Raw genomic sequence first — 59,618 nt, forward strand, 5'->3', positions numbered from 1 at the left:
TGTCGACAAAATGTCAATAATATTGTGCAGTACAGTGTTTTTCAGACAAAAGGCCCACTGATGTGATTAATGAAGTTGACAGCCCAGCACTTTTAACAGAACAGAACTTGTAAAGCTGACAACCCACTTGAATGGACAAGCAGGTAATTGAAAAAGCAAGTAAAATCTCGGACAATGCAAAATTGAGAATGATACTTTCCCACAAGCTGTAAAATTGCATTACTGCAGTGGCCACTCATTTGGTCAGTCAATGATTCTAGAGTTTCTAGATCTGCTTCCTCTATCGCATGCCACAATTGTGAATTGAACATATACATATATAGATGCCATGGAAAGCAGGGTGTTTAATGCACCCTGGCCCTTCTCCAAAGATTAATAAAAGAGCTGAATGTAGTTCAGATCAGCACTGAAGGAAGCAAATCCATTTTCAAACAGTTACAAATTCCAGTCGCATTACTCTAAATGGTCGCAACCCACATACTTTACCTTGGAGTTCAGCAGGAAAAAAGCTCACAGTCAAAGAGACTCACAGCTCAAGGTTAACACAGCCTCCCTTCCATTCAAGGATTTTTTTTAAAGAGATCAACTGACCTGTCAGTTCTGGCAAAGAGGAGGGAACAATAACAGTTTATTTCCTTTGAGAACCATGTGAAATCGTATAGGCAGTGTGACAGCTGAGAAACACTACACAATCAACTGGGCCCAGGATGCCATAATGGCACAGGAGTGGATTTAGATTGTTGAAGATTCAATTTCATTCTCAGCAACACTCCCAAACGTGATAAATCTGAATGAACACTATTCCAGGAAAACGTTGGATTGTTTGTCTTTACTGGTGAATCAGGATACATGTGAGCAATTTCATTTCACCACATAAAATATTGCAGCCTTAACTATGCATGTAATTTTCCCAAGAATTATTCCTGACTCACTTCCATTTTGTATTCAGTTCTGATAGCTGTGTGAAAGCAAACATGTTAATCCCAGTACATGGAGAATTATGGTGCACTTTCCATAACAGTTTAGTTTAACTGAATGAGGTAGGGCAAAAAGGCTTGCTCAGGATCTGCTTCCTATTGCAGGAAGCTTTAAATATGTTAACCAAGCAAAGCTACATACAACAAATCTTGGTAATTATTTGAATACACCAAAGTTCTTGTAATTGTACAAAATGATGTTTCAAGCATCTGGGGAAAATCGCTAGACTCTTGTGTTTACTGATTGTGAACTGCTTCTTTTAGCCTCTGATAAGGGCTTCAGCAATTATTTACACTGCTTGTCCACACACTGGCACTTTAAAGCATACAGTTGTCATTTTATTGATCCAGGTTTTTTCTGTGGGTAAATCACAGTGGTTTCTTCTGCCAATGACGGTTTGGATATCGTACTTGGCATGAGTAAGTGTTAGTGTGTGTTTGTGTAGGGGGGGGGGGGGGGGGCTGGAGTGATATTTGACAGTGGATGCAAAATATTGCCAAGGTTCATTTCACAGCTTAGTCTTGCCTAATCAGATGGCCAGAACAGGAAGTTATATTATTAACAATTCATGAATAAAATATTGCCAAAGACCACATTAAAATTTAATATCACCCAATGAAATAAATGTATCATTCTACTGAGGTTAAAATTTACTTACTGGGAACTAGAAACATTACTGCATTTGCTGCATTTACTACTGATCTCTACTTTGTGGTGCATTATAAAGAACTGAGAAGAATAGACACATTCTAGAATAAACACATGTAGTCATATGCAAAGATTTGGGCACCAGTGGTCAAAAAGCCTTTTACAATTAATATCTTGGTGAACACAAGCAAACCTGACATCTACATGGTATGAAGTTAAACAAGACACATTTCTTCAAAAGCAAGATTAATTTCTATTTAACTTTTTTACAGTTTCAAAATAACAAAAAAAGGAAAAACACCCTGTGCAAAAATTTGGGAACCCTGTCTTTGTAACTCCTCCTCAGGCAACTATAACAGCTTGGAAACACTTCCTGTAGCCATTTATTCTTCCTGGCTGAACACCTATAGCTCAGAAATATTCTTCGGCCTCCTTGCATGTATGGCATGTTTGAGATCTCTCCACGGATTTTCAATAATATAAAAAAAAGTTTTGGTTTTGTCAGTCCAAAGCACATTGTTCCAAAAGGCTTCAGGCTTCTCAATGTTTTCTTTTGCATACTTCAGATGCTTAATTTTGTGTTGAGGTCATAGGAAAGTCTTCTTTCTGGCAATTCTGCCATGTAGGTCTTTGTTGTTTAAAGTACATTGCATTGTGGTCCTGTGAACTAGACTTGTGTCTGCTACTCTTTTTTGCAGCCCTTTGCAGTTATGTGTGGGTTCTTCTAAGCATTTTTCTCCAGGTCTCAGGCAATTCTATCCAAACATTTTCTTGGTCTTCCATATGTTGCATTGACTTCAATTGTTCCATTTATCTTCCATTTTCTAAGAATGTTTCTGACAGTGGAAATAGGCAGTTTGAAAAGTTGAGAGTTTTTATAGCCTTCTACTTCTTGGTGGAAATGAACCATCTTCATTCTGACACCCCTGGGCAACTGTTTAGAGGAACCCAAGGTTGTTAACACCAGACAGAACAGCCACTGCAGTTGGTTACTTCAGAATAAACAAATTCAGCCCAAGAATTATATTCACTCATTGAAGCCCTAATGAGTACATCACCTGGGTCTGGGCTTTATTGGTAATCTTTTTAAAGAGTAACAAAGAACAATCCAAAAGGGTTCCCAAACTTTTGCACAGGGCCCATTTCCTTTTTTATGATTTAGAAATTGTAAAAAAAAATGCTTTAAAAATATTTAACTCAATGTAATAATTACAGTTCAGGTTTGCTTTCCCTCACATACAGATTCATTGTAACAGACATTTAAACCAGAGGTGCCCAAATTTCTGCACCCCACTGTATACAGTAACATTCCTTGTAATTTAAAATGAATATAAATGATCACATTTGTTCATTTACAGTTGATGAGGCTCAATGAATGTTTAGTTAATATATTTTAGTATATTTAATATATTTTAGTTAGAAACTATATCTAATTAATTGGTGTATTTGTTCTTGTTGTTCTGGTTGTGCTGTAATAACAATTCATTTAAAAGAAACAATGTGACTGAAGATCTATACAACGTCATCTCTCTGGCTCTCACTCCAGAAAGAATTAAGAATGGTTATAGCATTACAGTACAAATGCAAATGTCCATCCATAGCATTACTATGAAGAAAATACACTAGAAAAGCTTGATCCTACTTTTCAAAATGCAACAGAAGACCATGCAAAATCTTGAAAAATATTAAGTACCTAAATGGGGTACATTCAGAAAAGGCTGTTTTCACCATTGAAAAATAACTAATACCTAGGATCTAAAATGCAATTTGGTTTCCCTTGTTCTGAAGCAATTTGAACTCATTGTGCTGATTAGAACTGCAGCTCTAATTCATTCATTTCAAGGGGGTAAAGCTCTGCTTAAAATAAAAAATAAAAAAACCACAATAACATGTTGAAAACATGACCTGTTGGTTCGTCAAAATATCTATCTCCCATTCGAGGCAGTGAATGCAGACCATGCTGAGAGCTTTTAAAATAACATAGAGCGTATACACGTGTAAGCTCTAAAAACATCATTTCTGGGCACGGCTGTGCTTTGTACATTGCTTTCTTCCGTCCCAATTCCAAGCACCTCATTGCTGTTGAAGGAACCAAAAAAAATGAAGCAGTATGAAATCAAAATGAAAGAAAACAGTAACATAGTTATTTGGTTCTCTGCTGCTCTTTATACATACATTTAATACATACATTTAACATGTCTTACAAATATATTTATGACTGCTATGCATGGAAAATGAAAAACAGTTGGCTCGGAAAATGTTCACTGAAATACGGAGGAGTTCATGGTTTCTACAGAACAGTACCACAGTATAATAAACAGATTTGCCCAAGTGTGTTTCAAGGGTCAAATTTAATGGCTTCTCCCCAAAAAAGGAAAAATATTGCCTTTGTAAATGTGATGTAGGTCTACATCATTATATAATTACTACACAGTGAATGAAATATATATTGCTATGAATGAAGTCATAAAAATTTAATTATAAGAGTTGTGATTATAGTCAAATTTTACAAAGCACTGTTCAGCAAAGCCTTTAATATGTATTGCTTTTACAGTATACAACTAGAAAATAACCAAATTTTATTATTTAAATATTCCATTTCAGCCACTGTAAAATAAGTGTTGTCATTATATACTTGCTTGAATAAGTTGCCCATTTTTTTGTGTCAGGAAAACAGGTGAATTATCAAATTATTTTATTACAAACAATTATCTGACTCATGGAAAACACACATTATGGCCATATACTCACGCTTGTATGCTGGAATGGTGCTACATAAAGGAAAAATATTTGCCTTCTGATAAATCATTAGCGAAAATTGCAAACAATCTAAACTGACTCATAAAAAATGGGAAAATCATTGGAAAATCAGCAGCTCAATTGGGTTGCTCACATGACCTTGGGAGCCTGATTTGGTGTGTATTTCCACTCACGATGCTCACAGAGCTGAATCCCATTACATTAGTATTTGCATAACAATAATACTCACTTAGATCAACTATTTTCATTACCTTCACATGAACATACTTTGTGAAAAGTACAAAAACTGGAGGAGTGAAAAAATGTTGGAGAAAAGATTAAAAAGGCTAAACAACACAACCCACCGTTGTTGCAGCAGCTTTATATGAAATGCCTTAGATTATATTTGGATTATTAATTTGTTTTTAGACATGTCCTGCAATTATGCAATAATCTGACCCGTCCTCAAGAAGACCTACTAGTCAAATAATATTCTCCTGCTGAAAAAAATAAAATAAAATAGTGCAGGCTGATGATGCTGATAAGAGAATCATGTGTGCTCTGTAGCAGAAATGAAAGAGTGTGGGAAAAGCTTGTTGTAACCCTCATGGGTCCACAATGGGGAATATACTGACTTTGTTGTTTCTGCTGATGCGTCTTTCTGTCGTGCGGATCTTGGGCTGCTTGGTCTGTATGAGCTCCTCGGGAGTGTTTCCCAGCGGGGGAAGAAGCCTCTTCTTACTGTTCCTGGTCTCTGAGAGCCACTGTGGGGGCAGCTCAAAGGGCCCGAAGCCCATCTGCGTGGTGTACTTGTCCCCTCCCTCTTCCCCCTCCACCAGCATGGCCGGGGCCACCTGGGCGGAGGACTCTGCACAGCCATGCAGTGGGGAACACTTGGGGGCCGGGCCCCCGGCCCCTGGCCAGCCGGCGCCCCCCTGCGGCTGCGAAGGCCCGAGCCCAAGGCTGGGGTGCGGGGCCTGCTCCTCCTCCTCGCGCTGGAAGTCCCCGGAGACCACCGAGTGCACCTTGTTCTCCTCGTCCTCCTCGGTGGCCTGGAAGATCTGCTGCTGTCCGATGTTGAACATCTCCAGGAGCTGGCTGCCTGAACGCACGCCTGGCTCTCCCACCACCTCCACCAGCCCGCCGGCCCTCACCGCGTTGCGCCGGCTGTAGCGGCGGTGCATCTGGGCCAGGCTCCCCAGCAGGCCCTTGCGCACCGACTTGTTGACGGTGAGGAAGAGCAGTGGGTTGGTGAGCAGAGACACCTTGGGCATCCAGACGGCGGTGAGCAGCAGGACCGTCGAGAGCTCGGGCGCGTCCACGACCGAGCGGTAGACCACCAGAGTGCCGTAGGGCACGCTGCAGGCCAGGAACGTCAGCACCATCGACAGCAGCATGGCGTGGAGCTCCGCCTCGCGCTGCGACACGTAGGGGATGGAGATGCTGTTCTGGGGGGTGCGCAGGGCGGCGATGATCACCTTCTTCTTCTGGCTGGCGCTCAGGGCCCGGCGCATCAGCACCATGAGGAAGAAGACCAGGGCCAGCGGCAGGACCACGGTGGTGGCGTTGTAGGCCACCACGTATGCCAGGTGGCCCAGAGAAGGGCTCTGGGGCTCTGTGCACAGGGCCGTGGCGTAGATGTCAGTCACATTGGTCACCGCGAACACAGGTGCACTGGCCACAATGGCGTGGACCCAGATGTAGATGAGTAAGTCTCGGGACTTGGTGTCTGAGATCTTTCTCTCCAGAGGATACAAAACTGAGTAGTACCTGAAAATGAGACATTAAAAAGTCAAAAAGTGTGACAAAGACCAAATAATAAATATACTAAGCATTTAAATTCTTAGTCCCACATCATTTGTGTGATGAAATAATGATGTATAATGCATAATGTAATGTCAGACATCAGTAAAGCATATCATGACACAAATAGAGAATACATACTGTAAAACCCATAAAGCTGAGGTCGGCTTTATGAGTTTTACAGTATGTATTCTCTATTTGTGTATGCATTCTCTTCAAATATACTTATCTCCAGGGTAGCAGTTCAAAGGTGTAGTTAAGACACTGGGTTTATACTGCACCTGCCCAATTGTGGGTTCATGTAGGTGGAACATCCTTGAGCAAACTCCTTAACCTGAACTGCTTCAGAACATATTTTGATATGCAAATGTAAAATGCTAAATTATTGGTGAAAAAATCAGCTTGTATACGGATCAGCTAAGCAAATGTAAATGTAGTAAATGTAACTAGTACAAGCACATGGGAGGGGTGGGGGGCTTGGTCTACTCAGATTCTCCTAGGGTCTGCCTGTTGATTTGACCATATTTAAGACAAAGATATATATTTACAAAATGAATAGTCTATACAAAGGTATATATTTATAAAATGAATAGTCTCATAAGCCTTCATTTAAGTGGCTACAGAATGTGGACCCACTGCATTGTAAATGGCAAGCTGTTAGCTGGCCTCTCTGTGGTTGCTGGCTGGGGAGGAGGTCTGCCCTCACACTGCCTGGCAATCGCTAGTGACAGACAAAGCCTGTGCTTTGCATCTTATGCTGGGGCTTAGTCACTCTCACTTCATTTTCACTGTGTGGGCATGGCAGTTTAACTGAATGGATGAAGGGGTCCTTATACACTGCAAAGCTACCAGTTGCTTTGCAGTGTATAAGGCAAACTTGCCACAACAAATTAATACGGACTACGCAGGCAGAACATAAAGGACACCTGCCAAGTTTCCAGTTTAGAGCGGGGCTCTTGCAGTATCTCTTCCTTTGTGTGTGCTTGCATATACAGTGTCCTCCAAAAGTATGAGAATTGTAGAGATTAAAACAAGAGACTTGACACAAAAAGAGATCCTTCTGTAAAATGGTCAAATATATACATGTAAATACCATGAAATAAAAGCTGTTTTTTGTACTTTTGTCCCAGATTCATCTTTTGATCTCAAATCAAAATGCATATAAGCAAAAAAGGAACTTCTGGGGGGCGTTGTATGATTTCATTGATGGGCCTTGTACTCTGCAAGGATCTGTTTGGTAAAATTCCACTTTTGTAATTTTTTGTAAAAACTGGAGTTTCCCAAGGATTGTGGCCTAAGAGAAATAAGTCACAGAGTAAATTCAGAAATAACAACGACAAAAAAAACCCTTAGGGGTCCTCCTATGGCCTCACGTCGTGTTTGATAAGTAGAACACTGAGCCAAGGATTCCAGCACAGGAACACAAGAAACAAGATGCTGACGTCAAACAAATTCTGCAAATCCCTGAAGGGACTCCACAACGCAGAAAAAAGAGGATCACTCCTCAGCAAGCATCACGTAGCTGTTGCACAACACGATTACAATTTCAGTGTAACATTAAAACTAATATGGCAAGTATGCTATAGAGCTATGATGAAAACGTCACTTTAAAAGCTGCGGATGAATGAACAGGGATTTGGCTGGAGGGGCAAGTTGCTCGTCGACAGTACCTGTCCAGGGCTATGGCGGTGAAGCTGAGGATGATGGCGGAGCTGAAGAGCTTGTGGAGGAACTTGATGACCTTGCAGAAGAGCAGGGTGTAGGCCCACCAGCAGCAGCGCGGGCTGGCGTTCAGCACGATGTCAAAGGGCACACACACCAGGCTGGCACAGATGCCCGAGCAAGCCAAGTTCCTGATGAAGCAATTGGTCACAGACTTGAAGACAGAGGTGCGGCATGTGGACCACAGCACCATGGTGTTACCTACAGGAGGGGCACAGAGCATTCAGAGGTTGAGTCACATTGGCAGGAGGCAGAGAGAGAGAAGAGAGAGATAAAGAGAGGGGGTGAGAGATTATGTACACATCATGAATGAACTACGCATATAAAGTGAGTATAATGTTTGGGACAAAGCTCTCCTGAGTTTTCCTATTGAGTTCAACAGGAAAATTGCATTTAAAAAAACAATTATTTTTGTAGCTACTGCATATCTGACAAATATCTGGCAGCAGCAAGGTGGTTTCACCCTTGTTACCATTTTGGACCCTGTGTTCCATAATGTATTAGCATAATTTACAGCTGAATCTTGTCCCACCCCCCAATTCACATGGAGATCAATTCAAAGAGAGTTTTAGTAGGACAACCTGAAAATAAGATATCCAGACTCTGATGATGTTGAGGTCACAGACATCAGGAAGTCAAGGCATGCTACAAAATACTAAACATGACTACTTTCATTTCCATAACTGTAAAGATTGCTGTGTCCCAAATGTTATGGTGCCCTGAAATGGAGGGACTATGTATAACCTAGGGGTGCACAACTCTGGTCCTCGAGGGCCGGTCTGCGTGCTGGTATTTGTTCCAACCAATTGCATGTTTTTCATTTCCTGACAGCTCTATAAATTACCCTGGTTCTAGCCTGTACTTGAGCACAGCAAAATCATTAGGATAGACTTGCAGTCTGCAGCTGTAGCTGGTACTCATACACATGTCAGATAAGATATTATTGAGTCAATTAAATAATTAAGACCAGATGTTCGCACAAAATCTTGAAACGGATGGGCTCTTGTTGTGCACCCCTGGTATAAACACTGTTGTAATTTCTACATGGTGAAACCAAAATGTCTAATAAATAAATAAATGATGGGTCTTTGTCCCAAACATTATGGAGGGCACTGTATATTGCTTCAGTCTGCTATGGTTAGCCATAGCATAGTTGAAGTGCTCATATACAATGCACCTATCTATTTCACCAAAAAACATGAGCATGCACTCTGTTAGCTTGGAGAAGCTCATTTCCACTCCCTGAGCCTCTCTTGCAACTATAATGCTATTTATAGAAGTACGTCTGGTGCCAAAGCAAATTATAAAGGGAGCTATATTTAGTCCTGCGTGAAAAACATATGCCTGAGCAAACACATTAACTGATTCCAAATTCACTCCAGAAATCAGAAATGTGACGTGCAGACCAGGCTGCAAAATGGATTTGGAAACATGGTAACAGAAACAAGCTATTGCAGATGTCAAATGCATGCTAAATGCAATATTTTTCATATTTTATTTCATACCGTGGAAGGAAAGAAGCAACTAGTGTCATCACTTGTTATATTGTGGAACACAACCTAGGGTTGCAATGTTAGTCCAGAGGGTTACGAAATATCGATTCTTCATTATTTTACACCCTCATTTGCTTAATAGAGCCTCTAATTTAGACAGGAAAAAACAAAAAAAAAAACAAAGAACCAAGCTGACAGGACTGACTTGATAGGGTTAAACTACGAGAAAGGAGAGCATGGAAAATTCAGCAAACTCCTGCCTATCTCCATCTTTTTCAACATTGCCGCCATCTTTTCATTCTCCTTTCACAGTCACAATGGACTTAACACAAGGAAATAAATTAGTTTTCCTGCAAATTGTTTCCTTGTGGTGCAGATCGACAGTGGCCAAATTGAATCTGAAAATAATCTTTTTGCTGTTAACAAGTATTGTTAGCATTCTCTTAGCATTCACAGATGTTCACTGTAGCTCTGTCTGTTCTTTTGTCTGCTGTAAAGCCTGGCAGAGGTGTAGAGCTTTAGAGGTTTAGCATTTTAGGATAGAGGTATCCAAGTGGATAAGTGATCAGGGCATCTGCTGGGCGAAGAGGATAATAATGGAACCTCATATAACTGGCTTGATATAGCAAACATCTGCTGTAGTTTAGATTCCGATGGATAACCTTTCACAGGGCATTAGGTCAAGTGAATTGTGATTTCACAATTACAGGGACACCATTGACTAGTTCCTTTCTGGTCATTTCCTTTCCCTGACATTTGCTTCAGTGGAAATCCAGGTCTGCCACGGATACCAAATCCAGCACCTCAGCTAGACACCACATTTTTTTCAGCATTGGCAGAGACAAATACCATTCTTTTAAATACACATTATTACAAAACGTTAATTTTGGGAAACAAGCAGACTGGCATAGTTACTCTTTGATGACTACTGTGTGAAATCTACTTAATTGGGAAAGAACATGATGACTTTAGCAGTTTATATGGTGACCTTTGTCTGCATCTGCAGCATCACATGTCATATGATTCACATTATTTCATCCTATCAAAGCTATTAATGAGGACTGTCAACATCGCTGAAAAACACATTAAATATTCACAACTGCACATCTCATTGATGAACAACACACACACCTACCTGAAATAAATCAACCTACTAATGCAAAAGGACACCATGTGTGGTCAAGATATGAATCTGAGAGACCACCAGAATGAAGAATGTTTTCAGGCTTTCTACATATTCTGCATTTGTGTCATTTGTACAAAACCAAAGGAAACACTGCATATTGTCAATTTTACATATGTGCTTTTGCTAAGTGCTCTGTAAGTGTCTGTTTCACAGATGTGATGTGTCCAGTTGGAACACCTGGATTTGCCCATGTTGTTTTCTTCTGTAGCTCCACATCTCAAGAAAAAAGATGCAGTACTGTCTTAACAGCTACATTGAGCCACCATATATTACGAATGTGACTTTTCTTAATCCCATTTGGAATATAATACTACTATTGTTGTGAGATTGTGTGGTGAATTTATTTTAAGCAAAAACTGGGGCATTATTAGATTTGACATAGATCAGGGCTGCACAAAGTAGATTTCATGCAAGTAGATGTTCTGTTTGTATGTTCTGTATATGCCAAGTAAAATATGTAATATAGTTGCTTTTACAAATAAAAGAAAGCCTGAACCACTTCTTTATTGCTATGACACACTGTAATAAATAAATAAAAAACAATCGTTCATGCAGTACACTTACCCAATAGAGAGCCGATAAAGATAAGAACCTGAATGGTGGTGGTGAAGTCCCTGTACGTAGTGTCTTGGCTGTAGAAATGTCTTTCCAAAGGGAAAATCTCCTTCACACTCATGTTATCCCACTGGGTCAAGGGAGTTGACATGTTTGGGAACTCAAAGATATGGTTTTCTGGTGTGACTACTCCGCTTCCATTAGCAGTGATGAAGGCCCCAGTGACAACATTATCTTCTTCCATTTTAATTGGGTTTTAATTGGTCACAAGATTACATCACGACGATAAAATCATCAAGGCACGTGACGCGTACATACCTCTCTAATATTCCACAGTAAGAAGTAAAAAATGTTATACCCTAATGGAATACATCTGAATTTAGCATTTGGCGTAATCATCGTAAAGGCCTATTGAAAACGTGATGTGAAGGAGAAAATATATTGTGCATGTAAATGTCATTGCTTTATATGAAAGAACGCACATCGCTCTTATTTTGAGCGCAGACTGAGTCTTCGAAATTCAATTGTATGTGTACAACGGCTTTTACAGAAACATTGTCATAGAAGACACTTTACAAACTAACCAAAAAGGTCTTCGAGTTTGTGAAGACCAGCAACAATGAACCTGAATCCATGCTGTTCAGACCGAAACTTAATAATATATGTAAAAGTACGAATGTGATCGGACAGTGGTGCACTGCCTTGAACTTCATTCCAAAATTCATTCCTTCCAGTCTTCTCTTTCCCTCACAATCCCTTTCCACCTCCTTATCTGGCTGTTGCCAGGAGATACTGAAACAAGGCACTTCAATGAAGAAAAAAGAACATCTGGCTGGATCATCACTTCCATGTAGCATCCCATATTCCCAAAGCGTTCATGCAGTGGATATTAGATTACCTGTAAATCAAGTGTCTGATTGGAAGACATGTATCAAGAAACAACGTCTTGTCTTTTCGTATAGTCTTTTCTTATTGAACAACTTGATTAGGTCGACGTAGCCTAGGTTATAACTTAAGTTCTGGCTGCGTCTACAGGGTTCATTATTAAACGTCACAGAACATATGGAGTAACGTCGTAAAAATTAAATTATCAAGGGCGGACAAATAATAAACCCCTGTTTCAATTTGGAAAGGATTGGGTTAACTACTGTTCCGCACCAGAATGAAATAAACGGCGTATAATTCGCAGACGACCTTAAAGAAGTAGCATTTTTCTGACTGCCCCCTTTAGACATTACCACAAATCTTAGTGTTTAAAAAATACGACGGTCTTGTTCTGGCTACATGTCTGACATTGCTTTCTGCGCCGAGACGACCATGTACTCACCGCGAGCGCCCCTGAACTGTTTACGCATTGCTGATTGTTCGCTCTCGTTCATTAGAAATGCTCAATTGGCTGGAATTCCTTTTATTTGTAGGCTATGCAACAATTCGCGTAAACAAGCGAGTGTCTGTCACTCGGCGTGTCTGAATATGAATTTTCCGAGATCGGTGCTGGAACTGAGGGGAAGGGAGCCCCTCCTTTTAATCCCATGAATCGAAGCAGGTGCGGGATTGGGTCTCGAACTGCCGTGTTGATGTATATTTTAACATAAAATTCGAAATGTGATTACTTTATACTAACGTGTCGTAGTATCACTACAGGTGTTTGCACCCGATTTATCCGACAACAGCAATTTGTGGGTATCTAATATTGTGGGTAGTAATATTATGATTGTTATAATAACGAGATTCTGTCTATATAAATCGATTCAACATTTTAATTTGCAGGTCAGGGCAGAACTTCAATATCATATAAAATAGACTGAGAAGAATAATATCATATCAGAAAGAAAACGTTGTTGAGAGAAAAAAATGTTTGACTTCAATGTTGTCTGTTCTACATATGTATGTATAAACCCAAGCCTTTAATGGTGAGCAAAAACAAGAGGTTGAAGAAATAAATGATAGTTGATAGGAAGAAATATTAATTTCCTTTAATAATGGCCATAATATGATTATGCGCATGATTTTCCTGTCTCTAGCCGACACATTTTCTTATCATGTGTTTTGATTAAGATTCCTAATTTAATATTAAAGTACATTAAAAAAAGGAAATTTTACAAATTAGGCAAAAGTTGGGAAGATATGTACATTACTGTCGGTCCCCTTCCAGATAAATATGGTTTGACTATAGTGTTTAGCAACTTATCCACCCATAGAGGAGTTATTTTGTAGCCTGACAAGTGATTGATGTGTGGGACATCTCAATAGCACATAGAGGATATTAAGCCACCTTAGAAGAACACACAGGTCACAACTACTTTCAGAGTGAACTACTTTTCGAGTTAATTTTATTTTCAACCCTTTCAGAAGATTGAAAGAAAAGATTGCAGATGGATATAAAAGAAAATAACTACTTTCCTGCAGCATTTCACTTAACAGTTACAGTTACAGTTGGTGCACAATTCAGTTGCATCAGGAATTATTGAAGATAAAATAAGAGCACATTTAGTGCTATCTGAGAACCAGTGCCCACTACACAGGAAAATAAAGAAATAAGGCATGAAGAAACACAGACAGTGCTGATGAGCTGTACAATAAATAAACTAAATTTCTTTAAAATTTGAAATGAAATATAGCAATCAATAGAGGTTCTGGTCATTTGGACAACTTTATTCTAAGTGGCTTATCTTTGGACTTTCATCAGTTTCAATCGCTGCTTAACATTGCAAGTATTTAAGCTAATCGGTAAGTTATGTGTATGTAAGGCTTCTAGAGGGGATTCTAGCATGTAACAAAAAGCAAGTGTCATCATGAGGACAAGGACTGTTGTTCAAATGCCATAGACAGGGGTTTGATCTGCAGATTAAAAGCAGATGAAGAGGGAGGGAGGCCAGAGAAGGGAGAGATAAGAAGAAAACATAAGAGGGCCTTGTAGGTTCTAGCATACTTACAAGTGCTGTACAAGTAGGCTCTTTTTTTTAAATTAAGTGTACAATTTAAAGCAATTGCCCAGTGTGGACTTGTGGATGCCTGATTTATAGGTTCCCTTTAAAAAACACATTTCTTTCAGTGGGAAATGTTCAACTGTAATTCAACAGTGATTGCAAATTATCAAGAGATGTTGATACAAATTAATTAGTCATTCTTACATTTGTGAATATTCTTAAATAAACACTCTGAAATAATCTAATATTGTTCAAACAAATACTAATAAATTAAATGCAGTATATGCCACTGCCCACATTTGCTGAGCTTGAACTGCAAATGGGAAGACCTGCACTCTATGCATCATGGACCCCCTCCAACACCTCTCTGGACAGCGTTTTTTGTCAACCAGTGTTGCGTATAAATGCCAACGATGCAACACTGCCTGTCTTTATAAGACAGTGGGTGGGATATTACTGAACACATGTTTGGGTTCCCACAACTTAATATGTGCAGACATGCCTAGGATGATGGTGTATGATCAAGAATAATATGTGGAAGAAGATCAAACTGAGCATCCACCGCCCACAGCATAAGCTGCCAGGTAGAACATAGGTAACAGGAAGGGCCCTGTTCACAACATCCAGTGGTAGGACCTTGGGCATGTTGTTCATGCAAGCTGGAAGTATAATGCTATAATTTGAAAGACCAATGGTCACGTAACCCACTGTGACTTAAAACTGGCTGTTCAAATAATTACAACAACAAAAAATATTTTGAGGAAGGTTAATACTTCTGCCTGACAGAGGCTCAAAGGGGAGGGCTTCAAAATAGGCCCAAGTGAATTGAGTGACAGCCAAAAGAATACAGCCATTAGTTAATCCGTGAAGCTCTCAAGATTCTCCCAAAGGGCTGCAAAGCAATCCATAGAAAGGGGTGTAGGCTACTGGCACTGCATTCATGCATTGAGTGATTGAGAACCATATTTTCACTGAGCACTATGCTCAAAATCATTGTCTTTGTTTTTAGGAATGCATAGAATTGCATTCACCACCTGATGAGTGTGTACATCCATTTCATTTTAAAGTGATGGGTCACCTTAGAACTAGCAGTCTTGCCCACCCGATACACAAACTAAACAAACAAATTGAAATGGTTGCAACTCAAAGAAACCAAGATAGTTACTGTTTCAACCTCTATTGATTGCTATCTAGTACTACAATACTTTACAACGGTAGTTTATTAGTTTAGTCATTTTTTTAACGTTTATATTCATGCAAAATTCGTTAAATTAAATTGAAATGGGCTACATTACCCCAAAATGTAATTAATTAATTAGATTTTTTTACGTGTTAAATTAACCACTAGGTGGCGGCTATCATCCACGGTTTTCACAGACTGCTGATTACATAAATACATTATCCTGGATTTTTCGTTATCGTTGCATGGCGAGTTCAAGTGTTTTTCCTTTTTTTTTCTTATTCTTTTTCGTGTTAATAACCTCACAGATATAACCTCTCAGAGTATATAAATGGCACATTTATTTATAGATATTTATAGGATACACTTGCAGTATGCAGGTGTAGCTGGTCCAACTATAAATGTCTGTTCAAGACATTATTTAGCTAATTAAATCATTAAGAGCAGCACCAGATCCTGAAGTGGATCAGCCTTTGATATGCTCCTCAGTTTAAGGGACTGTTGCCAGTAAGACATTGATAATTTCGTTAGGAGTCGGTCCCTGAGGACCATTCCGTTTCGCTGAAAGAGGTGCTTTAATGGTAAGACGAAAATTATGTTGAGTTAGAAAATCCATGTCATCAATGACCGTACTACATGCATACTGAGCTGTCAAATAACCGATGAGACAAGACCCTGACGTTGCTAATCCCCGTCCTGCACCCTCTCACACTCAAAGGCCTGTGTTAGTTGTCATGGAGACAGAGCCAGAGCGAGGCAACCCGTGGAGTTGGACAAATGCGAGGGTGTTTATTTCCGCTATTGCCGTTTGCCTGTGAATCAAGACAGTGATAGCGTTCGTCACTCTTTGTTAACATATAACAATCTCATATACCATCCTGGGTTATTATATTTCGGTAGCTACATGTCGCGACAGTGAGTAACGAGTGGGGGGACCCCGAAACAGGTCGTTGTGTTGGTAAGATCTTGCGCTTTCAGCTAGTAATTCCCGTTTGTGTCGGTGTGTGTTTGTGTTCGCCAGTCACTCAGTCGGTCTTCTGTGTTTGTTCAATGTTTTCTAGCTAGCCAGCTAGCTACACTCGATGACGTTCAGTCAGCTTCCAAATTAATATAGAAATCCAAATTTAACGTTAGCCAGCCATCTGTTTATTTAAAATTAGAATCCCGGTGATTTCCTTGGTACTAGCAACGATACAATGAAGTAACATATTCTTTGTTTTTAGCTAGCTCGCTCCTTGGGCTTGCTTGGCTTTTGCTTCTAGCTGGCGCTGCTAGCTATACTAGATGGGCTTTACAGTTAGCTGTGTAACTTGTTAGCTAATTTACCATTCCTTTGTTCCTTGTAGCTGTACGTTACTTTTCAAAATGGCCATAGTGTGGCTAACTGGTAGGTAATTTACCGTTGATTTAGTTGGTTATAAATTGTTAGCTAGCTATATCCACATAGCCACAAGCTGTATTGTGGTGACAGTACGCCGGATAGTCAAGTTAGCATTTGCGTTACAAACCGCAATTGTTTGCTAATGTTAGCCAGCAAGTTAGTGAGCGACACTCAACTGTGAGCTAACATTAGCTTATTTAGCTAGGTTATACAGCTGTCATTGCTTAGTCTAACCTAGAACTTGCTAAGGGTGCCAAGCTGCGTCTTCACGAGGTATTCACTATTCTGAGTAACCTTAGCGTTATCAGACAGTTTCGAGTTTGTTCAAAATGCCAGAAACAATAATTTACCAGATAACAAGTTAGACTACGTTATTAAGCAGGTAGGTAACGAGTTCAGATGGTCCATTTTGCAACATAATTCTGACATTTTTCAATGTCTGACAAAATGTAATTGAATGTATGTCGGTACTGGGGTGCGTCGTGGCAAAATTATTGGAAATAGTGCAGGTTAGTGCTACAAATCTTAAATCCACTCATTAAAAAAGAAAACCGATGCTAGCCTTTCAGGTGAAGTTGGTTGCATAAGAATTCTAATTGTGGTAGCAACTCAAATGTATAATTATGGTAAACGGATGAGCGCTATACCGTGGGGCTCTAATATACCTTAAGACAGTGATACAAAGAACCTTTCTTCGGGGCTTTGCAGAGCCCTCTGTTACCTCATGACACTTATGGGCAGAGCTGGCTCCACACGAACCTAAAAGGCATTAGCTCAGGCCTATCAGATAGCAAACTGTTCCCTGCCAAACTACAGTGCCGCTGCTTGAGCCAGAGCACAGGCTTTTTATTCAGTTTGAGAGCTGGGAATGCCGAAGCAGATTGCTTTGTGACATTCTGGGATTAGCCTAGCTTTTACTTTTTGGTTGTGCTGGGTCTACATTTTCAGAAAGAAACGTTTCTGTTTTTATCCTCCATATAACGCCTTTGGAGCACAGGTAGGCTTAAGAATGTGATGGCATTTCGGTTTTGTAATTTAGTTAGTGTTAGTAAAAAAAGTTTGGACTTTTTGTCAAGTTGTCAGTGAATGGTTAATCGTCTGTAATAGCGTCACGTGGGTACATGGTATTATTTTTTTTAGAACCAAAACAAGGAAGTGAGCTGACTGCCTCTTGTATAATTCCAGTGTTGGGTGTGGAATGAAGCAGAAGATGACAGTGTGGACTTGAACAATATATGCATTCAGCAGTAAAAGTAGAAACCTATTCATTATTAAACTAACTATTATTTGCCTGCTTTACACAATGCAGGTTTCAGGTCCACATGGGAAAATTAACTTTTTACCTTCCTTCCTGAAAATATTACAGATGGGTAACTTCAAGCTTAGGTATTTATTCACATTAATCTTGTATCCCAATCTTATATCTAATATCCTCACATATTCTGTAACTTGCTTAAAAAGCGTATTGACTTGTTCTTTATGTAAAATCGTGGGGGGAAGAAAATCAATGTGGTAATATAAAGGCATGCTTGCATGTTGGATGTGTGTGCATAATGCACACTCGGAGCTAATCAGAACAGGCAGGAAACATACTTTTCCTGCTATATACTTATTTACCCTATTGCTTGTCGCAGTAATGTCTAGGCCGGCTCCAAAACCCCAGCGGCTAGCAAACCGGTTGCACCATTTCTCCACAATATTTAAATCCGGTGTATCAAACTGTGCCTATACTTCCTTTTATTCAATATGCTCCTTCTTTGGCCCTTGCCAGTACATAACGCCTGAATGGAGCCAAGCCTCTAATCAATATATCTGCAGGGTTATTGGTTGGCTCCTCTTACTGAACATCCAGACTGCACTGTTCTGTTCAAATGTGAGTGCGAATGTGACCACTTAGTGCTGATTCAGAGAGCAGCCCACTGCCATATTGTCCATGGCAGCAGCTACTTGGCAAAGGTTGCTCAACCCAGAAACCTCCCCTGGCAGTTTGCCCACCCTTCATAGATGGGTGAAAAAGGTGGCTGAGATGACTCTTGCTGCAGTAGTTGTTCTCCTTGTCTGGTCTCTCTGAAGCTAGCATTATTTGAAGCAGAAACCAGATTAATTTCCTGAAGCATCCTGTTATTTTCAGAGTTAATGGAATGGATTAGCACCAGTGGAGTGATTCAGAAGAATTTAAATCGCTTACTTTGTAGGCAAGCAACTGCACCTGGATCTCATTATTGTGCAATTACCCCGCACTGTGGTTTTTGAAGCGAGATTGGCACAACACATCAGTCTGTAGAGAAAACGGGCAGACACTGACAAGCATGCCCCTCCATGAATTATAAAGGGCTTCAGCTAATTCGGCCTTTTCTCACCATCTGGATGTGGTTTACACTTTATCATAAAATCTATCAAGCAACATGAACACAAGAGCTGTTCTGCTGTTGCTGTCTGACCAGTTTTATATGTGATTAGTCACTCCATCTAAGGGCTCATATAAAAATCATGCAGCCTTCCTGATGCCAAGTACAGTAAGGCTTAATCAGAGGTAGAAAGTCCATGGGTCAGAAGCTAAATGTCTTGCCATGTGTTTCTTCCGCCTGTGAACTTGTCATAATCAGTTCTACGTCCTTGCTGAATAATTGTGGTAATTGGGAAATCCAGGTGATTGGAATAAAATCTGACCACTGTACTTTGCATTATCACCAGAACAGTACTGGAAAATGCCGTTCATTCATGTGCATTTCTCTTAGTTTTTGTTTAAATGCCGAATTAAGACCACAGGTGGAAAATCTAGGTTCAGAAAATAAGTTCTGCCATGTTTCTCAGCCAGCTGATTTCACTAATTAGTTCTACCCCCTGGCTGAAGAGTTGTGGTAATTGGGAAATCCAGGTGATTTCCAAACCCGGATTTTCCACCTCTTGGCTTAATTAAGCATTTAGAAAGAAATAGAACCTTACGTTCGGGTGATAATGAATTAATTTCAGGAAGTCTGACACAAGCAGCGTTGAATGTGAGAGTGTAAAAACCATCCCCTTCTCCCCCTCAGGTTCAGTCCCAGAGGACTCCCTCCCTGCAGCTGCAGTAAAAGATGTGCGATGGAATGGTAGCGGTTGAAACGAGAGCCTTCGTCCCCTCCTCCTCCTCCTCCTCCTCCAGACTGCTGCTCTCTCTGTTCTTCTTCCTGGTCATTGTCTCCCCGGGACAGGCGTCAGGTAAGAGAGCTCACTTCCTTGCGGGGGTGGCTTTTCACAGGGTCCTACTTTGAGGCGCACGCAGTTCAGTGTATCCGTGTTTCGAATTTCACTCTGGTGTATAGTCGGAGCGCAAAGATTGACACTCTAACGGGCATCCGCAGCTTCTCATAACATGCCTCTGAAATTATATTTGTTCAGTCCTCTCGGTTGAAAATCCTTCTTGGTTGTTTTCTTTCACGGGAAGGTTTTGATAACCCTCCAAAAACCGAGAAGTTGCCCCCTACGCGGCGAGCATATGGCTTGGATTTGGGCCGACGGAGAACGAGGTTCTTGCCGTCAAAGCCGGATCGCAATTGAGCGTGTATCTGCGTCTTCAGCTGCTCAAATTGGGCCCGTCCTGTCCCTCTCCCTCATGTGTCCGGAGCCAGGGCCACAGCTCCCCACTCAGACGCCCGTACCCCAACCATCTGCGCTGGTGGCACAGCAATAATTTGGGCTCACTTTGCTTGTAAAACTGTGGCTGGAAATGGCTCTGGTATCTCTGCACCGGAGTAAGGACCCACAGTCAATCTGCTCTGTGCGCTGCTGGTGAGTCACTGCTATTCGCATAGTAGCCGAGAGGTAGCAACTCACAAAGTTATCATCTTAGCCCCCCACGGGCCACGGGCCTGACTGGAGCACGGAGGACAACGGGCTCAAAGAGCAGGCTGTCTCTGGGACTGGATACACACGCACAGGCCAGCGAGCAAGGCCAAGAACAGACATAAACAATGTCTTGTGCTGCCGCTCTAGCCAGCAGTCAGGCCTGCCGCAACTTCCACATAACATCACCGCGGTCGGCGTTTGTGCTTTTCCCGCGAGCGCGAACAGACATTCCGTCTGTGCCTGTTTTAATTATTCGAGCGCTAGGCATTTCATTTGCCAGCGATTTGGGTGGCTTGGCCTAAATTCTCAGCCAGTTGGTCTGCTGTCTCCACATCTGCGTACACAGGAAGTGAGCAAATAGAGCAGTGGTGAAGAAACCAGGAACATGGCGCGGGTTGTAGTCACGTTGTGCTCTCTGATGAGCCAGGCTAACACACCAGAGGTTTAGTCATCATGTCATCATCCCAATTTCAAAAGCAGTTTTTGGAAGTGATAATGAATGGAGTGATATGGGCAGCCTGTAGCGTAGTGGTTAAGGTAAATGACTGGGACACGTAAGGTCGCTGGTTCTAATCCCGGTGTAGCCACAATAAGATCCGCACAGCCGCTGGGCCCTTGAGCAAGGCCCTTAACCCTGCATTGCTCCAGGGGAGGATTGTCTCCTGCTTATTCTAATCAACTGTACGTCACTCTGGATAAGAGCGTCTGCCAAATGGCAATAATGTAATGTAATGTAATGACCCAGAGATGTTCACTATCCGAGTACTATGATAAGGTCATAATCTTATTTTCATTCATTTAAGAAATTTCACATTTTGCCATTTTGTAATTTCATTAAATATAAATATGAATATAAGTGTAATAAATATATATTTTTATGTGTATGAATAGATATCAGTGATGGCCAGATAGCAGAATTTAATTTGTGTTAATGGCTGTTAATATGTGTTTGCAATTTGCATGTTTGCATTTCACATGGTGTGGGGTGTTTCTTTTTTTCATTGTTTTATCAACTATTGTGCCACCTGCAAATAAACCTCCACCTCCTCAATTTGAATGAAAAGTTTACATATCGGCTCATTTTTGGGAGGTATTTTGTATTTTGCATTTTGGTCTATTTTTGGCCATTCTGTGAAAAGGCAATATGGGTGTCTGGAAGCTTGATGGAATGGCTTCTTACTGTATAGTCTGAAAGAAATGACAACTTAAGTATGTGCTTTTCCCTGAAGGGTGCGGATTAATTTAATCTGCTGTGTACAGATGGATGAATTGATGCATGTCTAGCATATGGACAGCTTGTGACTCATCAGTCCATTTCCTCATTGCTGGCCGTTTGTCCCACCGCCAATGGCTGTTCATCTTCAAAAACATCTGTCCACTCATGCTAGCATATCCATCGGTCTGAGCCAACTCATAAAACAGGCTTTCTTGCCTCTAAGACTTCATAGGCACTTAATTGCATTAAAAACTAAACAGACATTAGGTTTTTTGTGCTTCCTGGCATGTGATTCTAATTTGCAATGAACGCTGACTTTCAGTTCTTCTGGGTAGTTTGTTTCTGCCCACACAAGATGAAAACTCAGGCTACTTCCTTTGTGCTGGGCAAGATATGATCTGTGTCAGCTGGCTCAAGTCAGCTCCTATTGATCCGACAGGTTTCCAGCTAACGCAAAACGTTCTCTAAACCTTCTCACAATGTTGCTGCCACGTAGCAGCCATGTTTTAGAATTGACAAAACATTCCGATAATATTGTGAGGGCATGTTGGATTAGCTTTGTTAACATTGCTGCTTTTTGCAAGGATTCAACCTTTCTAATTGAACAGTTTCACTATCAACGTGTCTATAGCATGTTGGTTTTTCAAGCTAAATAAATGGTGCTGCACAGTAATACTGTGGGAGGAAGTGGTGTTTCTCAGTGCTTCGTTTCCTTAGTATGTTTCTGAAAGCGCAGTATATCTGACTTCACTCTTTCGCTTGGTTAGAACTGTCTGCACTATACAGATGTCACACAGTGCTCACTGTATTCAGTTTTGCTGTATTATCCATAGCATGTCAGGGCTGGTGAAAGTATTTTAATTTTTGTGAGTTGTCAACATCTCATTGTGTGCACCTTGCAGGGGCATCTGTGATGTGGAGATTCTTGTTAAAGGGCAATGGGTTCTGTCCTCTGAATCTCTAGCCTGTATTCAATCAACAGTAGTCTTTAACTTTCGCTTACATGCAAGCCACGTTCTGCGGTTTCTTTGCAAACCCAGTTTGGTGAGTTTGCTGAACTTGCCAGACTGCATTTGTGAATACAATTAATTATCGTTTTGAATTGTTAGTCCAAACGAAAGTCAATTTTTGAAAAGCCCACCATGCCTCTGGATAATGTCTGAAATTAGTTTCATGTATTTCTGAGAAATATTTTGTTGCTTATGAAGCTCAAGTTGTTTTTAAATTGACTTAATGTTTATGTCATTTGTCTCACATTTCTTCTGTAGTGTGATTGTTTTGTTCTTATGGGCATTTATGTCCTGTTCTGATGAGATCTTGGATCGTGGTCTCTTTCACCAGCCTAAAGCCATTCTAAAAGCTAGGGTAAGAATAAGCCAGCCGTATGGTGCTTAACTAAGAATAGGCTAGCCGCATTGAGCTTGTCTGGTAAGTACTGTTTAACACTGCTGCGTCCTGCGCCATTTATTCTCCGCTTAATTAAAGTAGTCTTATTTCTGGACTGAGGTTTGCCTCTTAGTACCTGAAACTTGAAGGCGTCTCGAATGGGCGTTGCCTCCCCAGGATGTGCGAGGCCCCCCAGCGTGCTGCACAGCTGGGTGAACCTGACGGAGACCAACCGGGGCTCCTTCCCTCTGGGCACGCTGCTGCAGTACAGCTGTGACTTGGGGTACATGCTGGACGGGCCCAGCACCATCTCCTGCACTGCATCAGGCCGCTGGTCTACTGACCCTCCTCACTGCATACGCACCAATGGTGAGCCAGTCACCACCCTTATTGTATATATCCCAAACATTTTTATAAAATTGTAATTTTTCACACCAAAGATTTTCTTACATCCACTTCCTGGAAAACAAGATTTTGACATCATCGGCCGTGTGTCGATCAAGTGTGTCAATTTTTCGTTCTCCTCCGATCAATATCCTTTTTAAACCGCGGCGAGCATCTTCATTTGAACACCCCCAGTGAAATCCCCCCGCCCTAAAAAAAATTCCCTTGAAAGATCACAGTTCCCCTGAAAGTTTCACTCGTGTGTATGTCATATCACAGAAGCTAGTGCTGTTCTAACTTTCAGTTCCTTTTTTTAAGGCTGCTATTGGCAGCACTGCTGCCCAATGATGGGCCTCAAGAACTGATACCATTCTAAATATTCCCTACTAAAGTGTAACGGTGGCCCTGTGATGTCACCATTAAATTGTAACCAGGCTGCTACATTTGCAAGAAATGCACTTTATCTTTTGTGAACACACCAGGGTGTGGCACTGTAGCATATCTCCCTGCACTTGCAAATAAAAGGAAGCAGGTTCATACGTCACGCTTCTATCCTCACCAAAGGGCCTGTGTTTATTTTGGCAGTCTGTCGGCTGCCCTTTGAGCCTGAGAACGGAGGATACATCTGCCACCCATCCCCCTGCCACCGGCTCACCCAGGGCACCGTAATCGAGTACTTCTGCAATGAGGGCTACACGCTCAAGGGGGACTACAAATACCTTACCTGTGAGAATGGGGAGTGGGACTCCCCCATGCAGATCAGTTGCAGCCTGGACACTGATCGAGGTCAGTCAGCCATGCAATTTGGTCACCTAACCAGCTAAATCAGTGGCCAAGCTAGCCTATGGAATGCCGCGTCTTTGGAACAAAGGACATTTTCAGAATACATTTCTGATAAAAAAAATAATAAACATATATTTATTGCCAAGAAATACATGTCATTCAAAATTTTATTATGACACTTCTAACAGCAGCTGGTTGAAACTGCGGGATTAGCCATTCTGGTCAAAACAAACACATAGTTCTGTGTGTATGGGGGGACTAAAACCACTTGGTCTGCAGTGGTAAGAGAACAGAGGTTAAAAAGATTGTAATTTATTGTCCGATAGTAATTTATTATCCGATTCAAGGCCCTAGCGTTGGCATTTCAGGCTGCTAAGGGGACTGCCCCACCTTACATACAATCCTTGAACACTCCCTACTCCCCAGCTAGACCACTCCGGTCTGCCAGCTCTGGTCGCCTTATCGTTCCCTCACTACGAGCACCTGGCGGGCGAGCTGCACGTTCACGCCTGTTTTCCGTTCTGGTTCCTCAGTGGTGGAATGACTTGCCTACCACTGTCAGGACAGCAGAATCCCTCCCCCTATTTCGACGCAGACTAAAAACACACCTCTTCAAACTCTACCTTAGTCCTCCCTCCTGATTTCCCCCGCCCCCCTTTCTGATATCCCTATCCCTCTTGTCTAACCCCCCCCCCCCCCCCAAAAGAAAAATTGCACTTATGATGACTATATGTTTAAAACAGCACTTTTTATGTATTTTCCTAGTTATGGATGTGATGCTTTGACTTGTGGAAGAACCTATGCACTTGTAAGTCGCTTTGGATTAAAAGCGTCTGCCAAATGACTAAAATATAAAATGTAATTGTACAAGATGTTCAATAATGGCACTATGCAATGATGAACTGTAACCTGTGAGTAATGAAATGGCTATATGCAGGTAACGCGCAGGAGATCTTGGCTGATGTTTTTCCATAAACCATTTCACTTTAACCCTTATATATTCCCGAGGATCAAAGAAAGACACCAAATTAAATAAAGACCATCACAAAATGGCAGTAACATCAATAATCCTGCTTGTGCTATCTCTGTAGAACCTGGTTAACCTTTCTACATTTACATTTACATTTTTGTCATTTGGCAGACACTTTTAATCCAAAGCAAAGTGCATAGGGTCTACCACAAGTCAAAGCATCACATCCATAACTAGGAAAAAACACATGGAATGCTATTGTAAACATATAGTCGTCATCATAAGTGCAATTTTTTTTTTTTTGGGTTAGACAAGGATAGGGATATCAGAAAGGGGGGGGGCGGGGGAAATCAGGAGGGAGGACTAAGGTAGAGTTTGAAAAGGTGTGTTTTGAGTCTGCGTCGAAATAGGGGGAGTACAGCTCATCAATGGTACCAACTTATTTCCCATCACCTCTGCTTTCCAACAACACCACGGTTACACATCATTCTTTATAAAATGTATTTGTACAAAGACTTTAGTTGTGGGGGCAATCGGAAGAGGCAGCAAAATGATTGGGAAATGGTGCTATATTTGACAAGCACTGTCTTCCAAACCTTGCTGACCCTGTATCGGCATGTAAACAGTCTGCTTTACTTTGAGGTCTGATAGGGGCCACAATTCTGTAAACCACCCTAGACTACCAAAGGCTGTATAAATATCATGACAAATAAACAACATAAATGTCAGACACTGAAAGATGTTTGGTTCAAAGAATCAGTAACTAGTACCTATTTTGTTGTGGTTCAAGTCTGGGTCGTGGCCAGTTGCTCTGTGTTTGCAGGGTATTTTTCCCTGCATTTTGGTGGAATGATCTCATTTCAAAAACCAAATACTCACAGGGTTAGAGGAAGAAATTGTTTGATGGGGGTTTGTCTTTTTTATCGGCCTCTCTGCCAGAATCCTAATGTGCTCTCTGTTGCATAAATCGTGGCTGTCTGGACCCCAGTTTACACTCGCACACAAAACCACAGCAGACGGATGGAGGGTGATTCACAGAGAGCTGCATGATTTCAGTCTGATAATGATGGCTGTTTTATTACCAGTGAGTCAGGGCTTAAGTAGCAGTCCGTGTGGTGAGTTACACAGGTGTTCCTATCACTGCTGGCTACTTTTGCGATTTGAAAGGAGTTTGACTTCACACATTTCTGAATTGTCAAAGGAAAGGAAAGGAAACCTGGCACCCGTCCTTTAGAAATGTAGCATTCTTTGTGGTGGTATTGTGGGGAAAAGGACACCGCATTCCAGAATGAGCTTCAGCAGAATTCAGTCTGATAATCATTCATTTATTGAACTAAGAGACATGGTAAACTAATTTAAACATCCTATGTGGTCAAAAATCTGTTTTTTTTGGTCGTTATAGGTAAAATACCAATGTGAAAATATTTTTTTTCTTCTTGCTGCAGGATTACATATTGGTCTTTGAAGACCTTGAATCTGACATGGTTCACAAGGAAATTTGCATAAAATGTTCACATTTTCACAAAGCAGCACTGAAAACCAGCTCATTATACACATATTAATGTGCCAGCTTGTCACTCTGCCAGTACTGATTGTACCATAGGGACTGCACTGCACAGCCATTATGGCATGTATTAGCAGCTGTGTTGGCATGTCAAAATTTAAAAGTATAATATAACTGCAGGAATGAACACTGCAATTATGGAATAATTAGCTACTGTAAGTTAGCTGGCTAATGCTATGCTGTGTCGGTGCAGGATGAGCAGAGAAATCACATGAGCAATATTCAAAAATGATGTGAATAGATCTCGTGATCAGATAATCTTCTGATTGGGGAATATTAAATTGGCTCACTAGCAAGTTGTACGACCTGGTTTTTGACATTGGAAATTAGAAAGAAGCCTAGAAAGCTTCATGAGAAACTGTTTTGTACTGTAGATGGCTAGGAACCCAGACAATGAGTGTTGGTCACCATTCTGACTCACCCGACTGAAAGCTTCAGATCCCACTCTGAAGGCGGCAGCGTCCATGTTCATGTTACAGAGACTGTATAGTATTAGCTTGTACATTAGCTCGCGAATCTTACCACTGATTCATTTGGTTTCTGGTGTCATGTGAGTTGGGGTTGTTTTCCAGGTTTTATAGGTTTGGCTAGCTAGCCAAGTAAACACTAGGGTAATTTATTTAGTGGTCTGTTTTATCAAAAGATAATTAGTTACAGAAGGAACTCTCACCCTCAATCCTCCAGCTCTGCTTTTCAGAAATAGCTTTTACCTCAGGAACAATATATAATATTATATAGATTATCATAAATTACTAGCCTAGTTATTCTTGTTTATAGATTTCGTACAAATAAGTGGTTTAATGAATATATTAAACGGGAAAAAAAAAGTTGTTCCTGAGGGAATTTAATTACAGGAAGTCCAGAATATAGCAGTGGTACCGTAAACATGTGCACTGGAGCACTATTGCGTACATAGGCAGGTTTTTTAAGACTGTGTAAAAGACGTGATTGCAGCTCCATCATTGCTGAAACAATGAATCTGTTCCACGCTCAGTGATTGATGGCTTGTGTTATAATGAGCATATGCGCATGTTCAGTGTGCGTTAATCATTGAGAGGCTGTCTTTGTGTGAGACGAGCGCCTCGGCGCTTTGTGGCCTTTCCGTGCCTCCGAGGAGCCGGTAATAAACGAGCCGAATTAAAATGGTGGTCCCGGCCCCATAGTTAACACACTGACTGTCAGACTCCGTTCCCCTAAAAGCACGCGGCGACCGTCAGGGGATTCCGCCACGTCGATTCCTCGCGTATGCAACCCATGATAATCAGCGTTTCTCCTCGTTACGAATTCTGCTCCAGTTCAACCTCTTGCCGGCGCAAATATTGAGTTGCAACGGGAGCCCAGAGGAATGGCGGAAGGAATGGTTGGAAGCGCGGCAGTTGGCTCTTACAGAGATCCCTGTGCTGCTCCGTAATGAAACCCTGCCTTCCACGAATGCGTGTTGCGGTGAATATGAAGAGGTAACCTCAGGAGTGGCTCAAGATCAGATGGACCAAAGCGTGATAAAACTCTCTGGCAACGACCAGCTAATTCGCACTTGAAAGCGGAAACCGCCATGTGCTCCAGTCACATTTATATATAGCGCCTCGGTGCCACCGGGTTCGCTTGTTCGAGCCGGCTAATGGCGCATCACGCCAAGTTCACCGTTCGCGGCGGGTCTGCGCTGCAGTCTTTGTTCCCGTTCGTAAAGCCCCTCTGGCTGCGTGTCGAAAGAATGCAAGTTTCCCCATACAGCCGTTCTGAATCCAGCAGGACGCGTGTGTGTTTTTTCTGCGTATTTCCATTACGAGAATACATTTGCCGTCATTAATACCCTGTGGGTCACTGGATGTGTTTTTGTTTGGGAGGCCTGTGGGGGGACTCGGTGGGCATCGGGGCGGGGGTGTGGGGGTCTCATTAGGGGTCTGACCCTTTGTCCTGATGAAAGCTGAAAGAAAGGTATTTATGCATCACAGCTGTCTGAGACAGAGGGGGCAGGGGGTCCGCTGCCCGCGGTGCGAGGTTGTGGCGGGGGGGGGTGGGGGGGGGGCATGGGGGTCGGGTTTTAGGAGGGAGCTCAGCACATGCCCATCTGCTGCTCTGAAAGCTGGCGGCGGGGAGGGGGGCAGAGTGACAAAGGAGACACCTCGAGTGTCGGGCTGCCCTGCCCTGCTCTGCTTTCAGGCCCACAGACCGGCCGCAGCCTGAAAGCTGAGACCGACACCTGTTATTTACGGCCCAGCGGAGGAGGGGCGAGCCCAAAGGGTCTGCACACCGGCTCAGTTACGTGGCTTGGATTATAATCTTGGGTGAAAGGAGCAATGGGCTAATGCTAGCTGATCCGTAGTGACTTTGACTTGGTAGCGCTGTTAGGTTCTGCATCCTCAAACAGAAGAAGAGAGGCTGTCTGTTTCGCCTGCTGCGACAGGGAAACCCGAGCCGCCACGTCTGTGCGAAAGCTGGAATGTTTTGTCGGGACTCGTCCCGTTCCAGCAGGAAGGCTTTCAGTCTCAGCTCCTGACAGGCCTGCAGCCTGCCGCACATGGCGTTCCCCTGATGAATGGTTCACTAATACCTCTCCAGCTCCGTGCGTGCGAGTCTGTGTTTGTGCGTGTGTGTGCCTATGTTTGTGCACGTGACTGTGTGCATGTGTGTGTACTTCTGTGTGCCCCTATGTGTGTGCATGTGACTGTGTGTGTGTTTGTGTGCTTGGGTGCTTGTGAGTGTGTCTAAAGATGCACTTTTGACAAAGAGCAGGAGCACAGATGCAGTAAGCTGTTGGGCAGTGTAAAGAGTAATAAAAGTGAGTATAAACACAGGTGGATAAGTGAAGGGACTGCATTTTGGACTCACTCAGTATGTACTGAGAAGCGCCCTGTAAGGTTTTACCCAGCTACAGTTGTACCCATCTGGGACCACATTCGCTTTCCCCAGAGATCATTTATAACCTGCCTCTGAACAGAGGAAAAGTAGCGGTCAGGTTTAGATTACAGGGTTGCTAAAATATGTGGTGTGTGTTTCAGTTTTCTTGGCTGCTTCAAGAGGGGTGTCAAAACAGAAAAGCCTTAATACGCCTTTTTGTGCGTGCTTGGTGAATCTCCTCAAAAGGGGATAGAGACTTAACATACACTGGATTACAGTGATTATTTCCAATCTGTGGCTTTGCTTTTTTCAGCATTCGTTACCCAAGTGATTACTTATGGTGAAGAGAGTGTTTTAATAACTCCCAAGTTATTAAAACTGGAAGGCTCTTGGGTTTTAAATCTTTAAGTCTAGACTGTGTTACATTACATTTTCTTCTCAACTTCCCTTTTTCTGATTATGCTGAGTGTTTTTATCAGTGTGTGAACTGTCTGGCTGGTGGACCCAAGTTCCCATGTTCTGCTTGCTGTGGGTTTGTTTGTGTTCCTCCAGTTACCCTATATTTAGGGCCTCGTGTCGTGCTCCCAGCTGTTTGTTCACATAGACAGTTTCACATGAGAATGTTGACTGTCTCCTCTGGAAAACCCAGTCGCACAGTAACAACCAGAATTTAAGGATTAGGGGAAAGGCTGAGATGAAAATCTGCTATTACCAAAACTAATCTAAGTGGTGGTGTGCTTTTTAAACCCCCAGAATCCGTTCAACAGATACAGCATTGTTTGTCGCCTAAGGAATGTGTGAACACACACCCACACACACACACACACACACACACACACACACACACACACACACACACACACACATGCATAACTACCATGTCCCTCTCCTACTTATAATCATCATGTTGTTGTCCTCAATCTCCCAATAAGTCATAAGATGACCTCATTTCCATATACAGAATATTGGCTTCATGGAGAAGCCCCCCTCTAACATAAAGCCTTGAACAAACTATGATTTCCGTTAAGATAATGGCCCTTTTGAGTTTTCGGCAACTTGTCGAAACTGTTTGTGGTAAGATATAGTCCATTGTCTTATGGTGACAGTCATTGTGTGATTTGTGTGGTTACAAGTTACTCAAGCACTGTTCATGTGTATGGAATGATTTGCAGGAGCCACTAATATACAATGAAAAACATTCATTCAGCAATATGCTGTTTCAGCTGTTTCCTCTTAATCCATACAAACAACCACAACATCAAAACAACCAGCAGGAGCTTTAGAGGAAGAAAAACAATGACAAAAAAACACTTGAAAGAGCCAGAAGATAAAGAGCTTAGTGACCTTTTGTGAGAATTTGAGGGTGTATTTGATCCACTGACTTTAATTTATTTATTTTTCACTGTGCCGTCCGGCTGGGAAATGATGGCCATCTTGAGGCTGTGACGTGCACCACAAGTCACCACAGTATGTCAGCCTCGACTCCCAACTCCGCAGAGAGATCACAGCCAGCTCCCGCAGTGTGAAGAGTACACTTGCTGTACATTGGCCCGCAGTTTGTACTGTGTGTTCTAGGCTTAAATCCCAGACCCCTGGCCCCTGGTGTGACTTAGTGCCTTTCATTATCCAATCGGCAGCTTGACTCCCAAATCCTGTGGATTAGAGAAGATGGGAGCCAAACGCACCAGATCAACAACAAAAATAAAAAAACAAGGTAGATAAAAATACCTTTCAAAGAGACATGGTTACTGTGTACCCTTTCCCTTTCCAACCATGCCACTTAAGAATCATCCATCTTGGTCGAACTGAACTTGGTCCATTTCTTTTCTGAAATGGAATATTGTCAAGAAGGACTAAATTCAGTTTTGATTTTTTCTTTAGAACTTTAAAAGCTCCAGCATCCTGTTGCCCACACACACACACACACACACACACACACACACACACAGAGTATTGTGCTTCCCCTTTTTAATTGTTTCTCTGGAGGAACTCCTCTCTATATTATAAGATTATAAATTGCACTTTGGTTTGGCTCAGAATGTGATTAGTCTAAAAATATTAGTGTTCCGTAACACTGCAAGTAGATTCTGGAAAAAAAAAAAATGTTTCGTGTTCACAGCCTGCCAGAATATTAATAATAATGACTCACAGTATTGCTCACCCCAGAGATGCTATTCCTCATGCAGAATTTGTCCAAATTACAGGTAGTAGGTGTACCGGTTATGTAGTTATTAGCTGTTGAAGCTGTGTGGTTATACCTTTGTTTTTTTTCTACTGAAATTTTCTCCTGAAAAGTTTTTTCATCTCAAGGCTCGGTATTTTGTTGAACCCACCATCTTGTTGATAGCATTCCACGGGCTGAACTCTATAAACCCCCCCCCCCCCCCTCACATTCAGCACCTTTGCTTCCATTATCGGGGGCATTAAAACTTCGGCTTCGACCTGAGATTATGGCTGATTAGCGCTGCCTGACTGTAGCATACGGCTCTGGTCTACAGCCAAAGCTTTTGAGATTTTTTACACCCCCCAGTAGTGTTACAGCAAAGCGCACGCGTCGTATCCTTTTTGTGGTACAAAGCACTCCATCAGGTTTTAAGATTAGATCCGCAAAGGAGATTTGACTGTACAAAGGACTGTTTTCCTGTGGACTACGATGGGTGAAACTGGCACTTGGCTACATGGTCGTAAAGTGCAGTTGTTGAAATTGAGAATGCCATCGTATATTTGCCCGCAAATGTATCTGCTCTTCTGTATTGTTGACTTCTGGCCCTAATACAATGGTTTACATGATATATGGACATACTGTAACATAACTAAAAAATTGAGAGAATTGTTGCCTTGAGTAGTTTGTGACCAATGCCTTACAGCTCTAAGAATTTTTCATCCCTAGATGAGCACTGGTTTGAAGAGTACCTTGCTGAAAATGGAGGATTTGGTTCATGGAGGCAACTTTGAATTTTGTTTATCAAGTGATTAGAACTGCACACCTGGCTGTCAGGGAGGCGGTATAATGAAATTTGCTTAAAATTAATATGTTTTTCTCTAGGCTATTGTCGTCCATTTCAGCATGTATTAATGATCCTTCCACTTCCAGTGCGGTACAGATAATTTGCTCATTTAGATTAATTTCCCCAGAGAACGGAATATTAGCTTCTCGTTTCTAGTAGTCTAGTTTCTAGTTTGAGAGAGTTTCAGCAAGACTGAAGTATTCCCATCCAATTGGCTTTTCTTTTTTTTTCTTCTTTTTTTTTTACTTAAACAGAATGACGATTCATTTATTCATGTCATCCTGAGTTGTTGATCCTCTTGGGCAAATGTATTGCTATGGAGAGATTTCAGACTCCTGAGGAAAGCTCTCCCTTTTGTGTTTTCCTGACTGTGGGCTGACTGTGCCCTGGCTCTAGGAACAGGCCTGACCGTCTCTTACCTCTCTCTCCCCCTTCCCCAGGATGTTCGAGGCCCCCCAGCGTGCTGCACAGCTGGGTGAACCTGACGGAGACCAACCGGGGCTCCTTCCCTCTGGGCACGCTGCTGCAGTACAGCTGTGACTCGGGGTACATGCTGGACGGGCCCAGCACCATCTCCTGCACTGCATCAGGCCGCTGGTCTACTGACCCTCCTCACTGCATACGCACCAACGGTGAGCCACCCTTATCTCTGACTGACACAACTTCTGCGGTCCATGGTGCCATGGTGTAGGGAACCATAAAGGTTTTATTGACCTTTTTGAGAGAATTGATTTCTGTCATTGGTTCTCTTGGTTTTTGGTCAGGACAGTTGTAAGGTTTATGAAAGAAAGCAAGTTCATCTGTGCCCACACTCAACAAAGTGTTTGTTTTTGATTGGCAGTCTGTCGGCCGCCTTTTGAGCCCGAGAACGGGGGCTATATCTGCCACCCGTCCCCCTGTCACCGGCTCACCCAGGGCACTGTAATCGAGTACTTCTGCGACGAGGGCTACGCGCTCAAGGGGGACTACAAATACCTCACCTGTGAGAATGGGGAGTGGGACTCCCCCATGCAGATCAGCTGCCACCCTGTTCAAGGTTTGTCATCTCCACTGATACTGAATCTCAGGCCTGTGTCAGCACTGTCTGTTGCTTAATAGTCAAGCGAGGCTTCGAGCAGATCATATACAGTGCAGTCCATTAGTATTTGCTAAGTAGTACCTAAAAGAGCCTGCAGAGTTCTGGAAAAAGGTATTCTGGGCAGATGAGTCCAAGATCGACTTTTATCAGTATGATGGAAAGAGCAAAGTGTGGAGGCTAAAAGGAACTGCCCAAAACCAAAGTATCCCCCCTTATTGGTGAAACATGGTGGTCAGGGTATTATAGTTTGGGCATGTATGGTTGCCAAAAGAACAGAAATTGTACCACTGTCCAAATACTTACGGACTACACTGTAATACTGTTTGCACTGTAATACTGTTTGAGACCGCAAACTTTTAATGTCAATGAGCACCATTTCAGATGTAGATTATTATAAGGGTACATGCTGAATAGCGGCTTTGCTTGCTGTGGTAGTAACATAGTAATAATACCAAGAGTTCATAGCAGAGATAATGATTGTAATTGTAGCGATATTTTGGTTGCTTGTTGTGTTATTATAATTATAGAAAGTGTGGGCTGCTCTGTGTGTTGTGGTGCACCCTCTCTGGGTTTGGGCGTGCTTCATACTTTGGGGAATAAGTGCTCTGTGGGGTGTATGCAGATGACAGTACAGTAAGACGGCCTGCTCTCCCCCTCTCAGAGCGAGACCTGCCCTCACCTTTGGGAATGCCCACACTCCCCATTGTGGCCGCCACTGTCAGCTCAGTGGCCCTCATCCTCCTCCTCATAGTCCTCTTTGTGCTGCTGCAGCCCAAACTCAAGTCCTTCCAGACCAGCAGGTAAGACACAGCCTTTAACAGAGCTTAAGTCCCTCCTGGACAACAGAAGCCACACTCCACAGTTACACCCTTATACTATGCCCAGGAACATGTGCTAAAGGCCACCATTTTGCCCCGCTCAGTGTTAAAGGCTGACTGTGTTGTTTCTTTGTTGTGTTTCTCACTCAGGGCTGATTAGTTGTGAGTAATTAATGGTCTTGAGGCCAGTTTATAGTTCAGTGACAGTGTAGCTTGACTGAAATTGCAGAACGTTCGTGAAAGTTCAATTGTCACCCGACATGGACTGCCCAGAGTATAAACTGCGTCCAGCGACATCCGTTGCACATCGCCGGTTGCAGCTGGATTATAAAGTAGCCTGTATTCTTCTTGTACGTTGCTTGGGATAAAAGGTGTCTGCTTAATAAGAGGTAATGTAATGTCTGGTGTGTCTCTAATATACTCTGACGGGTTTCCATGCAGACGGGAGCAGGGCGTGGCCGGCCAGCCCGTGTCCATTGTGGTGGAGGGAGTCCAGGTGTCTCTGCCCTCCTACGAGGAGGCGGTGTACGGCAGCGCACCCGCCCCTCCCTCTGAGTCCCGTGTGCAGATTGTGCTGTCTGAGGAGGCGCAGGGGGCCCCGCAGGGCCGGGGGCGAGAAGAGGGGGCCCAGGCCGAGAGCAGCCTCCCCTCCACCTCCTCCCATCAGTCCGAGATGGTGCTGGTTCACCAGGTTCCCACCTCTTCCTCCTGCTCCTCCTCCTCATCCTCGTCCTGGGCCCCTGAGCAGGCCGGAGCCTCGGGCCCCCGGCACCAAAGGCAGGATTCGTGCAGCAGCGACGAGCAATGCCTCCTGTCCCTGGCCTCTGTGGAGGACCTGGCTGACGGTACGACCCCTCCCTTCTCCCCGCACACGTGTCTGGGTGCACGTACTCCAAAGAGTCTTCAGGGCCCTTCCCTTTCTGCTGGAAGAACCATGGCCATGCACTTTTCGAATGTTAATACGTATTCATTCAGTTTCAGTAAAGAGTAGGTTTATTTGGGAATGATTTTTAAAAATTACCAGCAGTTGTTGCTTCATTGCTACATTATAATCACAGGTTTGTGATTTTACAGCTAAAATGGTTAAATGTACTTGTTTAAATTTTTTTTTTTGAAAAAAAGCTAATTATTCACTTTGGATTGCTGACATTTTATGCACAGATGGGTGTATGCTTTTAAAATGTAAATTAGATGAGCAGTTTGCCCTGAAATGTAAATTGGACATGTAGTTTCCTTACCCTTATGCCTTCCCTCTGCTGTGTAGTTAACAGTGTTCCATTCCATGTGGAGTCTGCACCACACATGTGCACTGAGATTAATGCCCTGTTTCCTGCCCTCGCTCTCCTGCAGATATCCCCCTGTTAAAGGAGGCCTGAGGTCTTCTGCAGCGCCATCGACCAGGATCCCTGCTGCTGCCTTCTCCATCTTTGTTCCAAATTATCGGAAGCAAAGCCTTTCTCTTAGCCCTCTAATCGAAGCAGCCGCAAATACAGATATACTTCAGTCTTAACCGTCTCCTCCCCACCCCCCCCTCCCATGTGCGGGCAGTCATTCACAGGCCGTCCGCACCATCGGAGTGCTTGCTAAAGTACCGGATGTCGAGCGGCTTCACATCAAATGTGCGTATGTGAAGGCGCACACTTAGAAATTTTCTACATTTTTCCTCAAGTGCGTCTCACGTCCCACTTTCAACCTGCATCGTGAATGGGGCAGAAGAGCTCTTTAGAAAGGTTAGTCTCGCGGAGGTCCATCTAATAAACCCCTCGGTTTTCCGGATGGTAGTTTGGCGACAAGTCTGACATTTTCCGGCGGTTTTTCCTTTAGAGCGGACACCGTTTCACCATCCGTAAAGCAGTCATTTGATTGATAATGACTGGCTTTCTCCCCCCTGCGGAGACATCCGGCCTGCTCTTTGCTGCATGTTCTGTGTATTTTCACAGTGGAGCGCTCTGAACCTGCACAGCGGTGCGCCATCAGTGATGCATGAAGGCTTGCGACCCTCCATGTCTGTCGGAAGCACCCGTCACACAAACGCACCGTGGCGGTGGGGACTTCAGCGACAAATACGGGAGGTGTTCCTGTGGCGCTTCACTGGCCTTTCCCTAGGTTAGCGATTGTATCGTGCTGCCCATTGGTCTGGTTGTTTTGGTGAATATAGTCTCCTCGTCTGTGTGTTCGTTAATGGTGGCGCCCGATGTCTTTTCTGCAACAGAGAGCGGCGTACGCGGGACAGACTTTCACGTGCCCGAAAACGGCAGAGAGCAAAGCCGTTTGGTTTGTTTAGCTTGAACTGGTTGAACTGTGCGTTTCCTCCCCATTTGTTTCCTACGTCACGCTGTCTTTTTTAAATCGGTGATGCTTGTCTGTATGTCAGGCTGCTGTCTGTCTGTCTGTCCCGAGCCAGAGAGAAGGGCAGTGCCTTAAGAGAGGCTGAGGGGCCCCTGCACCCCCTCATCTACAAAAGAAATGAACAAAAAATAAACTGTGGCCCAAGTAAGGGGACTTGGTGGTGGTGGTGTTAGTTCATCCGCTTAAACGGCTTGCCTTACGAGCCTTTTCACGAAGCATGTCTAAGAATGTTCCTCCACTTAATTGCCAGTTTAATTATTTGAAAACTTAATTGTGAGATTGATGTGCATTTGTTCTTAAGGTAAAAATGTAATTTGTCCTTGTTAAAAAATTGAATGTGGCTGATTGTCACTGCGTTGTCCTCAGAACAGGGCTGTTTCTACAGCCGCTAATGGATACAAAGGTTGGGTGCAAAAAAAGAGAAGATTATCGGGTTTTGCTTTCCATTTGCTGCACTTGTCGGAGGCAGATATCTGAAAGAATGCACATGCCTAAAGTAATCCTATGCTACCCCCCCCCCCCCCCCCCCCCCCCCACCGCCCACAGAGTAATCTGTCATTTCGCTCTTTGAAACATTTGGTTTTCTGAAAAACTACTTTCAGCTCCTTGGTTTGAAATGAGCCAAGAAGGCAAGGATGGGCAAGATATTTATTTGACCACATGCTGGTGCATGGGTACGCTGCCTGACGCGTGTATGCTCAGACAGGGCAAAGCAAAGGGTGGTTTAGCCAGTTGGTTCCATTGCCCATTAGTCATTAATCCTTTTTTGAGGCAGGCTTATGATATTGCCTTAAGATTCGCTTTTGCTTTCTTTATTTTTTACGACAGTTTTATGTGCCCAAATGCATTTGTGATGTCTGGGTTGTCTTGCAGAGGATGAGAAGAGGATTTGATTCCACTGTCTCAGCATCGCCTTACATTTCTATGCACAAGCGGGATAAATATTTTTCTTTTCAGTTTACTTTATTACATTGTTTTTTTTATGTGACGTAGGGTAACCAGTCTCTTCAGAGATATTACCTAATCACAGATACTCTTTTTTTGTTCTTGTGTTTTAAAATAATTTAATGTTAATTTACAGGAAAAACACAGAAAGGAACTCTGTTTATTATTCTGCTGTTGTGTTTACTGTTCTTGCATCCAGAATGCTGTTGTACAGCAGTGCTTCCCGCAGTTCTTTTAATAGGAGAAAACAGGGCTTTTTAAACCGCTTTCTTTAAATTCTGTTCGCCTTTGTGTGTCCAACATGGTACTTTTAAACTGCTAAAATGGATTGAATGACAAAATTGGAACCAAAAGAAATCATGCAAGTCTGTAAAGAATGTTTATCGTTTATTTTTTTCAGTTGTTTTGTTGTCCTTTGGAAATCTGTACATTGCAATGGGTGTGAAGATAGTATTTTAATATTTGTATAAAGTTTAATTTAATTGTACACTGTATATAACTATTTCTAATTAAAGGTTTCTTTGGAAGTGTGCAAAGTTGTTTCATCTTCTGTGATTTGTCTGTCAAGTTGTCCGATATTTTTTTCTTTCTCTACAATTAAGCAACTGAAAGGACTTACTCAGAAGCTGAACTATTCCTTTTGCTTGTAAAGTGAGATAGAGGCATGAGATGCAAGGTTTCCAAGAAAGGCCAATGTTTTAGAAAGGCCACTTAGCAAATGGATGTTCATTCATGTACTGTTAAATAATTACATGTTATTGACCCTCCCAATGGCTCTTATTGCTCCACAAATCATGAAATATTCATATGTGCTCTATAATATATGACTGACCTATATTGAGTTAGTTACTCGGGGAATGACTGCCCAATGCCCATCAATACAGTGTATTAAGAATCTACATTTCAGTAATTGTGAATCTAAATCTAGACATTGATCAATGAGTAAATAAGCATGGAATGTTGTCTCGGATCTAGATGTGGCCAAACCGGATATACATCAATCATCAAGCTATTTTTCTAGCTCTTTTCATACATGTAAATGCAGTTCAAAGTGCTTTCCATGCGAAAGGGTAAAACAATAAAAGAATGACAACTATTCCACACTCATCATTTCTAAGTGCATTTAGTGTAACTGATTTCAATGGAGAACACCCACCTTGACTAATGGGATTTTGGAACACGTTTGGTTTTGAAAAATTGTTTCACGTCAAAAAGCTTTTTATTTGCTTTGGAAATTATGCTTTTGGGGAAGAAATAATGTATATACAAGTTGGGTTGGTCTCTGCCGTATTGTCAGGAACTGTAGTGAGATCAGGGCCATTTTTTTATGTTTCTGTGGAGCTCCACGAACATAGTGTGCATTGAGGCCATCCAGTGGTTCAGTGGTGTACTTGCAGGTTTCAAATTAAATTATGTTCAGTTGATTAATTCAGTTTTATCTAGGCAGCGGAATATCTTCATATGTTTACTACTTCCAATGTAATATTTTCATTTTATGGGGAAACCCTAAGCAGAATTTCTTATCATAAGTGTCAAAAGAATTGCTTAAAATGTATTAGGTACACCCCACCCCCCCTCCCCCCCGACCAGTCCAACAAGCCAATCCAAAGCCTGTAACTGTGAATTCAGAGGGTAGTACACTTTTCAGCTCCACAGAGACCCCTGCTGGCTGTACAGGACTATAGACAGAGAAGTATATGTTTTAAGATAGGCCTTAAAGGTACAATAGGTAATTTCGGATTTCTAACGGTCAAGAGAGGAACAGCAGCAACAAACACCTTCAAACCACAGCACTGTTAATCCCTCCCCCTTCTCTGTGAACGTGCTGACGTTGAAGCGCCATTGGCAGTGGCAATTAGAACCAATTTTCAACAAATGAGCTTGAATTATTGTAGTTATACAATGTTTTGGTACAGCGTGTCGGACTGTCAACTATATTATGAAACCCGAATTAAACACAGGCAGAGGGTGAGAACAATGATCAAGAGAGTGTAACTGCTTTAACACAAAAAACTTACCAATTGTACCTTTAAAACCCCTTTCAGTGAAATGCATTCTTGTCAGAACATCTCTTCCAATAATCGATTATCATGTAAATAGCAGTGGGTTTCATGTTAGAGAACCAGTGTTCCAAAATAATTAGATCTTCAGTGATTAAGAAGGAACAATTTTCATTAAAGGGTTGCAGCATCTTAAATGTACTTTTGTTAAACCTGACTTTGACTTATAAATGTACTCCCGTTAAAAGTCAGATAAGCGTATTGTGTGTAGAAAATGTAATCCTGGTCCAAACATTATCCAAATGGCATAGCTAAGAGACATATCTAACAGTCTAATTGATGCATGAGACCCCAAGCATTTGTTTACCTTTGTTTTAACCAAGTTCTAACTTGCTATGAATTCCAGTACAAGATGGCAGCTTCACATCGATGTGTTTACCAAGATATCAAGGTAAGTAACAACTGTCACACAATTTGCACCAAATTTAAACTAAGTGAATGGGTTGATGAGGTTTTCATTCTACTGAAGTACAGAAATGGATAAGTAGGTGCTTAGTCCGATCTGAAGTGCTATCTGAAGAGATGAATCTTCAGTCTGGTGGAAGATGGCAAGTACTCTGCGGTTCTGGCAGCAGTGGAGAGGTCATGATTTTGAGTACCCACTAGATCCTCACAGAGATGGAGTTGATACGGTTACCTGCATTGGCTGAATGGAGTGTATGGCTGTAGGGCTTGATCATGAACGCGTGAACGCGTTGACTATACGTTTGTATTGGTTGGTACTTTGGTACCATTAATAGCACATTTTGAGGCTCAATATTTCACCAATTTCAAAACCAATCTCAATGTCATTTCGCAGGTCTACTACAATGGCAACGCGTTCGCCAACTACTGATTTTGGTACTGCGCTATTTCTGTGGTATGGATACCCTTAAAACATTTTTTGCTCAAAAATAAGTCAATTTAAATGTAGAATGACAGGACTCTATCGCGGGCAGGCAGTAGATTACATTTAGCACACCGACCAACAGTAGCAGCAGTAAGTCTTACGTACTATCTTCAGTGGCAAGCAAGCGCTCAATTTATACAGTACAGTAAATAATCAGTAGAATAAAACAGTAAAGAGAGAGCCAAAAAGAGACCATGAAGGTCGGCGTACACATACGGAAAACATACAGCTCTGCTGGATGGAGTTTTCTGACCTCAGCAGCACTCCATCGTCAGGGGCGTCTACCTTAGCTAAAGTAGCTAGCTATATTGGCTTGCTAACATTAGTAACGCTAAAGTAGCTATGCGGTATCCGTTTTCCCAACCTGCACTGTATGAAATTAAACACAAACGATTTACATCCCGCTAATTTTGCTAGCCAGTTCAGTGACAACAGTGCGACCTTAGCTAATCAGCTAATAACGTATTTGTCTGTAGAATAATACATGTAACTAGCTAATTAAACTTTTAGGAAATTCAGGAAATTGGATTTATCACAAATTCAAGAGATAAAATAGAGCCTGAAAGCATCATGTTGCCACCAGATATGCAATAGATATGGATAGATCACTTCAAGGGTTGTTTCTCCTGAATAATTGTCTTACTGAACCCAATGGAAAAATTATTCAAGAGAAACAACCCTTGAAGTGATCCATCCATATCTGCTGCATATCTGTCAACAGCATGATGGTTTGAGGCTCATTTGATACTTTGGACCCTTTCTGACCTGAAGCCATTTAGCCAACAAATGTGTTCTCTACTTTTTCAGCATAATTTTCAGCTGAATCTGTTTCCACCCCCCAATTCCCAGATATCAATTCAAATGCAAAGAGTTTTAGCATCGCTTGTAGGACAACCTGAAAATAAGATATCCAGACTCTGATGACATCGATAGGTCACAGACATCAGGAAGTCATAGCATGCAAAGGATATGCAACCAAGTATACAAAAATGAAAAATTAATCTATGATTATGTTAATTTGTCCAATTATTTTTGAGCCCCTAAAATTGGGGGCACTATGTCTAAAAAGGGCTGTAATTCTTACACCGTTCTCCTGATTTGGATATAAATACCCTCAAATTAAAGCTGAAGCTCTGCACTTCAAGGTCATATTATTTACCTCCAACTCCAAAATCCTGTGCTGGGCAGCTAAAATAACAATAACTTTCTCAATGTCCAAATAGCCAGGTCGGCTGTATATTAATATGCAAAATTGCCAATACACTTTACAGTCCACTACTCTAAGATTGTTTAAGATTCAAATCTTTCAAAGGATCCACAATTTGCCCAGTGGTGAGCACAGGGTGTTTGACATAGAGTAGGTAGGTAGACATGGCTGTAGCAGTGGTCAAAGATCTGTGCTGATACCTTGATGGAGAGCATTAGGGCTGGTCAATTTAATTGATCTTTTGAGGCTTTCAGCAAATGTAAACATCCATCCATCCATCCATCCATCATCACCCGCTTATCTGGAGTCGGGTCGCGGGGGCAGGAGGCAAAGCCGGGTATTCCAGGCGTCCCTCTCCCCAGCAACGCCTTCTAGCTCCTCCTGGGGGATCCCGAGGCGTTCCCTGGCCAGGAGAGATATATAATCTCTCCAGCGGGCTCTGGGTCTCCCTCGGGGTCTCCGCCCAGTTGGACGAGCCCGGAAAACCTCCAAAGGGAGGCGCCCGGGAGGCATCCTGATCAGATGCCCGAACCACCTCAATTGGCTCCTTTCGACGCGAAGGAGCAGCGGCTCTACTCCGAGCTCCCTCCGGATGTCCGAGCTCCTCACCCTAACTCTAAGGCGGAGCCCGGCCACCCTATGGAGGAAGCTCATTTCGGCCGCTTGTATACGCGATCTCGTTCTTTCGGTCACTACCCAAAGCTCATGACCATAGGTGAGGGTTGGGACGTAGATCGACCAGTAAATCGAGAGCTTCGCCTTCCGGCTCAGCTCCCTCTTCACCACAACAGTCCGGTGCAACGCCCGCATTACTGCTGACGCTGCACCAATCCGCCTGTCGATCTCACGCTCCCTTCTACCCTCACTCATGAACAAGACCCCGAGATACTTGAACTCCTTCACTTGGGGCAAAGACTCATTCCCAACCCGGAGGGAGCAATCCACCGTTTTCCGGCAGAGAACCATGGCCTCGGACTTGGAGGTGCTGACTCTCATCCCGGCCGCTTCACACTCGGCTGCAAACCGTTCCAGTGCGTGCTGAAGGTCACGGTCCGATGAAGCCAGCAGAACCACATCATCCGCAAAAAGCAGAGATGCGATTCTGAGGTCACCAAACCGGACACTCTCCTCACTTCGGCTGCGCCTGGAGATCCTATCTATGAATACAAACAGGACCGGTGACAGGGGGCAACTTTGGCGGAGTCCAACACCCACCGGAAACGTGCTTGACTTTGTGCCGAGAATGCGGACATAGCTCTCACTTTGGTTATACAGGGACCTGATGGCTCGTAACAACGGCCCCGGTACCCCATACTCCCGCAGTACACCCCACAGGGTTCCCCGGGGGACACGGTCGAAAGCCTTCTCCAAGTCCACAAAGCACATGTGGACTGGATGGACAAACTCCCATGACCCCGCCAGCAACCCTGCCAAGGTAAAGAGCTGATCCACTGTTCCACGGCCAGGACGGAAGCCACATTGCTCCGCCTGAATCTGAGCCTCCTTTCCAGTGCTCTAGAGTAAGCTTTCCCAGGGAGGCTGAGGAGTGTGATACCCCGGTAATTGGAGCCTTCTTGAAAATGGGGACCACCACCCCGGTCTGCCACTCTACAGGTACTGTCCCCGACCTCCACGCGACACTGAAGAGGCGTGTCAGCCAAGACAGCCCAACAATGTCCAGAGCCTTCAGCATCTCAGGGCGAATCTCATCTACACCCGGCGACTTGCCACTGAGGAGCTTTTTGACTACCTCAACTTCCGCCAGGGATATAGGTGCTGATTCCCCCGAGTCTTCAGGCTCTGCCTCTTCCACAGAGGACGTGTTGTTCGGGTTCAGGAGCTCCTCGAAGTGCTCTTTCCACCGCCCGACAATATCCCCAGTCCGGGTCAGCAGTTCTCCTCCCCTGCTGAAAACAGCCTGAGACAAGCCCTGCTTTCCCTTTCTGAGTCGTCGGATGGTTTGCCAGAACTTCCTCGAGGCCAACCGAAAGTCCTTCTCCATAGCCTCCCCGAACTCCTCCCATACCCGGGTTTTTGCTTCAGCGACTGCCGCAGCCGCAGCCCTTCTGGCCACCCGGTACCTGTCTGCTGCTTCAGGGGACCCCCAGGCCAGCCAAGCCCGAAAGGCCTCCTTCTTCAGCTTGACGGCCTCCCTCACCGCTGGTGTCCACCAGCGGGTTCTTGGGTTGCCGCCCCGACAGGCACCGATGACCTTCTGGCCACAGCTCCTGCTTGCCGCCTCTGCAATGGAGGCTTTGAACATGGCCCACTCGGACTCCATGTCCCCAGCTTTCCCCGGGATGCGTGAGAAGTTCTTCCGGAGGTGAGAGTTGAAGACCTCGCGAACAGGGGCCTCCGCCAGACGTTCCCAGTTCACCCTCACTACACGTTTGGGTTTACCGGGTCTGTCCGGCAGCCTCCCCGGCCACTTGATCCAACTCACCACCAGGTGGTGATCAGTTGACAGCTCTGCTCCTCTCTTCACCCGAGTGTCCAAGACATACGGCCGCAGGTCTGATGATCGATCATCGATCTTTGGCCTAAGGTGCTCTGGTACCAAGTACACTTATGAGCTACCCTATGCTCGAACATAGTGTTTGTTATCGACAATCCATCACCAGCACAGAAGTCCAATAACAAAACATCGCTTGGGTTCAGATCAGGCAGGCCGTTCCTCCCAATCACCCCCCTCCAGGTTTCTCCGTCATTGCCCACGTGAGCGTTGAAGTCGCCCAGCAGAACTATGGAGTCTCCGGGTGGCACCCTTTCCAGGATGCCGCCCAGTGACTCCAAGAAGGCCGGATACTCTGAACTGCCATTTGGTGTATAAGCACAAATGACAGTCAGAGCCTTCCCCCCAGCGACACGTAGTCGCAGAGAGGCGACCCTCTCGTTCCCCAGGTGGAACTCCAACACAGTGGCGCTCAGCCGGTGGCTTGTGAGTATCCCCACACCCGCCCGGCGCCTCTCACCTTGAGCAACTCCAGAAAAGAACAGAGTCCAGCCCCTCTCCAGGAGTTTGGTTCCGGAACCAGTACTGTGCGTGGAGGTGAGCCCAACTATATCTAGTTGGTACCGCTCCGCCTCCCGCACTAGCTCCGGTTCCTTCCCCACCAGAGAGGTGACGTTCCACGTCCCCAGAACCAGTCTGCGACGCCGAGGATCAGCACGCCCTGATCCCCGCCTTTGCCTACTGCCCGTTGGACAAAGCACCCGACTCCGATGCCGACCCCTGCAGGTGGTGAGCCCACAGGGCGGCGACCCCACGTGACCAGTTCGGGCTGTGCCCGGCCGGGCCCCATAGGATAAGGCCCGGCCACCAGACGCTCGCCGACGAGCTCCCCTCCCGGGTCTGGCTGCAGCAGGGGGCCCCGGTTTCCCTTTTCCGGGCAAGGTAACTGGGTCGTTGTGTGGCCGTATCATGGGAGTCTTTGAATCGCTCTTAGTCCGGCCCCTCCCCCGGGACCAATTTGCCTTGGGAGACCCTACTGGGGGCTAACAGTGCCCCCGACAACCTAGCTCCCAGGATCACCGGGACACACAAACCCCTCCACCATGTTAAGGTGGCGATTCCTCGGAGGGGCAAATGTAAACATTTCACTTAAAACATAGTCTTTTGTGATTACTAGCCTTGATATAGGAGGGAGCAGAACTCGTGAATCGAATGCAAGCTGCAACAGCGAGCCAGTGGAGGATGCAGAGTTGTTACATGTGGAAAGGGGGGCAGGCTGTAGCAGGCGCACAGTGGATGGCGTATTGATCAATGTCTTCAATTGAGAATCTCCCTTCCCACTGTGAGGAAATTGCTTCCAGGTGCCCACGGGAAAAAAACTAACGTGCAAGATTTTAATTTAGGAGATGCTGTGACCAGTTTCAAAGGGCATGCCATTAGTTTACACTTCATTTAATTAGCAGTAGAAGAGGGACCCTTGGGTCCTTAAAACGCACACTATGCTCCTTAATCACCTTCAGCAAAGTTCATTAGGAAAATAATGTAGCACTTTTAAACAGAGCAATGGTTTATATCCACTAATGTAACCTTTTCTGAGAATTGATACTTACGATGGAGTGTCTTAAGAACTACTACTATGTTAGTATTATTGTGTTCTGCACTCACAGAGCTCTTTATTAGGCAATAATTACACTTTTTTTTTTCTTCTGCTGCTGTAGCCTACTTAGAGGTCTAACACGTTGTGTGTTCAGAAATGCTCTTCTGCATACCATTGTTATAATGTGTGGTTATTTGCGTTACTGTCAGCTTCGACCAATCTGCCCATTCTCCTCTGACCTCTTAATAACAATGTGTTTTCGCCCGTAGAACTGCTGCTCACTTTTTTGTTTTTCACACCATTCTCTGCAAACTCTAGAGACTATTGTGCATTAGAATCCCAGGAGATCAGCAGCTTCTGAGATACTCAAACCACTGTCTGGCACCAACAATCATTCCACAGTCAAAGTCACTTGCATCACATTTCTTCCTCATTTTGACATTTGGTCTGAAAAACAGCTGAACCTCTTGCCCAGACGCATTCTGTACATGATGTACACACAGGTTTTCCTTGTATATCACTTACTGAAATCCTTTTAAATATCATGACCACCTGCTGTTTAATGCTAAATATACAGTGTTAATGTATGCATCTTCTAAAGTCAAATGAAGTAATTACAATAATAACAATGCTATCCTTGAAACCAATTTATCCATGGTGGAGTGAATTGATTATATTTATACTGAATATAAGTAGAATTTTTATTGATACTGATGCATTCTAAGATGATATTTGAAGCTGTCATTTTGTGTGGCTCTGCATCCATAACTAGATCAGCCTTGGGTGTATGCGTGGGATCTGAATGATTTCATGAGCCGGGCAGGAGAGATCACAGTTACCAATGCCCATCGGCCTAAACAGCCCAACGGTGGGCTGGTCATTAAAATTCTCTCCCAGTGTGAGTGATATATTTGTTTTTATTCAATGTTCATGCAGCCAATGTTTAAACAAAACTAGATTGAATTTGATTTTCAAAATGGAACTCAATATGAGCCTGTCACTGAAATTCACTACTTGAGCACCAATCTCTCTAGCAACCCAGTAATCTATTTATCAAGTGAATTATGGTTCTGAAGGCCGTTGCATCTCCCTTGTAATATGGAGTTGTCCATATTCAATATAATAAATCATACCCTCTACTTCAAATTCTGGTTTTGAGTGCCTGGATGTGATTGCAATCAGCTCCCCGTGGGTGTAAAGTCAGATCTCTGTGCCCATAATCTCCCTCTCTGTTATTGAGTTTTCATGACACAGTGCTCTAAAAAAGCAGGAGGAAAATTAAACCCATAGAAGCAGTGAAAAGAAGGTTGGCTGCTCAATCTCACTGTCCATCTTCATTTGTTTCAATCAGGACTTGTGCTAGGCCTAAAATGATAATTACACTGTTGTTTTTGGTATATGTGGAGCTTGATTCATGGTGCCCTTACAGAAAGTTACATCATTCAGTGCCCACAGCCCAATGCTCCCCTGAAGCACCCCACATACGTATTCAAGAGCTGAGTATCGTTCAGACAGTTCCTGCTTTTCCCACTCGCTTCCAATGCCTTTCTCTGAGTCACTCAAGGTCTTCTAGCAGCAAGTCTGTCAGTCACTCCTACTCAGCCATACTCCCTCAGCTGTGGCCAGGTGCTCCTCCCGGGCCCCATGGCCCCAGGAGCACACCTCCTCATTCCTCCTCCCACTCCCCTTCCTCCTCCTCAGAGAGTCATGGCAGAAGTTCTCATAATTCTGGTGTTTTACAAAGCACTGGACTTCTGGACTCCTTCAACCACCACACACAATGCTGTATTTGCCCACTTCCTGATTTCCTGTATTATTGCATGTTTCTCACACTGAATGGTTTCAGATCTTTCGCTAAAATGTAATGTTAAACTTAATGAATACAAAACACATTTTTAAAATTACTATATCATTTATTTAATGAAAAATGTTATCAAACACCCAAATTACCCCTGTGAAAAAGTAATTACCCCCTTAAACTGGTTGCACTACCTTCAGAAGCTGCAATCAAGCACTTCCTATTATTTGATATCAGTCATTTATATTGCTCTTAAGGAATTGTATCCCACTTTCTGCTTTAATACAAATTGTGGCCACTCCTGGGAAGATTCACCACTGTTCCAAACTAATTTAAATATATGAAACTCTACATTGGGTGCATTGCCACAAATCTTGCTGAAATGTATACATGACAAATCACACTCACATACTCTCTCGCTTTAGAAACATTTTCTGCAGTTTCGTTGTTTTTTTGTGCAAATGTTTCAATAAAAGAGGCATAATACACAAGCCAACATTTCATATTTCATTTTCAGTATGAAAATATAGGTACAAAATAATTCCCATTACCAAACCATTTTATGCATTCACCATATAAAAGAGAATGCTATAGCCAAATTAGCAATGTTAAATAGATGACTAAAATAAAGGGCTTGAAACAAATTGTAGATACTGTATGTAATCTGCAAATTGAAGATGGAAAAGCATATTTGAAATCTGAAAATTAGAATCAGAATAATTGCTTTTACTGAACATTTCTCAAATGTATTGATCTGGCTCTAAAGCAACATAAGCTAAAATATGGGTGCTAAAATTTTTAATGAGCACAGGTTACAAAAGAGCAGATAACATGCCCATAGGTGCCTCATAGCTGAACATAATTAAATAAATTACAGTGTGTTGTCCTGTGACCATTGATCAAAAGAATAACTATGAACAATATTCAAAGGGAGAGATCTTTTCAGTTTCTTTAATGCATGTGGAAGAAAATGTTGATGACTGTAGAAGTTCAATATTGCTGACTGCTAAACAGGGAGGGAGGGTGAGAGTAATAAATGAACTACACACATTGCGGCATTGCACTAAAGCAATTTCCTAACAGATGCCAAAGAACTGCGTTTTTGCTTTTACAGTAGGCCTACATACATTTGCTTTTCAGCTAAAGCAGTGGTTTAATTTGATTTTTATTATCAAAACATATTATAACAAGTTCAGACATAAATGTCTTACAGGAACATAGTTTGCATACTGAGTAATGGAGGGTTGCATGTTTGCTAATGGATTATGTTATGAAGTAAATCTTGAGTAAATCTCTTTGAAGAAATCTCATTGAGGTAGATATTCAATATCAGGTCCAGATGCACCTTTTGGGACAAATGCCCACCTTAATCTTACCATCCATGTGCAGAAGGCTGACCAATGCCTCATAGTTACAGTATGCCCCAGGCTTGTTCATGGGTAATGAAAAGTGAAGCATCTACAGTGGTATGTTACACACTGGAAATGGAACACCCTTGTCTCTTGTACTTTACAAAACTACCAAGCTGGACAAGCTGGGTATCACAGACAATACACATCATTACAGCAGTCATCTGGTCTTCACACTTGTTGGAACCTTGAGAGGAGCCCAATCAAAGATCCTTCTGCAGCTCTGACCTCATCCTGATTAAACGGGACCAGCCACATCTATGGTGCCTTCATCTCCTCTGCTTTACCTTCCACTGTGAGGTATATGGGTTTCTCTGTAAGAGATTTAAATTAAGAAGGCAAATAAGTCACGTTTCTCTTCTGGTTTTCTATTTGGATATACCATGGGAACTGTCCTGAAAAGGTGGTGATACAATAAGAAAGTGACACAGTAGTAAATAAAAACAAAATTATCTGTCAGTTAAATGCGTGGAAGCAAAACACACATCAACGCATATCTTGTTGCATAAACCAGATTTTGATTGCTATATTCTACAGTATAATAGTATAATTCACTACATGAACAAGAACTATGATTAATGTTGGATGCTTTTAGAAAAAAATGTTTCAGACATCTAAGAAAAGTTTGAGCTAGGTACACACCACCCATACTCCATGTTGGCCTTCTTAAGCAGCACAAAAGAGTGTGTGGAGATCACAGAGCACAAATCAGAGGATGTGTACCCTTGACTGCTGGCTTGAACCTTTTGTAACATCTGTAAATAATGATGAGGAGCAGAGATTCAATGCCCTGGAAAAAGATGTAGAGAACTGGGAACAGGAACAGGGCTCCAATGACCTCCATTGGAAAGGTGATTTTCAAGATGGTGGAGCACAGTTGAATGTTCTGACAGCCGGTCTCCATTGCAACGGTCCTCTTGCATCTGAGAAAAGACATTCAATGTTTTGTACTTAATAACTCAATTTAAAATATATTAAGTTTGTAGAAATTATGTCAGTCTTAAAATAGCAAGAGATTTGAAAGATAAAAAGAATAGTGCTTTTGTTAGCGTGATAATTTATTTGGTTCTCTTTTTATCTGAGACTTTTTTGCCCAGATGTTTGATGGATCACTGCATTCTTTGAAGCTCTTATGTGGTTTAATGTAGATATTTATTGGACATTGCAGGTGTATTTTATGAACATATTTATATATTCTGTTCACTTACCCCTCTGTGAGCCTAAAGACACTAGACATGATATACCCAAGTAGGAAGCCAATGAGTGGCATCAAGAATGCCGTGGCTGTCATCTTAGGTGACACGACCACCCAAAGTGTATCCCCAACTGTGATACTTGATATGATACCAATGACCACTGCTGCAATCAATAAGAGGCTCAATCCAATCTGTGGAATATATGTAAATGAAAATATTATTAATTATGGATAATTATGGATTCTTTGATTAATTAGAGAAATAAATATAATCTTTCCAGATGATTGTAATTGCATTATTCTTTGTGTGGATCAATACAATAAATTAAGCTCCAAGACCTCAGACATTTTTTAAACTACATCACTACACCAATCTTCATACAGTTCTAGCACTAAATGCAAGGTACATGACATGCAAAGTCACACACACAAAGACATGCAAAGACACACACTTTTGTATAGTGATTAAATGTGAGTGATATAGGAGACATTATAGAACACCAACAGCACTGCAAAGTAATTACTAATCATACACTATCAGACAATTATCCAGAGCAGCCAACAGGTATATAGCTCTTAACTGGCAAATTTCTTAGCATAACCATGATCTGAGTAAGAATACAGTAGAAACAAGTGGAACTGATTCCATACCTTCTTAACAATTGGAGAGTAGCGCGGTGCCCAGTGGTTGATGGCGATACCAACTAGACAAGGCAATAAGGTCATTATCAGGGCAATGACAATGCCAGCATAAGGCATGTTATTCTGTATGTTGGGAATGCCCTTGCAGTACAAAAAGAGGAGAAGTGGCATAATTCCCAATGCCATTACAGTTGAGCAGGTGGTCATCACAATGCTAAGAGAGAGAAAATGAAACAGAGGTTAGCACCTTTAGATATTATAGCTGGTAGCACCCAATGGCATCAGAGTTTACAATGTCTTATCAAGCACAACATTAAGTAGGCTTCTTAGGTTTCTAAAGTCATCTGCATTGAAGCACTGAATCAGGATTTAATAGTTTTTTTAATACCTTGCCACAAGACTGCCTTGAAATATTTAGACCAGGGGTGTCAAACCAAATGCAGGGTATTTTTGTGGTATCCTTTCAATCAGCTGCCAATCAATGACTTACAGTAAATAAATCACTAATGCTGAGAACACTCTAAAAAACTAGCAGATACTCTGGCCCTCCAGGACAGGGGTTTGACATGTGGTTTAGGCCATTTATTTGACAGTGAATTTTAATATTTCTTAAAAATAATTCGGAAAATATACAGTATACGTAGCTGCAGGCAGCAATTCTGTTTTTAAGATATGCCCACTGCAAATTCATTGGATTGTCATTTCTTCACAATCACTACAGTAATTAGTACCTCTATAAAGGTATGTGAGATTGTCTTCCAATTTTCATGCAGATTTGTCTGGCTTTGTAGGCTTTGTGTGTTTTCTGAAAATTCAAAATGGTGGAAAATCTAAGATGTTGGCCTTATAGTTCTTTGAGGTAAATTTGTTCTGAGTGAGCATCTACACACATTGTTGAAGTCTCTAGTCAAAGAGTGGCTAATCAAATTGCCAGATAAAACCAACTCACGGGGTGTGGGGCAAGACATTATCCGTTTTTTATAAGGATTAAATAACTTGAAGTAGATTACAGAACCAGATATAGTGTAGATTTGCTTGTGTTTTTGTCATTGAATCAAAGAGGCAGATGTTTTCATATGGATATCAACTGTTGCAAAGAGTTGCAAAAAGTCCTGCATCAGTAAATATGTGAGTAAAGTTAGCCACAGACTAAATTATGTATTCCCTTTTTTTGAATCTATAATTGAATGCATTTTGGACTGGCAATTGTATTTCTTCATAAAATGCTAGGAACTAGTAATAGTAATGAAAACTGGTTTCAAAATGTGTGCTTGTATTATTATTGGAGTGTTTTATTTCAGTTGGACAAATGCCTTCAACAGAAGATTTTTAGTAGTTTTACACAAACAAGCCATTTCTCAACACTCTGCAGCCAAATGTTCCTTTGTTGTTTTTTTTAGTAAGTAGTAGTAGTAGTAGTAGTAGTAGTAGAGTAGTAGAGTTGTGTGAGGGTAATTGCTACTGTTTTTCCAGAAGAATGTGAGAGATTAGTGTGTCAGCAGGTTTACCTAAGGTTCATATCGCCCTCAAGAGCCAAAGTGAAAACATTGGAGAGGTTGCCTCCTGGACAACAGCCACAGATGAGTATGGTTACTGCTTCCATAGGGTCCACCTGGAAGATCTTGGCTAACATGAAGGCAGCAAGGGGCATGATACCAAACTGAGCCACCAGAGCAATGGCCACCCCTTTGGGCTTAAGAATGTGGACCTTGATCTTTGCGACCTCCATAGTGCAGCCCAGGGACACCATGGTTGTGCAGAGGATGATCACAGTGAGGCAATTGACAGCCTTGTCTGTGACCGGATCGAAGACAAGGCCCATTTTGCCAGTGGAGTTGTGAGGTGTGACATTGTAGAGGTTGCCATGGGCATTCCAAAGGTCATTGCCACCACTGGATTGCCACACTGTCTGGTTCCTGGTGGCATCCATCCTATAGCTGATGCTTTAACCGCTGCTGTTTCTGCCCTGGGAAAGGAAAGTATAAAGATAATTAAGGAACTATCATGAATAGAAATATCAAATTCACATTGACCTAGTTGTCTGCAACTGAATGAATTCTATGTCTAATGCTCAAAGTTCAGGTTCAGATTGACTTGGCCAATGGGAATAGTTCCTCAAGGCAACTTTGTATTCGTGCACTGCTGCCTGACAACAAAATTCAATCCAAGTAGATTCTTTTCTTTCTTTCTGCAGACGGATAATTCCATCATTTGCCAGCTACAGCCAGAAACTGCCTTGGGTGTTTTTCATTCAGACTGCTGAAAGGTATTGTTGAAGTTTGATCAAAATGCTCTTTTTGAAAACCAGGAATGATGAAGTTTGATTTAAATGCTTTCATTAAAACTCTGAAATGGTTAGAATTGGGAATCATGTGCAAAAATACCCTTTCCTAAATATATCTATATACTATATTTTAAATGCTGTTTAGTACTACAATGATAAGCCATAATGTTTGAAGAATCATTTTTAATGCTGTTAAAATTAATAAGTCAGTCAGCATGAGGAATTAGAACTGTGTGTCTGTTCAAAAACATTGAGCTGCAAAGTACAGAGTTTAATGAAAGTGCAGAGAACACTTCATCAGGTGTTTAAGAACCAGGGCATTGGATATGACCTGTTTTGACTAAGTCATGCAGGTCAAGCAATGTGGGTTTTTGCAGAGAAATGTTTTGAGTTAGCCCAATTGCCAGCTTTCATGGAGTGACAGAAAATATTAAGGCAGGTTAAGAGAGACAATGTGATGTTCTATGACAAATGATTGGTTAGCTATATTGTATAAAGATTAGATTCCTACTGTTACTTTGGAATTCTCTGGTCTCTTGAAGCTTCTTGCACAGAGCACACAGTTTCCCCAGATTAATCTGTTTTATTTTAAACTAAAGATTTGTAGGTTGAACAACCATTGACTCTGAGTGCTTCTTCAACATCATTCCTGCCAATACAACTTCACCCACGGAAAAGGGACGAGGAGGAAAAGAGACAAAAATACTTCCTCAACAGTATCCTCCTTGTGATTTTCAGCTGCTACAACTATGCGGGGCCCTCAAGCCTTTCCATTAAGCGCATGTTATCGCAAATCTAAGCAGGAATGAATATGACCTTATATATTGCAGTTGTTTAGTGTATTAATATGTGTACCCGTTTCCCTGTTTCAACCATCCCACTCTTCAGAAGCAAGGATCAAGATTTAGACCATACCTCAGTATTAGAAGCACTTGCTAGTAATGACCTACTTTTGTCGACCATAATGCTCTGTCTGTTGTTGTACTTCATGACCTCAGTGCAGCTCTTGATACAATAGATCATGAGAGTCTGGGGTTGTGTCGCACTTCAAGGACAGGCACTCGCATGGTTCCAATCGTACTTATGTAACAGGAAACACTTGTTAAATGTTAAATTAAGAGAAGAAGAGTTACTGAGTGATGAAATATGTTTTTCCACAAGAATTTGTGCTAGGATCAGTTCTTTCATCATTATACATACAATCCCTTGGCAATATTATTTGGACACATTGTGGTTCCCTGCTATGTGGATGATACGCAGATATATTTAAATGAAACCTGGCAAACTTCATTCTCGTTTAGGACTGAAATGTTGATTTTAGGTCCCAAAAAAAAACGAAGGGAGAACATGGGTACTCTTACTCTGATGGTTGTTTAGTTGTACCAAATATGGTTGTGAAATAACCTTGGTGTTGCTATTGACCCCGTTCCCACCTTTGACACACATATAAAATAGAACATATCCAGAGGTTCTTTCTTTCAGTTACAGAATATAGTTAATCTAGTCACTTACTATAAGTAGGTGCAGAGACATTGCTTTTGTCATGTCTAGGTTTGATTGGTTTAATGCTCTGCTATCTGATTGCCCTATACCTCACTAAACCAATAACTTGTGCAGAATGCAGCTGCTTGCATCTTGACTAGAAGTCTGGGTATATTACATCAGTGCTAACTTTGCTTCTCTGGTTACTGATTACAATAAAATAGATTTTATGGTTTTGCTCTTGCACATTTCTGAATGAAGATGATAGTCTCTTCAGAAGATTTTAAAATGAAGTGCCCACCCAGGTCCCAGAGATCTGCTTATTTGATTTACAATCAGAAATTTTTTAGCACCAAAAGGCTAAAGCTCATTCTATTGGAAGAAGGAACACAACAAATCTCCTGGTCTGACCTCGACACTATTACTGTTTATTTGGTACCTTTTTTCCCATTTTAAACACAGATTTTCATGAGACTTGGAAACCTAATGCAAAATACAGCAATATTTTCATCCTAGAAGTTGATAGAGATATCCCAGATTTTATTTTTTAATTTAAAGAAATGAAACAAGTAGATAGAGCGGACTACCACACACTCACAAAGGTTCAGGAAAAGTGCTGCAGGCAAGAGAGTAGGTTCAAAAATAAGTACAATTTATACATATTTTCTCTGTTACAAATGTCACATTATAATTTATTAAAAACACCAGCACTTAACTAAATAACACCATACAGGAGAATTGGAAGAATGGACAAAAAATTTAACATATTATACACTCTTCACATTTCTTTTTTAACTTTAGATCCTTGCTGGCAATATTATGAGGACCCATTCAGTCAGTTTTTGAGAAATAATTGATATTTCTTGCTTACCTTCATTGTGTGTGACTTCACAGGTATTCACACTGTGCTGCTATGGATTCAGATTCAGGGCTCCTTTCCCTATTCCACATTCTTGTGTATAACTCCACTCCTTGCTGGATTGCCCCCCGCCCCCTCCCTCCCTATCACATGCCATCACAGTCACATGGGAGGGGGCACACATAGCTGCTATCCAACAGGCTGAAACCTCGCACTCTTCAGGAAAGCAACCATGTGCATCATTTTGATAGAAAACTCCTGTGGAAATGCTAATAATTGTCTATGTATCCTCAATAATCTCCTATGTATCACAGAACTGGCCAACTGTATTCTTATTCAATTACAGGTGAATTAATGTTTCTGACCTCTCACCTTGACATTGCTGATCAAACGTGGCATCTGGACCCAGAATGGTCTGGAATGAGTTTTAAAGGTATGGTATTAATCTGGTTCTAGTACTCCTTCTCTATAGTTTTTTCAAGTGTTGACATCAGCTGCAAGCTGAATAAGAGGCCCGCCAATGACAATAGTATCTGGAATCAGGCAGGCCCAGGAATAAACATTCAGTTGCCCTATTTGTTGGGATGTTGCAACTGCATTGGCTCATGTTATCTGTTTTTCAACAGGACTTGAGGAACGTGGGAAAACTTCCTTAGCATCAATGGATTGATTGTGAGGACAGAGTGCTATTGTTGCCATGGCACTGTGGAGGGCTTTTCTATTTGCCATTCATGGACTGGCACTGGACTAGCAATAACTATTATGCAGTCAGGCATATTCAATTGCTCTGCCTGGCAGTCTGACCATTTCTCTCTGTGGGGCATTTCTCTAGAATGTCCCTTTTACTTTTTAAACCCACTAACCTTGGAGACCAGCTTCCAGTAGTGACTTGTTATTCATCCCCAGCTTGACAGAGAAAATCCGAGAGCAGAATATGTCAAATAAACACTGGTTGGATTGGGTGTCACAATAAAAACAGGTGGTCAATGTGCTTGTGGGAAACAGTCGACTCAGTTTGTCCATCTTTAAAGTAATTTCCAAGGCACTTTTCTTATTTCATGAAATTATAAATGTTTTTATTAGCAGTACATATCCACTGAGGACATATACTATATAGAAACATCACACCTTCACATTTCAGCTTACTAGCATTTCTTCAGTTCTAAACACAAATATCAGTTTTTATATTTCGCCAGTACTTCTTTCATTCTTAATTCTCAAGCGAGACAAGCTTTTCAGTACCAAGGATAAGATATTTTTGGTGTGTTTGCATGCAGCTGGCCTGCCTAAGGAGCAGCCAACTGCTATGCCTGTATTTTTGCATACCTAACTTATTTTTTCATACCCTAGCTACTTGCTGTACAAATTAGAATTGAAGCTACAATTATTACCAAACTATGAAGCAAGAGAGAAACAGCTATGTTGCCAAACATTTTTTATTCAAGCCTAACTTTATGGATGGAAGATAGAGGCTGAGAGGCTTCTTATTCAAAACAGGCTTACCAGCCTAAATGTTATGTTAAATTTGGTAGCGATGTAATCTATAAGTTTTTTTTGCACAGAAAATATGTAATTTTGAAAACATGTCTTTTGGTGCTTGGTATAATTCATGTGGCAGACATAAAAACATTGAAATGAGTGACTTGCTGCTACATTCCAGGATTAGTAATGGCCAGTAATCCCTCTCCCAGTAGCTGCTGGAAGCCATCTCCACCCAGCAGACGTTTGGCAGAATTTGAAGGTCACATCGCTCACTGATGTGTTTGCCTGTTCTGTTCAGCCAGTCAGCTGACGGTCATAGGTTGGCTGTTCACGGGGCACATCCACAGGGCTCAAAAATAACGTGTGCTTTTAAGAGGCTTTGGATTGTTTTAAAAATGTATATGAAATATGTGCAGTGTTCCCAGAATATTTTATATTAATAATTGGCATAATAGGTAGTCGAATAGGCAAGTACGTGTTATAAAGGCATGGATGTCACGTTTTATGCATGTCACGTCATGTTTCATGTTTAGTCATTGTCTTAGTTATTTTACATTACATTACATTATTGGCATTTGGCAGACGCTCTTATCCAGAGCGACGTACAACAAAGTGCATATCCATAACCAGGGATAAGTTCGCTGAAAGACCCTAGAGGGAAGTACAATTTGAACTGCTACCTGTACAACAAAGATAAGGACGAGGGCCAATTTTTTTTTTTTTTTTTTTTTTTTTTTTTAAACAAGAAACAAACAAACAGAGCAAAAGTGACCAAAGTTAACTATCAAAACACTGCTTACCTAGCCAACTAAAAAATACCGATACACAAAGTAAGTCACAGAGACAACAATTAAGGTTCACAGGGAGGTAGGGAGGGATGGGGAGAGGTGCTGCTTGAAGAGGTGTGTCTTCAGCTTGCGTTTGAAGGTGGGGAGAGATTCTACAGTTCTGACCTCAACGGGGAGTCCGTTCCACCACCGTGGAGCCAGAACAGACAGCAGTCGTGAGCGTGAGGTAGAGGTTCGGAGAGGGGGAGGTGCCAAGCGGCTTGTGGAGGCTGAACGAAGAGGTCTGGCAGGGGTGTAGGGTCTGATGATTTTTTATAGATAAGCTGGGGAAGACCCCTTAACTGCTTGGAAGGCTAGCACCAATGTTTTGAATTTGATGCGAGCCCTGACAGGCAGCCAGTGGAGGGTAGTAAGAGGGAGGTTCCTTGCACTGGGTGACGGCGTGAGTGTGGTATCCCCGAGGGAAATGGAGAGATCCAGATGGGGAGAGGTATTAGTAGGGATGAATATCATTTCAGTCTTGCCTGGGTTGAGCTTTAGATGGTGGTTGTCCATCCAGCTCTGGATGTCCCTCAGGCAAGCAGAGATACGGGCTGAAACCTGCGTTTCAGACGGCGGGAACGAGACGAAGAGTTGGGTATCGTCCGCGTAGCAGTGATAGGATAGCCCATGTGCAGTGATCACAGGGCCAACGGAGCGAGTGTAAAGAGAAAAAAGAAGCGGGCCTAGGACTGAGCCCTGGGGAACTCCTGTGGCGAGGGGCCGAGGTGTCGATACCGAACCAGCCCAGGCAACCTGGAAGGAGTGACCAGAGAGGTAGGACTTAATCCAGTCCAGGGCTGTGCCACAGATGCCCGTTGCTGACAGGGCAGACAGGAAGATGGAGTGATCCAGTGTCGAAGGCAGCAGAGAGATCTAGAAGAATGAGGACAGAGGAGAGGGAGGCTGCTTGTGCGGTATGGAGTGACTCACTGACGGAGAGGAGCGCAGTCTCTGTCGAGTGGCCCGATCTGAAGCCAGACTGATGGGGGTCTAGCAGGTTGTTGTTAGAAAAGAAAGAAGAAAGTTGAGTAGAAGCGGCTCGTTCGATAGTTTTAGAAAGGAAAGGAAGAAGAGATACCGGGCGGTAGTTCTGGATGATGGAGGGATCCAGAGTAGGCTTTTTTAGCAGCGGAGTGATGTGGGCCCTCTTGGTGGATGCCGGAAAACAGCCGGAAGACAGGGAGGAGTTGACAAGGGAGGTGACAAATGGGAGAATGTCAGGTGTGATAGTTTGGAGAAGAGAAGAGGGGATAGGGTCAAGGGCACAGGTTGTGGGGCGGTGGGAGAGCAGGAGTTGAGAAACATCAGAGTCTGTAAGGGGGGAGAAAGTGGAAAAGGAAGGGATGGGCCTAGAGGGGGGGGGGGGGGGGAAGGGCACAGTGAGGGGGGTGGTGGTTGTAAAGGATCTGCGGATGACTGTGACCTTCTCATCGAAGAAAGAGCAAAGTCATCAGCAGTCATTGCTGAAGCAAAGTCATCAGCAGCGAAGGAGGACTGAGGAGGAGGAGCCGGTGCGTTGAGGAGAGAGGAGAAAATAGAGAAAAGTTTCCGGGGGTTAGAACCGGAGTTCTGAATTTGTGTTTGATAGTATTTAGCTTTGGCGGCAGTGACAGCGGAAGAGAATGCCGCCAGGAGAGACTGGTAAGTTGT

General features: G+C 42.6%; 3 protein-coding genes across 5 annotated transcripts; 1 reads left to right on the forward strand and 2 right to left on the reverse strand.

The window, feature by feature from the left end:
- Window positions 1–3,769: 3,769 nt before the first annotated feature.
- Window positions 3,770–11,347, reverse strand: LOC133107855 (G-protein coupled receptor 176-like). The gene is made up of 3 exons (XM_061217108.1): window positions 11,134–11,347; window positions 7,839–8,091; window positions 3,770–6,135 (listed from the first exon to the last, which is right to left on the reverse strand). The coding sequence occupies exons 1-3, from the start codon at window positions 11,273–11,275 to the stop codon at window positions 4,971–4,973; spliced, it is 1,560 nt and encodes a 519-aa protein (XP_061073092.1). The 5' UTR covers window positions 11,276–11,347; the 3' UTR covers window positions 3,770–4,970.
- Window positions 11,348–15,985: 4,638 nt separating this feature from the next.
- Window positions 15,986–38,318, forward strand: LOC133133222 (sushi domain-containing protein 6-like). Of its 2 annotated transcripts, XM_061249318.1 has the most exons (9): window positions 15,986–16,192; window positions 19,651–19,816; window positions 23,223–23,414; window positions 24,015–24,215; window positions 33,033–33,224; window positions 33,434–33,628; window positions 34,332–34,470; window positions 34,930–35,333; window positions 35,839–38,318. In XM_061249318.1, exons 2-9 carry the CDS (start codon window positions 19,693–19,695, stop codon window positions 35,862–35,864), a joined length of 1,473 nt encoding a protein of 490 aa, XP_061105302.1. In that variant the 5' UTR covers window positions 15,986–16,192; window positions 19,651–19,692; the 3' UTR covers window positions 35,865–38,318. The 2 variants fall into 2 exon arrangements, with proteins under 2 accessions (XP_061105302.1, XP_061105311.1); XM_061249327.1 differs by lacking the exon at window positions 23,223–23,414.
- Window positions 38,319–48,721: 10,403 nt separating this feature from the next.
- LOC133141798 (hepatic sodium/bile acid cotransporter-like) lies at window positions 48,722–55,790 on the reverse strand. 2 transcript variants are annotated; one of them, XR_009710126.1, is made up of 6 exons: window positions 55,669–55,790; window positions 52,540–52,997; window positions 51,041–51,245; window positions 50,403–50,581; window positions 49,837–50,117; window positions 48,722–49,508 (listed from the first exon to the last, which is right to left on the reverse strand). XR_009710126.1 is itself a non-coding variant. In XM_061262550.1 (6 exons), the coding sequence occupies exons 2-6, from the start codon at window positions 52,959–52,961 to the stop codon at window positions 49,453–49,455; spliced, it is 1,062 nt and encodes a 353-aa protein (XP_061118534.1). In that variant the 5' UTR covers window positions 52,962–52,997; window positions 55,669–55,790; the 3' UTR covers window positions 48,722–49,452. The 2 variants fall into 2 exon arrangements, 1 of the variants encoding a protein (XP_061118534.1); XM_061262550.1 differs by having other exon boundaries at window positions 49,918–50,117.
- Between the last annotated feature and the right edge of the window lie 3,828 nt (window positions 55,791–59,618).

This window comes from Conger conger, chromosome 1 (assembly GCF_963514075.1).
Source record: "Conger conger chromosome 1, fConCon1.1, whole genome shotgun sequence".
Classification (NCBI taxonomy): Eukaryota; Metazoa; Chordata; class Actinopteri; order Anguilliformes; family Congridae; genus Conger; species Conger conger.

Bases quoted from the DNA above. Each gene is read 5' to 3' on its own strand.
- LOC133141798 (XM_061262550.1), bottom strand. From the start codon at position 52,961: ATGGATGCCACCAGGAACCAGACAGTGTGGCAATCCAGTGGTGGCAAT. The intron at 51,246-52,539 runs GTAAACCTGCTG...TCTCTCTCTTAG, and splicing joins GAGGGCGATATGAACCTTAG to CATTGTGATGACCACCTGCT. The intron at 50,582-51,040 runs GTATGGAATCAG...TATATTCCACAG, and splicing joins ACTCTCCAATTGTTAAGAAG to ATTGGATTGAGCCTCTTATT.
- LOC133133222 (XM_061249318.1), top strand. From the start codon at position 19,693: ATGTGCGATGGAATGGTAGCGGTTGAAACGAGAGCCTTCGTCCCCTCC. The intron at 23,415-24,014 runs GTGAGCCAGTCA...TTATTTTGGCAG, and splicing joins TCACTGCATACGCACCAATG to TCTGTCGGCTGCCCTTTGAG. The intron at 34,471-34,929 runs GTAAGACACAGC...GTTTCCATGCAG, and splicing joins AAGTCCTTCCAGACCAGCAG to ACGGGAGCAGGGCGTGGCCG.
- LOC133107855 (XM_061217108.1), bottom strand. From the start codon at position 11,275: ATGTCAACTCCCTTGACCCAGTGGGATAACATGAGTGTGAAGGAGATT. The intron at 8,092-11,133 runs GTAAGTGTACTG...CCCCTCCTGTAG, and splicing joins CTTTATCGGCTCTCTATTGG to GTAACACCATGGTGCTGTGG. The intron at 6,136-7,838 runs GTACTGTCGACG...TCTCATTTTCAG, and splicing joins ACCGCCATAGCCCTGGACAG to GTACTACTCAGTTTTGTATC.